The sequence below is a fragment of the Porcisia hertigi genome, chromosome 2 (assembly GCF_017918235.1).
Source record: "Porcisia hertigi strain C119 chromosome 2, whole genome shotgun sequence".
In the NCBI taxonomy this organism is placed as follows: Eukaryota; Euglenozoa; class Kinetoplastea; order Trypanosomatida; family Trypanosomatidae; genus Porcisia; species Porcisia hertigi.
The window spans coordinates 200,001-269,481 of NC_090561.1; the positions used below are offsets into that span (position 1 = coordinate 200,001).

The 69,481-nt window shown below is 57.7% G+C and overlaps 9 protein-coding genes across 9 annotated transcripts in view; all 9 read right to left on the minus strand.

Moving 5' to 3' along the window:
• Positions 1-643, minus strand: part of JKF63_07585 (uncharacterized protein) — a gene marked incomplete at both ends in the record, with an annotated part of 834 nt that extends 191 nt beyond the window's left edge. The window contains one exon of the mRNA XM_067903521.1: positions 1-643. This exon is cut by the window's left edge and continues 191 nt beyond it. Coding sequence (XP_067759953.1) covers positions 1-643 — 643 coding nt within the window.
• Positions 644-3,701: 3,058 nt separating this feature from the next.
• Positions 3,702-4,580, minus strand: JKF63_07586 (uncharacterized protein; the record flags this gene model as incomplete). Its single annotated transcript, XM_067903522.1, has 1 exon — positions 3,702-4,580. One exon carries the CDS (start codon positions 4,578-4,580, stop codon positions 3,702-3,704), a length of 879 nt encoding a protein of 292 aa, XP_067759954.1.
• Positions 4,581-16,038: 11,458 nt separating this feature from the next.
• Positions 16,039-16,644, minus strand: JKF63_07587 (uncharacterized protein; the record flags this gene model as incomplete). The annotated part of the gene is made up of 1 exon (XM_067903523.1): positions 16,039-16,644. The coding sequence occupies one exon, from the start codon at positions 16,642-16,644 to the stop codon at positions 16,039-16,041; it is 606 nt and encodes a 201-aa protein (XP_067759955.1).
• A 5,619-nt stretch (positions 16,645-22,263) lies between these two features.
• Positions 22,264-28,518, minus strand: JKF63_07588 (uncharacterized protein; the record flags this gene model as incomplete). The annotated part of the gene is made up of 1 exon (XM_067903524.1): positions 22,264-28,518. One exon carries the CDS (start codon positions 28,516-28,518, stop codon positions 22,264-22,266), a length of 6,255 nt encoding a protein of 2,084 aa, XP_067759956.1.
• Positions 28,519-32,674: 4,156 nt separating this feature from the next.
• On the minus strand, positions 32,675-35,263 carry JKF63_07589 (uncharacterized protein; the record flags this gene model as incomplete). Its single annotated transcript, XM_067903525.1, has 1 exon — positions 32,675-35,263. One exon carries the CDS (start codon positions 35,261-35,263, stop codon positions 32,675-32,677), a length of 2,589 nt encoding a protein of 862 aa, XP_067759957.1.
• A 1,389-nt stretch (positions 35,264-36,652) lies between these two features.
• Positions 36,653-38,155, minus strand: JKF63_07590 (uncharacterized protein; the record flags this gene model as incomplete). Its single annotated transcript, XM_067903526.1, has 1 exon — positions 36,653-38,155. One exon carries the CDS (start codon positions 38,153-38,155, stop codon positions 36,653-36,655), a length of 1,503 nt encoding a protein of 500 aa, XP_067759958.1.
• Positions 38,156-40,288: 2,133 nt separating this feature from the next.
• JKF63_07591 (uncharacterized protein) lies at positions 40,289-40,768 on the minus strand (the record flags this gene model as incomplete). Its single annotated transcript, XM_067903527.1, has 1 exon — positions 40,289-40,768. One exon carries the CDS (start codon positions 40,766-40,768, stop codon positions 40,289-40,291), a length of 480 nt encoding a protein of 159 aa, XP_067759959.1.
• Positions 40,769-41,866: 1,098 nt separating this feature from the next.
• JKF63_07592 (uncharacterized protein) lies at positions 41,867-44,344 on the minus strand (the record flags this gene model as incomplete). The annotated part of the gene is made up of 1 exon (XM_067903528.1): positions 41,867-44,344. One exon carries the CDS (start codon positions 44,342-44,344, stop codon positions 41,867-41,869), a length of 2,478 nt encoding a protein of 825 aa, XP_067759960.1.
• Positions 44,345-47,618: 3,274 nt separating this feature from the next.
• JKF63_07593 (uncharacterized protein) lies at positions 47,619-52,019 on the minus strand (the record flags this gene model as incomplete). The annotated part of the gene is made up of 1 exon (XM_067903529.1): positions 47,619-52,019. The coding sequence occupies one exon, from the start codon at positions 52,017-52,019 to the stop codon at positions 47,619-47,621; it is 4,401 nt and encodes a 1,466-aa protein (XP_067759961.1).
• Positions 52,020-69,481: the final 17,462 nt, after the last annotated feature.

The window sequence follows — 69,481 nt, forward strand, 5'->3', positions numbered from 1 at the left end:
ACTGAGGGTTCACCGTCACGGCGGCTGTGACCCACGGCCTAAACCGCGGGTGCAGCGGGGCGTTGGCGAAGACGTCGGCCGTGAAGCTGCGGAGCTGGTTCGTCTGCGCTGTCAGCACAAGTCCGTTCTTGCCTGCCAGGCGGCACGCCACCGACCAGTCCATCGTCTTCGACTTGAGATCAAACTTAGTGCCACAGCCGACTTGGAGGTCGTCAACGGCGGTCATGCTCAGCGCCAACTCCACAGTCTTCTGGGTAACCTTGTCGTTGATGCTGAGGCGTCCACCCGCGAGCGGCGTCACCGTCTGGTGGCTGACCTCCACCGATACAGCGTCCGGTGACTTCCCTTTGTGGCTGACGATGGCCTCCACGCGGTGGTTTTGGATATTCTCAGCGCGAATAGTGGCCTTGATAGCGCTGTAATCTTTTGGTGTAACGCTGAGCATTCCGTAGTAGGCGCCGCTTGCGGACAAACTCTCGATATCGACCTTCACGTCACCGCGAGAGTTGCAGTTGGTGGAGATGGCATACGTACCTTTAGAGGCCTTGGAATTGTCCTCGATCCTCCACTCACCGCCGACGTTGAAGCCTTTGGTCAGCAGATCCTTGCTGCTCTTATTGTAATCCTTGTACAAGGATGACATCGTGTGTGTGCGTGTGTTGGAGAGAGGGGGAGAGAGTGGATGGGAGAGAAGGGAGAGAAGGGAGAGAAGGGAAACACTCAGCGTACAATCTCAAGTAATGAAAACGAGGAGGAGGGGGAGGAGGGAGAGGGGAGAGGGGGGGGGGCAACAATACTTTTCGAGACGCAAAACCAAAAAAAAAACATATAAATACACACATATACATATATAAAAAGATGTACACATGTATTGTAATTTGTATTGGGTGAATAGATCGATGATGGATTGAAGGGAAGGGAAGAGGGGAGGGGGGGGGGACGATAGTGATGATAAGAGAGAGGCGGAACGAGGTACTGTGGGCGATGGCCTTGGAGAGCACTCCCCAGCAAATAATCAACAGACACGCGCACCACTAAGAGGTATGGGCATCCATTGCCCTCTCTCTCTACCTCACTATGCAACATTCTCTGATCGTGAAGAAAGTGGGTTGAGCTCCAGAGGCGTCACTACCACCATACTCAGGCCTTCGAGGGGGGAAGGGAGGGAGGGAGGGGGGGAGGCTAAACACGGACTTGAAGGAGGCAAGCGGTGCCCCCAAACAGCATGACAGCGTGTGGCCACAGAAAACCGGAAAGAAAAACTGCAGTACGACCCTCCTTCCCCGACCACCACACCAGATTTACATCGGTTGGCGCATACAGCCCTCTGTATGTAGTCGTTTTTTTCTGTTGTCCAAACGGCGATGATGTGTGTTTTTGTTTTTGTTTGCTTGTCAATCGCCCTCCCCTCCCCTCCCCCCTCACCCCCCTCCCCCCATCTGCAACAGCAGATCGTTGTAACGCAATGAATGGGGGAGAGGGGAGGGGACTAACGGTTGTGCGAGATATCCCGGTTTTGTTTTTTTTTCACGTCAAGAAAAGGGGGGAGGGTGTAGACATGAGAACGGGAGACGGTGTGATGGGTGTGATGGGTGTGTGTGTGTGTGTGTGTGTGTGTGTGTGTGTGATGGGTGGGTGTGCTTGATATTCACCACGAGTCATCACCGATAGAAAAAAAAAGAGGGGGAGGCGGTGGCGTCGTCCCTTTCCGTGAACAAGAGAAATACAGCGATAGAATACAAAGGGGAGAGATGAAGAAGGTGGCAAGATGTACAGAGGGAACACATATGTATGCACACACACACACACATATATATATATATATTATATGGATATATGTGTATGTATATATACACAATGTAACAGGAGGAAGCACATCCCCCTCCCCCTCTCCCTCCCGGTGTGTGTGTGTGTGTGTGTGTGTGCAGATGCCTACATAGAGCGCATGAAACAAAGCCACAAGCGAGCACACAAACAAAAACACGCACAAACACAACTACTCTCCTTCCGTCACACGCCATCACTTCTGTTGCGGGGGCGGGGGAGGGGGGACAGAGAGAGAGAGACAGGGAGGAAAGGGGAGGGCGGGGGTTAGCTTTTCTTTTGTTGTTTTCTTTTGTTGCTACATATTTTATGTGGTGTGTGGGTGTGTGTGTGGGTGTGGGCGTTTTTTTTTTCTGTGAATGTTTTGCAATAATTCGCGTATTTTTTTCTGGTTTCCCTTCGCTGTTTGCTTAACTCCATCATGAAGAAAAAAAATGGAACAACAAAAAAAGGGGGAGGGGGCAGCGTGTCTCAACTTTCTCAGTCTTGTTTTTTTTTTCGGGTGTGTGTGTGTTTGTTTGCTTTTTTCCCTCCCGCAGTCACCCGAGATAGTGCCCTCGCGTCTCCCTTCCTCTTCAATCCTTTCTCCCTCCCCCCCCCTTTTTAGGGGGGCCGCTCTTTTCCAATAGCCTCAACCTTTTTCTTTTTTTTTTTCGCAGGGGGAGACAGTCATGTTGAGCACACAAACTAAAAACAGCAACAGACGCCAGCGACAGTGAAGGGAGAAGGTGTCTGTCTCGGGTGTGTGCGTGAGAGAGAGACACATAGGAGCCCGAAGATATATGTTCCGAACGATCATCGAAGAAATCAAGACACACACACACACACACGGAGACATCCGACCATCCAATCCAGCCGGGGAGGGGAGGGAGGGGGGGGGGGGACAAAAAAAAGAAGACCCACAATAATATAGATATATATATATATAGATAGTTCGAGAACGGAGGGAGAAAAACAAAAAAAAACATCACGACCAGCGCCCATACAAAAATCATTGATAATAAGAGTAATAAGAGTAATAACTAAGTACGTAATAATCTGAGGAGTGAAGAAGGGGAGGGAGAGGGAGGGAGGGAGGGAGGGGGAGGGGGGCGTTGAGTACACACACACACAGACACAGAAATCACATAGGGGAACCGGCCACAGGGAGACCCCGATCGGGGGGGGGGGGGACAAGAGAAGAATGAAAGGATAAAAGAGGGGGAGGCAAAAAGCTGCGGTGGATATGCCCTGAGGAGATATGCGTGTGTCCGCGGCAACACCGCCCCCTCCCACCCACCCCGCCCTCCACTCCAGTGCACGATCTGTCGCCCCCGTCGGTGCTTCAGCCGACGAATGAACCTGCGCCCCTATCATTTTCACATTTGGGGTTACGTACGCTACAAAAAAAAAAAAATACATGGCGCTGTGTGTGTGTGTGTGTGTGTGTGACGACAAGAGTAGTGATGAGAGCAACAGCAAAAATATTTTGTGCTCTCTCTTTTTTTTTTGGCACTACCGCCTTCCTCCCTTTGTATCGCCTTTGTTTCTCAAACGAGACTCCACGGGGAGGCCTCTCGACTCTCCACCCTCCACCCTCCCTTTCTTGTTCCGTGTTGACGGAGCGAAGAAAGCACTAAAAAAGTGGTGTGTGTGTGTGTGTGTGTGGAGGAGGGAGGGGAAGGGGGGGGGGGGGTCAGGCACGTGTGCGCTCCCCGACCACGGGCACACACACACACACACACTTCGGTCAGTCCCTCCTGCCTCCTGCCTCCTGCTTCCCCCCCCCTTTGCTGTGCCATCCACAAAATATGTCACTCTTCACTCACTTCGTTATCTACATGCTGCCTCCGTTTCTTGTCTCACGCTCACTCATCTATGCCTCAAATAAAAAAAAACTACGAGTGGGTCATGAGCACACCAATCTTCATGTTGCGGTCCATCGATACGCACGCGGTCCAGCCGTCCGCAAGCTTCGCGATGTACGCGAGAGCCCAGTTCATGTCGCGGTCCACGCGCGCCTTGATCGTGTTGGCGGGTAAAGCCGGGCACGTAGACTCCAGACCGGCAACGGCCGCGATACCCTTCTCACGACGAGTGCTTCCGCACTCGACCTCGACGGCGGCGCGCACGGTACACTTGTTACCCCGCAGCATGAAGGAAAAGGGGAGGCTGGCGCTCGTGTGGTATGTGCGGCAACGGTTTGTGCGGATGGCCACCTCCCAACCCTTCTGGGCGTAGCGGCATCCAACGTTCCAATTGCACGCCTTTGCGGCAATGTCGTATACGGCGCCGCAGCCGACCTGGCAGTTCGGTGCCACGTCGACACCCATGCCCAACTCCACATTCTCTGGTGTGATCTTCTCGTTGATGCTCGCGCGCTTCGAGAGCGCCACGCATGTCTCGTGGCTGATCTCGTAGCGATACTTGTCCTTGGCACGCTGAAGGGCCACCTCCAGCTTGTGGCCATGGATCGTGTAGTGGGCCGTGGCCTTGATCTCGCGCATGATATCAGGGGTCACTGTGACCTTCACACCGCCGTTGCATGCCGCCACATACTCGATGTCAGCCGAGACCTTGCCAGTGGAGGTGGCCTTGGGGTTGATAAAAAACGTGTCCTTGGGGCCCTTGTACTTGCACTCCATGACCCACGAACCCGCCGCGGGAAAATTTTTGGTGAGGAGGTCCTTGGTGGCCTTGTTGTAGTCCTTGAAGAGAGCGGGGGTGGAGTACACCTTCACGGCCGACGCCTTGGATGTAGACAGCGTAGGCGACATTGTTGCGCTTGGGGTGGGGTGGGGTGGGGTGGGGTGGGGTGGGGTGGGGTGGAGTGGGGTGGGGTGGAGTGGGGTGGGGTGGGGTGGGGTGGCTAGTTTTGAGGAGGAGAGGATCGAAGAAAAACTGACTGAAGCCACGGTGAAAGACGGGGAGAAAGAAGGGAGTGGAGTGGAGTGAGGGGGATGTGCAACACGAAACGCTGAAGACTAACAGCGACACCTGACCAGAACATTTGCACATACGTATATATACATATATATATACTTGTATATTTATATACATGTATATAAATGTGTGCGGGGGGAGAGGGGGGAGAGGGAAGGGGAAAACATATATAATATAATATATATGTATATATATGTTCATGTACATCTCCGATAAAAGAAAGCGGAAGACCCACTGCCCTGAAGAAAAAAAAAACACGGGGCGAGAGAGGGAGAGACACACAAACACACAGTCACATAGAAGGGGGCCTCCGATAATTGTTGCGCTTGCACTCCCGCGCCGCTCGTCCTGCCTGACGACCCCTCAGCTAGCGCCGTCGTCGTCGCCACCAGTGAGCCGCACAGCTCGCATCATCCAGGCCAGGAGGCGATCGTTGTGCATGGCGCTGGCCGCCACACTGGATGACAAGGTCGAAGGGATCGATACTCTCTTGGTGTAATGGGCAGGCGCGCCAACGTGTGATGTTAACGGCGTTGCTGGCGCTGGTGACGATGCTCCCATCGCCGTCTGTGCACAAGGCGCTGGCGGAGACACACGACTCGCCCCAGCGCTGTTATAAAAGGCGCGCTGCTGCGCGCGGCGCCGTGCAAACGTAGATGAAGACGCATACGAATCCGCCTCCCCATTCGAACCCCCGCCAGACCTGCCGTACATTCGGCACGGCACAGCGGCAGTCCCCGCCTCCGCGAAGAATGCCGAGGTTGTTGTATGCCAACGGTGGAGGCTGTCAGTCACATCCGCAAGGCCGTCTTCACACTGAGCAAGGTAGTACGACGGAATAGAAAGGAGTGTGTTCGAAAACAGAGGTGGTGGTGGTGGTGGTGGTGGCGGTGGTGGCTCGCGCAACTCTGACGGCTCGGTGGACGACACCCGCGCGGGTGCCATGATGCTCGCCGCTTGCGAAAAAACGCGAGGATCAAAATCGTCACAGCCTGGAGCGCTTGCTGGGCGGAGTGTCGGCGTCGACGCAGCCGGTGTGGATGTGACTGGCAACGCGCCAATGGTGTCCAGCGCAGCATCAGTGTGGTGCTCAGCATTTACCTGCGGCGGATGTATGACGTTGTGCCCCTTATCTGGTTCTTTCTCTTCGGCTGCAGGCGATGAGGCGGTGTGTTCGCCGTCGATGCAGGCGACCGGCCCCGACAACGAAGGAAACTCTGGTGGAATGCCCTGGGACTGGGCATTGTGCAAGCACACCACGAGATCAGCGGCTGAACCTGCAGAGGAGGACCGCAACAATGGCGGTGATGTGTGCAATGACAATGTTGGGACTGCTGCCGCAGTCTCCACGAGAGCAACCTTCGCTTCACATGTTGGTACCTCTCTATGAGGTTCTCTCATCACGACCGCCATTGCCACCGCTGCTGTGCCCTCTCCCTCTGACGCATCAACATCGAGCGCGGCTCGTGGCGGTGGTGGTGTCTTTGCAGCGACCAAGACACTCCTCTGACTCACTCCTGCGGGGTCACTGGGACCCACCACAGGAGTAGCCGCCTCTCTCTCTCTCACGAACGTATGCACTGTGTCGCTGGCATATACACGGCTGGGCTGATCGACAGCGCGGCCCTCGAAGAGGGACTCCATTGCCACGAGTCGAGCTGCTTTGGCCACCGCAGAACCGCTACCCAGACTGCTGACCTCTACAAAATTTCCTGCACCATCTCCTCCTAACGATCCCGCCATTGGAGTCACTACGACTCCAGCACCGCCGGCCTTCCGCTGCAGGGAGGGCAGCGTCGCCGAGCGCGACGGCGTGAACAGAGCAGTGGCGGTGTCCTCCGCGACGGTCGGCTCTGTCGTCGCCACCCATGTGCCCTTCTCTTCCACGGATGAAGCCTCGCGAACTAGACTTTCCCTGTCCGGGCTTGCAGAAGCAAAGCCAGACGTGGAGCACCGCAGCGGCGATGAGACCTCTCGTAATAGAACGGCGTGGTTCTTCTGCAGTGATGTAGATGGCAAGGGCCTCAGTCGACTCAGAGCCTCCTCCGTGCTCGTCGCAGAAGCCGGCTGCGCATGCAATGCTGCGTCCAGGCGAGGCGCGTCGAAACACACGTTGCAGGCAACACCACCGACACCATCAGCCGCTGATGCGGCAGCGGCTGTCCGGTAAAATGGGAAATTATACTCTGCGTGCACCGATGCATTCGCACTGCACCGAGGCGAGGGTACAGCGCACTCTCCCTGAGCCCTTGGAGACGTGGAGAGCATCTCCATTGTCACCCATCCGCCAGTGTCGCCGTTGACGTTGCTGGCGTCTCGCTCCGGGCTTAGCAAGTAGGATGCCAAGTGGGAACCTGTCGCACCAGAGATCACAGGCGGGGATGGGAAGCTCGTCCTTGACGCCGAGGAGCTACCAAGATTGATAGTGCTGCTCGGCGTCAAGGACGAGCTTCCAGCTTCTGCGGGCGTGGTCGGGATCATGGTGGCCCTGAACAAAGCAGAAGCAGCAGTTGCTGTCGCAGTCGCAGTCGCGGATGTGGCTAAGGTTGTGATTACTCCTGAGTCGGCGCTGGATGTGCCACTGGAGCTGCCTTCGCCCCCAGTACTGGCAGTAGCACCGATCTCGAAAAAGACATCCGAGACGGACGCCAGGGTCGTCGAGGGACCACACGCCAACGGGAACGCCGCCACCTTGGAGGAGGTGTTCCGTTGTGGCTCGAGCGTCGCCATGCACGAATTGAGCGCCAAGGCTGTGACGGTCATTGGCGGTGAGCCTGTCGTCGCAATACAACTCCCTGTGGAGTTCTTGAAGGTGCTAGGCCACATCTGCGTCAGCTGGCGCTGGTGCTGCTGCTGCTGCTGCTGCTGTTCCTGCGCACATGCACCATGAAATGCGTTTGATGAGATGTGCGCGACGCTACCCATGCAGAACGACAAGATATCAGGCTCACCTTCGCTGTCCCTGGCAAACAAGTCGTCCACCGCATCCTCCGCCTCCATCCCTTCACCACCACCACCACCGAGGCCGCTGCACGTGCCCACCTGCGCAGGCGTGCTCGCCGTGTTGGACGACCGCAGAATCGTGGTCAAAGCCTCGCTGCCCTCCTTTCTATCGACAGCGAGTGAAGTTCGATTGAGACACAAGTCCGCGTGCCTCTCTCCCTGCGCCACTAACGTCGGCAGCGTCGGGGAGGAGTCCAGTGAGGGAGTCTCTTCGACTGCGGACGCCTCTGTTGTCAGCTCTGTGACCAAAGCGTCTGCTTCACACACACACTCATTCGTTTCGAAAACACTGTGCACCACTTCTGCCTTTGCCGCCGGAACAGCCACCATCGGGGGAGGAGAACGCAGGCATGATCTGAGCGTGTCAGTCCCTGAGTTGCCACGATCCCCCGGCATCACCTGCACAGACGTCAGCGCGCCGGCCATATTCATCACTTCCCTCTCAGCCCCCTTTCGCATTTGCAACTCATCAGCGCACTCGGACGAGCGCGCCGCGACCGTGTGTGAGGGATACGACGGCGCCCATGGAGACGCCGCATAGAGGGACGAGTGTTGTGTGTTGTCCCCTGGCATTACTGCATCCCGAAAAGGTGTCGGCAGTGCGCTGTCTGCGACAACGTCGCTTCCGCTGCTGCCAGTGTTGCTTCTGTCGTAGAAACGACTCGGGTCGTCGTGGTTGTCCCCCTCCACGATCGTATGGATGCCCTCGTCATCGCACACGTCATGACGGAGAAAACCGGTGATTGGCATATCCAGTTGGGAATGCCCATCATCGCCTCCTCCGCACCACGACTGCTGCTCGCCGCGCAGGGATGCTGGCGACGCTTCTGTGTGAGTAGAAGAGCGCACGCGCGTCCCTGCGACGTTAGCAGCTGCCCCAAGAGCCAAGTCGACATCCTCTGTTGAGACAGAGAGAGTTGTGTACGACAAGGAGAGGCTTGCCGCGGACGCTGGAGGTGGATGCGCAACCACGGAAGGTACATCATTGTCACCTCGCTGCTGCTCTGGCGATGGCAGCGAGGCTGCCGACTCGCAGCCCCTTGGGGACTCCAGAGAGGCGCCCGCTACGTCCCACAGCTCCGCCGCGTCGGCGCCGTCACTCGCGTCCTCATGCGACATCTTGACCGCCCTCACCCGCTCTGCTGCGGCCACGTTCCTGGGCGAAAAGTGAGGCTCCACTACCGCAGCCTTGGCGCCCCCCTCATCGTCTTTCGTATACTCGAATTGGGAGTTGACACCATCGCAGGGGACTGACAACGATGACAACGCTGGTGTTGTCTCGACTAAAAGCTGCGAGGACTGAAGCAGTGGCGGCGCTTGAGGGCCCCCCCTGTGTCTAGGTGAGTCCCTATCCCCTCTTGAGGAGCCCTGCGGGCACTGTAGAAACGGTTTTGCTGTGTTCAAGAATACTGCCTCGCTGGCCTCCTCACCCCCTCGGGCTCCAGTGGCAGCGTGGGCGTGCACCTCAAAAACATGGAGACCCGCATCACAGTCGGCAATAGAAGATGAACAAGAGAGCAATGCGTGTTGCTGCTTCTGCTGCTGCGGCGGCGGCGGCGGCGGCGGCGGCTGTCGTCGCCGGGAGGTACTGCTTGACGTCAGTCTGATACTCATTGTTCCACTGCTTCGGCTGGCAGTGTCACTCACACTAGCACTGAGTGACGGGTGATCGCCGGCGGTGGATGACGGCGTGATCACGGTGATCGTGGTGGTGGTGGTGGTCAACGTAGGGGTTGTTGTGTCGGCAGATACCTCCACCAGTGCGCGCGCTGGCGGTGTCGTACTCCTGTGCATCAAGGGAAAGACATCTAGCGATCCCTCAACACCCCCACCGCCACCCTCAGTGGTGAGCGACACTAGCCCCACCACTGTCACAGCGGCAGCCGAAGCAGCCGTTGCAGTTTCAAGAAGAGGACCGCTGCTGAGAGCCTCGGGCCCCCTCAGCGGAAGCAGGGGTGCACCTGGCACCATCATGGGCAGTGCGCTGGATGGCGTGGACGTGTCGCTACCGCAGCGGATATCACGCGCGGTGGACTCCATGGTCTCATGGATGAGTGCTACCGCACTCGAATCCCTCTCGGCAGGCATGTCGTATGGGGAAACAAAGGCCAGAGGCCGTGTGTCATTCGTCTCTCCCTCAGCCCCCACTGCCACGGCGGCAGGCGCGGCTCGCGGGAGTGCCTCTACACCCATTTTATGAGACTCTTCGTAACGTGTCATCGAAATATCAGAGGTGGTCAGCGACTGCCCATGCGAGAGGCCGACGTCATGGGCCTCGAGACGGCTGGTACTCGCCGCCGAAGCAGCAGCAGCAGCAGCAGCTCGCCCTACGTCGCTGACGTGCGCGTTGGAGTACAAGTGAGACGTCGTGTAAGCAGTCACCACCACCTCCCCCTCCTCCTCTTGGACTTCCATGCACGACGCCTCGACTGAAGGGGTCGACTTGGCAACCAGCGGCGAGGATATCAACATTGAGCTGGGAGAAGAAGCGACATGTGTTGCCGGTGATCTATCCACAGAATGCGTGCACTGCTCCTCAAACACAGATGTGACGACAAGGGCGCTGCCCCTCGCCTCCTCATGCGAGCTGAGCACCGCACTTCCCATCACCGGTTCTTCGACCGACACACCTGAGATATCGCTAGCCACGGCTTCACCAACACCTCTGTGGATCGACGCTGGTGGGAGAGGCGCTACGAGCGGCGGTGGTGGTGGTGGTGGTAGTAGCATCCCCACGGACGCTGGCGACTCACCTCCAGGGAGACATCCACTGCGTTGGGCTGCCGAGGCGGTGGTGTCGTCGTTCCCGTTGGGGTCAGAGTGCCTTGAGCTAAACAAACTGCAGCGAGGTGGCGCGGCAGCCAAAGCTGGGGTGGAGCCACCGCAACAGTGAGTGAGTGGCTCTTGGAGCCCAGGAAAGAAATGGCTCACCGAGGATAGCGGGGGCGAGGTGCACCTGCTAGTAGGTGTAGCGCAGGCTACTGAGGAGAGCGGGTCCGAGTGCTGCGGCTGCTGCTGCGGCTGCTGCTGCAACTGGACGAGAAGAGTTAAGGGCTGCGTGTATAAAGACGAGCCTCTGGCGCTCGTCAGCTGCGTCGTTGGTGTCGTTGACCTCGACAAACAGGAAACGGCGCTTCTCTCAGTATTGGACACGCAGCCACCACCACCACCATCACCACCCCCGCGAGCGCGAGCGCTAGAGCTGCTGCTGCTGCTGTTGTTGTTGTTGCTGCTCCACATGCGGTGCCCGCCACTGCTGCAAATATCATGCCGTCCAGTCGACATTGTCGTGGCGCTACTGGTGCTTCTTCGCGTGATGGGGTGTATGTACAGGGTGCCCGACGTGGACACGTTCGACGCCCTCGACGATGACGAGGACCTTCGTGGTGTGGTGCCCCCCCTCCCACCGCTACAGTGATGATCCGAGCAGAAGCGCTTCGCCCTGAGGGCCTTCGGGTTCGTGGACAAGACTGCGTGCGTTGTCCTCTCCGAGGTAGAGACCATGGCAGAAGAGCCGGAGTTAAATCTTTCGACCCCCTCGCACCGCGCGCCGGCGATGGCCAAGCTGTTAGGGGTGGTGGCCAGGACGCCACTGCGTGCGGATTGAAAAGAGGTGCTCCGGTCGCCACATGCCACGGCGCCGCTGGGCACCAATGCAGTCACGTCAACAGATCGGATCTGGGAATCAGGGCGGCAGTCCGAAGGCCGGTTCTCTCCGCCTTCGTTAGTCGGTGGTTGCACCACCAGCGCGGCCTCGGTGGGCGTCGGCGATGCCTGCTCGTGACGCGCGAGAGTCGGGTTTTCTTCTGCCTTTGCGTCCTGCTGCACCTCTGGGCAGTGAAGATGAGGTGTACAATTGATTACAGAAGCTAGTGGCGAAGCCTTCGGAGCACCCCTAGATGCCCTCCTCCTCCTAACCGTTGCGACCTCCTCACTTTGCGCAGAGGCAGCGACGCCGCTTGGTTCCTGTGAGCCGAGTGGTGCCGTCGAAGCAGTTACGACAGTGCGGAACGGAGACGATTGTGCCGCTGCAAACGCCGGTGCAGCCGTTGTCGCGGCCTCTTCACAGGAGTAGCCCGGCACATGATCATCTACCCACCCCAGGCCCTCTGCTACGCCCATCTGCACGCACTGCTCGACAGAGACGCCGCACACCGACTTGGCGACGCCGCTGATGCCAACCCACAGAGATTTGAGGTGCTGCTCGGTTAGTCGGGTCAGTCGCTGATGTCGGTACCCATTCAGCGACGATGTGTAAAGGCCCTCAACATTGAACGTGGGCCGTGGCCATTGGCCGCCGTGGCCGTCACCGTCGGAGTCAGTACACTGTCGGTGTACTCCCCCCAGTGGTCCCCGCAGCTCTGGAGAGCCCCTCCCGGCCCCCGCACAACCTCGTAGTGCGTCGTGTCCACAATCAAAGCCCTCACCGCTAACACGGCCTCGGTGAGACTCGGTAACGGCATCCGTCTCCCTCACCCTCAGCCCCCTCTGCGGCGCAGAAAACCTCAGCGGGCTCACCGCTGTCGTGTGGTCCCCGACGCCAGCAGGACCGTCACGACTGCCAAGCAGTCCGTCCATCTCGCCTGCACGGTTCCCGCACGCGTCAACGCCTGCCTCTCCGCCTGCTCCCGAGTGCCGTGCGACCTCGGTGTCTGTGATAGTGGCAGCGGCGGCGCCGGCTGTGAAAGAGACGCTGTTGGTGGCCTCTACCGACTCCCTGTTGCCCGCGATGCCGCCCTTGATGTTCTGTGCGGGGTTGGCCCCCGCAGAGACTAACGATTTTTTAGGGAGAAGCGCTCTCAGCTCGTCTAGGTAACTGCGCACGCATTGTGCATCGATGAGTGCGACCCGCACTTGTGAGAGTAGAAGCGGCTCACGCTGACTTCGTGGCGTACGGAGAGGGCGGCCTGTCATTGCCAACGTCGACGCCGGCGCGGCCGTGGGGCACTCAAGCCCCACCCATCCTGGGTCCCGTAACAGTGGTGTGGCAGAAAAGTGCACCTGCCTTTCTCGCCTCCAAGATGGGAGCGCGGGTTCTGCCGAGCGCGCTCTCTTCACCGCTGGCGAAGGTGTTTTATCTGGCGCTGGAGGAGGCAGAGGGCGGTGTATGGTGGAAGCGAACACCGCCATTACGGCCTCCGTACGGCGATCGTGGCCGCCCTTCCTCAGCGGAACGGTCAACGGCGATTGCGATGAGCTCACGATGGGTGAAGACGACGACGACGACGACGACGACGACGACGAGTGGATCGCGGCAAAGGAGGGGTTCTCTCTACCTCGCGTGCCGCCCATCGCTGCCTTCTCGAGCCCCTCCTCGTCGCTCCCATCGCGTTCATCTTCGCTGACCGGCGGCGTGGTTGATGGTTGCTGCGTCACAACAGAAGCGCTCCGCGGTGGCAGTGCGGAGGACGAGGTGCTGGTGGGCAGCCTCAGCGCTGGTGTCATGGTGGACGGTGCTCCCGTGTCGAATAAGTCCCTGGCCGTATCTGGGCATTGATGTGGCAAGTCCACATGCGTACAAAAACAAAAAGGTCTCCTGTTGCTCTCTTGTGCGGTGCCTGGCGTCCCAGCATCCACTGCCTCGAGAGAATTTGATGGAACTACATGCGTTGTTGTTTGCCGTCTACGACAACATCGACAGCTGTCACCGGCGGTGGTGACGGATGACCGTAGCGGGGTGCACTGCAACTCTTGTGAGCGGGCCGATATACACGGCGAGTGTGACGGTGCATACATCCTGTCGCTCGGGGCGCGCATGAGCTCCTGTGTGACGCCTCCCTTTTTCCCCGAACATATGAGGAACGTATTGGGTGCACCGGCGTCCGGGCCCCGAGTGGATACTTGGGGCCCATCATGAGAACGCTGCCAGCTCTGGGGAGTTGGCCTGCCCTTGTCCTCGCTGTCTAGGTGCGCAGCGTTCTCAACCAGCGACGACGACGACGGCGGCGGCGGCCGTAGACACGAAGCGCGAATGAGTGAACCGGCCGCCTTGCGCGGCCGGCGTCGGCGGAGAGTGAAGTCGCTGTCAGTGCTGCTGTTCCCATCGAAGCGGTCCACCGCTGCTGAGAGATCTACAGACACAGTACCGGCCTCTTGACACTCTCGCTGCTGCTGCTGCTGCTGCTCCCGCTGACGCCCCCGGTGCCTGTCCGAGAGCTCTGCAGCTGTGGCCCTGGCATCCGGATCTAAACCTTGCAGCGTCGGCACGGACGCTTCGTGCGGGAATCGATGATGTGATTCGGTGTTGTCTACACCGAGGGCCACCGTTCGGGTGGCGAGGCTTGTCACGGAGACCATGGGCGGTGATCCCATAGCCGACACCACCGCTGATGAACCGACACGGTGCGTCGAGTGAGCGGGCCGGCACGACGACGACGAGAGCGGGATCGCGGACCCGCACGGCAGCAATGCTGCATCCTCTGTTCCACTACTGGCAACTGCAGGGCCCGCCGCGACGAGGCTGGGTTGGGGAAACGAGTTTCGATTCCTGCCATCCCCGGCTGTACCAATGAGGTCAGTGCTCTGACCCGTGCAACGCACATCTGGCGAGAAGCGCAGCGGTGGTGGGGTTGACGCCCACCACACTGGTGGCGGGCAAGACGAGGCAGACAACTTGTCGGTCAATGTCGACGTTGACACACCCGCCAACTCCTGCTGTTTCCAGTAGCGCAAAGAAGACGCGGCATCTGTGGTGATGGCGCTCGAGCTGCGAGGCGCCTCTCCTGGCGCGCGAGGAGTTACAAATGAAGAAGACGGCGACGCCATAGAACAGGCGCCGCTCACGTCAGGAAAGCTGACCTGAGCGAGATTCGCAGCGAGGCCGCCAACCACGTCCTTCCGCTCGCCATGTGTTGGATGCGCAGCTGCTGGGTGCAGAGCCGTCCGCCACGCAATGGGTGCCGTTGCATCACCACCACCACCACCCTGGGCGTCGTTGGAGGTGACAAGTGGTGTAACAACGACATGGCGGCTAGATATAGCGGCACTGTCCTCCGGAGAAGCGGCGTCGAATTCACTTGCAGCAGCAGGAGCAGCAGCAGCAGCAGCAGGGGCGGGGAGGGTGTCTCTGGCGGCAGCGCTCGAACAAAAAAACGAGCAGCCGGGTTGATGTTGCACAGCCGTAGACGGCGCTACACCCCGGGCTCTCCATCGACGAGGCGGATACAGACCTCGCTGCTGTACTGCGCATGAAAGACTCCCCGACGTACATGCGCCGCGCACAGCACCAGCTACCGCAATTCTACTGCCAAAACTGTTGCACCTCCTGCGGTGTACCGCACCTACCAGCGACGAACGCCCAATGGATCCACCGAGGCTGCTGCTGCTGCTGCTGCCGCCGTCGGTACGTGGCGACGGGCCCGGCATCGTCTCATGAGCAGGCTCAAGTGGAGGAGAGGAAGAGGGGTCTACTGATGCTGCATCGGGCGGAGCGGCGACGGCGTCGTCGGGCGAAGACAACACGGCTGCAGGAGACCCAGTGTGCACCGCTGTAAGTGAGGGAAGCGGTATCGATGACATCACTTTTGCCTTTTTTTTATCTGCTGAAGCGGGCGAGAAAAGTGAAGCGGGGACAATGGGAAGGGGTGTGGCATAGGCAGCCCTAGAAACAACAGCGGCTGGAGAGAGGGAAGGAGGGTGTGGGGGGGGGCCCGCTATGTGTATATGTGTTTCCTTATATGGAGAGAGAAGGGGAGGGGGAGTGAAGAGGAGAGGAGAGGAGAGGGGGAGGGGAGGAGAGGGGGGGGAAGAGAGGTCTCCGCACCCCCCCTCCCACATTTGGGCCTTGTCTGTTCGAAGTGATGTTTCGGTACACAACCGTCAGCGAGGTGTCCCTCCAGGGAGCGTCGATAAACCAAACATGCATGTGAATGAGTGTGGGTAGTGTGTATACATATATATTCGGGGGGGGGGGGGGGACGGAAGAGGAAGAGGAAGAGAAACGGCTATTCCGTGCGTGCATCCGATTCGTGCGCCACGAGCCGCCGCCGCCGCCGCCCCCCCCTACACACACACGCACACACATTGCCCCTCTCCATCTCAACAGAAGACATCTTTCAGTGATATTCGGATGTTTTTTTTATGTATCATTTTTTTTTAAGGGGGTGAAGATGAAGAAGTGCCATGCATCCTCCCATCCCCCTCCCCCCTGGCGGGGGGGAGGGGGGGTACACACACACACATGGGGGGACGAACCGCTTTCAATGCGGGCAATGGGAGAGAGCAGCCATGGCAGCCTTTGTGTGAGATGGAGATGGAGGCTCACAGATAGAAAAACTGACTGCCACTGACTCATCGCCGGCGACCGGCGCCACTCGTGCGCTCTGCCAACCCCACATCTGGCGTCTGTGGCTGTAGTGCATCCATTGTGGAAGAAAGATGTTGCATGACCGCAGCAAACGGATCGGCCATGTATGCAGAGACAGTCTGGACCTTCTGAAAAAGCTGCAGCTCCTCCTGCGCCACGGTCATGCGCTTCTCCGCAGCCGTCCTGTGTGGAACAGTAAGGCGGCGTCGCAGCGCCCCGACGGGGTGTTGCGATGACGCCGTCTCCTTCTTTGCACTCTTACCCAGTCTGCGCTTCGGCCCATCCTTTACCTGGTTCGTAGTGCGGCGACCGACAGCCTCCTTCAGCCTCATCGCTACTGGTGCGCGTCCGGTGCGACCATGGCGCTGCCGAAGAGCGTCTCGGATATGCAATGCCACTTGACGATCCGCCTCCGTCGGCGATTGTGCAGCCAGCGAGGCCGCTGTCGTCCCACCCGCAGAGGCACTCGACGGAGAAGACGAGAGGACGTTCGACAAGGGTACTTGTTCGCTAGTCGCGTGCTCCGCCTGTTGCCTACGATCGATTTTGGTGCGCAACTTCACACGCTTCGCTGACTTGCCGCCGGCCATAAGGGATAGAGGGAGGGGAGGGGAACACACAACGTGTATGTGTAGATGTGTGTCTCCTCGCGTGCAGGTATGCGAGTAGAAAAAAAAAAATGGATCCCAGACTCCTGTTTGTGCTGGGGGGGAAGAAGCGGGAAGGCAGGGATGGAGTGGAGTGTGTGAAGAACGTAAAAAGAGAGACACTTGATAGAATGAGGAGAACTCACGCCACAGTCGCACACACACACACACACGTGCCTGTCGACGACGTGTGTTGTACAGAAGTGCGCGTTCTCAAAATGTGGTGACAGAACCGGAGGGTGGGGGAACGCGTAAGCCCAATTTCACAGCGTTAGGCAAAGAGAAGACCACAAGACGACAACGACGACCTGGAGAGAGAGAGGAGAGAGGAGGGTCCCGAAGAATACCTCGTAACGAGGCAGCAGGGCTACCTCTCTGTGTGATGTCGCCATGCACCTCTCTCCCCCCCCCCTTTCATAACGGATGAGCCCTGTCCCTTTGCATCAAACGCACGATAATTTGTTTGTGTGTGTGTGTGTGTGTGTACTTTAGTTTCGAAGTCTCGTAGCGTAGCAGTGAGTCCAGCAGAGGGGGGGGGAAGTAAAAAATAAAAGAAGCACTGCGCGCCTGACGCTCCTACTTTAATGTGTCAGTGTGTACTGGATCACACGTCCGTATTGCATCTCCTCCGCCAACACAACCGGCTTCGTTAGCCAGTGGGGCTGCTTGAACAAAATCCGTGCTGCGTGGCAGCAATTGTTGGTGTTGCTGTTGCTGCCAACTGGCGTGGTAGTGTGGCTCGTCATCAAAAGAGAAGGTTGAGGCTGAGGAAAGAGGTTGTCCATTCGCACCAGATTTGGGCACCAAGAGGGTCGTCTTAGGTGACATCGTGGAGGTCGGTGTGGCGGGAAACGTGAGGGACACGTTAGAGCGGGGAGCACTACCCAACAACGTGTCCGCATGTGGACAGAGACTGGAGACTGGTAAGCGCACGGCGCAGGAGACGCCATGCGTCTGCGAAGAAGTCGTCGTCATTAAAAAAATAGCGATACAACAACTCAACCTCTGCTGCGTGACGTCGACGCCTGCGCTCCACGGCCGTGGGAAAGCGAGAGGGTGCGTACCTCCGATCCCAAGCGTGGTGCGCACGCTCACTCACTTTGATCACGTCCCCGCGTCTGCCAACGGTGTCTTATTGCGGTTCAACAAGCCAGACGTCGTGTCGCATGCGCCTGTTTGCCTTTCTCCCGTCGTCCCGCCATCGCTGTTGGGTGACGCATCCTCACCAAATACACAACTCCACCGCCTCGGCAAAGTTTGCAGCGAGACATCGGGGTGGACGTATACTAGCCACGTGCGTGGACCTACCATCAACGGCGGCGAGCCCGTCAATGGAGTGTAAGGCAAGGGAGAATCAGCGAAAGTGGGTGCAGCACGGCGAGAAGTCCCCGCACCGCGACTGCGTTGGGGCGCTGGTCGTTGAAGCCGCAGCACAGGAGCGCCCCGAGCAGGCGGCGACAAGGACAGGCCATGCCGAATGTAGTCCACCGTCTCGTCGTCACTCGAACCGCGACCGTCACGGCGCCGAGAACGTTCCTGGAGACGATCGCCGACCCGCCCACCACCACGCCGCCGCCCTTCTTGCACTGCGCACGCCCACTCCTCCAGCTCCCCAGTTAGGCAACCTACACGGCGGATGCAGAAAGCAGTACAGATGCAAGAGGTCAAGGCTGTGGTTGGAAGCGGGTGCGGTGCTGCAGCCCTCAGCGAACACCCACGGCAAATGGGGCGCGCTTGCATGAAAGAGGACGCCGAAGTAAATCCACTCGTGCTGGTGTGCCAGGAGGACGCCGACCGCCATGCGACGCACAGAGCGCTGCTGCAGACGAGCACACCTCCGGGATTTCAGACAGCGAGAATGAAGGGGGAGTACAAGGCGTTGAGAGAGAGGCAGCGTTCCGGCGCCTGTCTCGGGTGCGGGGTGTGTGGTGTCGACGATGTGCGTCGACCGCTGTTGGCAACCGGGCATCGATGCTGTAACGTGTACATATGCTGCCGTCGGGTCTGGGTAGTAACCCGGCACACAAGGCAGCAGTCGCGCTGCGGGACTCGTGTTGTGGCGACGATGAACCCACACCATCTCGTCTACGAACTCGTGGTTTCGACACGCGGTTCCAGTGATTGTGGCCAACGTCCTCGTATATCAGACGTAGACGGATACTTGCAGTGGCAGCGTTTTTTTTTTTTCGAGCAACTGCGGCGGCGACAGCGGTGGCCGGTGGAAGATCCAAAGCCGGTGGTGACTCTTTTGCCTTCAACATCGATGTTTGTCTGCACACGCAAGCACTCTGAGACGCGTGTCGGCTGCGTCCCCCGGCCTGTCGCCTCCGCGGCCCGTGAGAGCGGCGGAGGCGAAACGAAACACCGTCACAGGGGGGGGGGTTCCGAATGCACATGCTCAGCGGTGCGGATGCGGATGCGGCGGCTTGGTCAGCGGTGAAGCCCAAAGCACCAGCAGTGCTGCTTGCGCGGTCCGTTGCCATCCCAGGCACGAGAGTGTTTTGAGGAGTGGGAACAGGCGATCCTGAAGTGGACTGGGTTTTGGAGGGCGACGGCGACAGATGCGCTGCGCCACCCGCACCCTTGGCAGCTTCACCCTCTTCAATGTCGCGGCTGCCAGAGAGAAAATCGCAGTAGTTGTGCAGAGAACAGACAATGCCGCACAGAGCACCTGCCTGTTCGAGAGGCCCCTCACTGTCACTCTCGATGTCGCACGCCTTGTCTACCATGGTCACACCGTGTGGCCTGTTGGTCTCGTCCGCGCCTGTGGCCACCACACGCACTTGACGCTGACGTCTACGTCTGGCACACACACACACACCCACTGCTACGCCAGGCGTCTCCGCAGAGTGCACGCCGCATTCGCGGCTCAGTAAAGACGGAGGAAGCTGTGGCAAAACCGGGGATCGCGTGCAGGCGTCCCACACGGCGTAGTCGACGTACGATGTCGCTACGCCGGCATCGCTGCTCAAGCGGATTCTCTGCTACCTTTGTCGCTTGGGGGGGAAGATGCAGAATCTGGCGAAGCTGCGTTGCTCCTCGGGCAATCGACGTCCTCACAAAGGTAGTAGAGCTTGTATGTGTGAGACGTAGTCCACACAAACACAAAGGAAGGAGGGGGAAGGACAGAGGTACTCCAGACGGCCTCGTCGACGGCACGGCGGCTCGCTTGACGCCGAATGGCTCCGTCAATGCAACGTGTGGTTGGACGGCCAGTCGCTTCGGTCGCACGAGTCCGTGCAGCCGCATGGAAGCCCCGCCTTTCCATCAGCAACAGTCGCCTGCGCATCGTTTTTTTCTTGGCATGGTGTGCGAGGAACCACCCGCGTGCGACTGGTGGAGGAGACAAGAAGCATCTAGAGAACATGATGACGGGAACAGCACCCCCCCACCCCGCCACAGCCACATCGCACGACTTTTATATGTGCCCTCTCTCCCCCCCCCACCCTCTGCCGCTGCTGCCCCTCCCCCACCGGCGTCTCAGTATTGAGTGACGCCGTAGTCATCCTCGACAGGGTCTCTGTGTGTGTGTGTGTGTGTGTGTGTCTGTGTGAGCTCTCGGGTGTGATTGGAAGTGCCGTCGGCTCTCGCCGTCGCCATGCCCTGGCGCGCCAGCTGCTACACGGGGAGTGGAACCATGGCTACTTTCTTCGGCACCGTCCTCCTGCATGGCAGGCGTGGCAACGGGAGAGCACCGCAGGATTAGGCGCATAGCGCACGTGAAACAATTCTCCGCCAGTCGTACGCCTCATCGGCGATAACCGGGATCGGATGAGGCGCAGTCGTCGTTATTCCCCTGGCCTGGGCTTGTTGGTGAAGGGGGCCTAACGGCAGCGAGAGTAACGTCTGTCGCTGCTTTTTTTCTATCCACAGGCCGTACGTGGAGCTCCAGGGAAACAGGCGCTGTGACTCACTCATGAGAGTACTGCATGTGACCGTTCCGTCCACGTCAGTGCTCCTCCTTGCGCGCCCAGCCCGACTCCCATATGCCTGAGAAGCCATGCGTCCCGGACGCCCTGGGAGTGGCGTGCGGCTTCGGTTGGCCGTGCTCCAATGTCTTTCGTATTCATGAGCAGGGTAGCCACTATGCTACCGGTAGCACGACGTGCCCTTTGAAAGTGTGCCTCGGATGTGCGCAGAGAGGCCGAGAGTAGCGCTGATAGTGCGGCCATCACGCGGAGAGGAGATGGGGATGCGCCAAGGCTCTGCCGGCGCATGGGCCGTACACAGCAGCGAGTGCAGATATGTGCAGTGAGGAGGTTGACTCGTGAAATAATATTTTTTTTAAAAAGGGGGATATTAAAAACACAAGCCGAGAGCTCCGCGTGCGTCAGGAGTGATGCGCTCAGATGATGCTCTGTTTACCTGCATATGTATATACAATGAGCTTCGACCGTGTGCACGTGGTGGTGGTGGTGGTGGAGGGGGGAGGGGGGACTCTCTCCTCCTTCCTTCCCTGCCAACGCGGCTTCGCCTGTTAACGTGGGAGCGGGTTCGCGAATGTGTGTGTGTGTGTGCACACGACAGCGAGTGATCCCCCGGGGGTGTGACGCGGAGAGAACAGAGTGAAAGGGGGAAGGGGATGATGAGAAGTGGAAAGGAAAAGAAGGGGAGGGAAAAGAAGGGGAGGGAAGAGAAGGGAGGGGAGGGGAGGGGAGGGGAGGGAGGGACGATGTCGTGGTAATGGTGATGAGAAACATGATGGAAGAGGAGGTTGAGTTCCACTCTATAACTGCCTTGAATTCACAGTCCACTGTCCTCCCTCCCTCACTCCCTCCCTCCCCCGCTACCCCCTTTGATCCATGCCCCCTCTCTGTTCTCTGCGTTCTACGTCCTTGGGAATCGTTCTCCACTACCCTGGCTGCGCCACACACGGACGGTTGGTCATTCTGTGACCTGCACACGCGCCGTGGACTCAAGAAAACCCACGCCGCTCTCGCTGCCTTCTTCCCTTCCCCCATCACCACCGGCACCCCCTCCTCCCCTCCTCCCCTTCCTTCCTTTTATATCTGAGGAGGAGAACAACCACTATACACATTCTGGTAGTAGTAATAAGAGGAAGAGAGAGAGAGAGGGGGGGGAGAAAAAAAAAACTGCGAGAAAGGCACGACAACGATGGAGCAGCAGGAGCACGCTATGGGAGAGCTGGAGAATCAAGGGTGGAGTGAGGGGAGGGGAGGGAAGGAAGGGAAGGAGGGGGGTAAGATGGTCGCCAGAGGACGGATGATGTAGAAGCCTCCACACCACACGGGGGAACAGCGCGGAGGGGGCGGCGGCGGCAGCAGCAGCAGCAGCACACAAGTGCGGACAAAGATGGGTAAGATGGAATGAAAAGACGGAGAAGCCCACGAAGTCTCAAAAAAAAGAAAAGAAAAATGAGTGTCATCAAAACGTCGAAGCAAGCATCGAAAAGCAGAGAAATATACACACCTGTCACACATACAAATGAGCATCGGCAGACACATCACACATACGCTCATCCCTACACCTCAACACCTACACCAAACACACGCGGCCTCGTACGCGCGTTGCAAACGCTTAGCCGACAAGCTGACTGACTTGTCAAATCCGTGTAGGACGCAGCGGGCGATCGGACATGGAAAACGTAGAGGACGGTAGCGCATCGCTGCCAATGACCAGGCGTCGGCGATCGGCGACGCTGGCATGGTGTATGTTGTTGCTGAAGAGTGGGGAGTCGGAGTGCATCCTAGCGTAGGCGCTCTCGGCACGTCGAAAAGTTGGGGTGGAGACTGGCCCTGCAGCAGTGATTGCAGCGGTGTTGGTTGCTGCAATCGTTGCGGTCGAGGCCTTGTTGCGATTTGTGGAGCCCGTTGACGAAGACGAGAAGGCGAATATTTTATGCTTGAGGCGCGTGCGCACATCGACGCGGCGCCTGCGCGGTTTGAGGGAGGGATGCTGCGCAGTTGCAGCCACGCCAGGATTGGATCCGGGGGGAACAGTGTGCACACCGCAGACGGCTGCGGCGGTGTCGGTGTCGGCAGGGTCGATCACCGTCACGAGGAGGGGGTCGTCTGCGATAGCGTCGCCGCAGTGCCAAGCCGCAAAGGCGTGAGTTGGAGAGGTGTCCGAGCCGGCCCCTCCTCCCACGACCGCAGAAGTCGGATACACACGCGAAGGGCGACTGGAGTCCTGCCGAGCAAACTCTGCACCCGCGCAGCTCCCCGACTCCATCACCTCTTTGCCCGTGGTGAGCCCGCCACCCCACACGAAAACGCCCCCACCGCCGATGTGGTCACTGTGACCACCACCACTACTACACGGATTTACTGGGACGGCGCTGCTGCCCATGACTTGCATACGCTGCTCCATGGCACGGGTGCGGCTCTTGTGCTGGGCAAGTCGTCGCAGCAACGCGCGCGGATCAGCGCCATCTCCCGCCGTCGTCCCTGGCGCAACACCGGCGTCTTGATGCCTCGCTTCATTCTCCTGAGGCCCTGGTGCACGGCGTGCACTTGCCTTGACTAGTGGACGAGCCGACACGGCAGCCTCCCCCTCTGCACCCGTGTGTCTCGGGTGCCGATGCCGCAACGGTGAGACCAGTAAGGCCTCGTGGGAGTCGTGGTCCTTTCCATGGCCTCGACTGGAGTTAATTTTGCGGTCTCGCAGCCGTCCTTGTTGTGTGCCGCTTTCCCGGGCGCTCTTCGACTTCGTCGGCGTCTTCGGCAGCGGCGGCGGCGGCGGCAGGGTACCCTGGACGGTTAGTGGCGCGGCCGCGGCGACATTGACATCAGCGACCACCAACACGGGCGAAAACGGCTCTGCGAGCTCGCCGCCATCCAACGCGTGGTCAGACGGGCACAACGCTGGCGCTCGTGCTCCCATATCGGTGCAAGCGGTGGTGCTGTGGTCCTTCGAGTCCCCCCTACCACCCGATGGCTCGCGATCTGCCCCCGTAGTAGACACGTTAGGGGCGGTTGCCACGCTGTCACGAGAGACTGAGTTCGTGCGGCTACTGTGATTGCAACGCCGCCCGCTGCTCACGTAACTGGGGGAACCTCTGGCGGACTTTCGGCCCCTATGCTTCCGAGTAGTGGCATTGCCTCCCTTCACGGTGGTGACTGTCACCGCAGGCGCCGAAGTCGTCGCTGCCTTCTGCGGCGACTTCGGCGCTGCGGATAGCAGACGGGAAGCAGAGCGCGTGGCACTTGACTCCGTCTCGCTGGCGTAGCTCCCTCTCCGGGAGCCCTGGGAGCTTCGGTTCTCCTTGGCTGACTTGCTGTACAGTGGCACTACGCACCGGCGTCGCCGGCCCAGTCCGATCATCGATGACGCCGAGCGGAAAGGCTGCGTGAAGCGCAGCTTCGGCGTCCGCGGCGTCGTCACGACGCGCGTATCCACGGCGATCGCAGTCTTCTGATCCACCTCGTCCTCGTCCCCGTCACGGTCGTACCTGCGGGCCTCTTGTTGTGTCCCGGCTGAGCCATTCTTGCCGATTGTGTGGGCTGCATTCACAGTAGTGCACTGGCGCCTCGGCGACGTGAGGAACGCGGGGGGGTTCTTGCAGAGCGTCGACACGTGGGCGCGGTTTGCTGCCTGCCTTGGGGTGCCGACATGGTCCGTCAACGAAGGGAGCGTGGGTGCGTCCAGAGAGAGGTTGATGGACAGAACGTCTTTACCTTCCTGCCTCGCCGAGAGCAACATCGCAACCACATCGACTGGAGTCTCCTTGCTCCATTCGTCGTCGCGGTAGCTACCTGCCCTCGGGTTGGTGTGCGTCCGCTCAAGCGGCGTCGGTAGCGCCGGTGAAGTAAGTGCAGGCTGAGCAAGGAGACTGCTGCTCCCGTCGCCTCGATCCGAGGCATCGGGCAGGCAGCTGTCGCTGAGGGCTCTTCCCAAAGGAGAAGAGGCCCCCTGTGCCCACTCGCCCTCTGCACCTTGAGAACAAGAGGAGGCCCCGCGGCTGCGGCTTCGGCTGCGGCGGCTGCGGCGGCTACATGGCACGCCGTTTGCATCACTTTCCTTTACGAGAATAGATGCAGCGGTGTTGGCCCGTGGTGATAGCGGTTGCCCATCGATATCTACACCATCGTCACCGTCATGCCCCATTCCGCGGCTGCGCTGTCGAATACGAATGAGCTCATCGAAGCGGGCCTGGAGGTCCGGCCACTCCACCCCGCTGTCGGCGAACGGTGCAGTCGCCAAAGGTGCGCGGAGACCGCTCAAGGCGCGCGGCGACGGCGCCGTCGAGCCTGCATGATCGTCCGTAGCAGTCAGAGAAGCGGTGCGCTCACGAGTGGACTCTCCTTGGTTGGGGGCAGTGGAACCAGGGTCAACGTCACCTCTCTCCCCGCTAATGGGGCGTCGCCGGCGAGAGCCGATTATGAAAGATGGGCTATTGCTGCGCGAGCGCTCCTTGGCGCCGTCGTGGAGTGAGGCCTGAGAGCTGCCGCGGCGCCGGCGCCGCGGCATCGCCTTACTTTGGTGCGCTGGAAGCACTTCGTAGGGAACGTCTGCGGCGACCTCGTCAGCCGAGTCGTTACTCCAATCGAGCTCCTCCCCGCCTCTCATTTCGTCGGCTGTGTTGGCAGGCACCATTGCTGTGACGCCTGATGTTGGCTTCCGACGTCCGCTCCCGCGTAGTCGCCCACGCCGAAGCGCCCCGTCCATGTCCGCCCAGTCGGAGGGGTTCTGCCATTGCACCCCACGTGTCTCAAGCAGCTCCAGCCCTTCTGCCTTGTCGGCATCACACCCCCTCTCCTCCCCCTCATGATCGACAATGACAAATTCTCGACCACGCCAGCACTCCGGCAGGTGGAGACGCTCATGTCTCTGTTCAAACGAGAGCCACTGCTCTGGCCTCGCAGCGGGCGGAGTGACGCTACGCAGCCGCTCCTCCTCATGCAGGACAGACAACAGTCCGGATGTATTTGTTCGGTGCACAGGTGCCATGGGCGGACGCCGCATGGTAGGAACCGGTGGCGCACTCCAGCGACGCAGCTGATTTTTCTGGTGCTGCAACTTTGTCAGCGACGGCGAGGGTGGTGAGGAGTAGCGGTTTGACAGCCGCAGCAGTTGTTGTGCGTCTTCCTCCTCCAGGCTATCGATCGAGTTAGTCGGGGACCGCAGCGAGGCTTTGTGGACGGGGGAATCGTGAGCAGCTCCCTCAGCCGACGGGGATGGTGACAGGGTGAGCTGTCGGCACGCGGTTGCAGAACTCATCGCTCGAGGCCGACCCGAGACATCCTCGCAGCAGCCGTCTGTAGCCTCTCTCTCCGAGCCGTTAGGGAGGATTGACAACAAGGGGGAAACTGTAGAGAGGCTCGAGACATCGCTCCCCTCCGTTGTCATCGCTGCCAACCTTCCAGGACTGCCGCTGGCGTTGGTGTTGGCGACACCGACGTTGTGCTGATTGCTGCCACGAGACTCGACGGAAGCCCTATGGTCGCTGGAGTGGCGCACCACGCCACTCTCCTGATGAGAAAACCGTGGGGTCGAGGAGGACGATGAGGAGATCCATGTCCCAGAGAAGAGTGAGACCTGATCCCCCGGGCTGCAGGAAAGCAGCTGCGCTGGATTTGGGGACAGCAGAGATCCGGCAGAAGCTGTCGACGTCGTCGTCTGCCGCAGGTGCTCCAACGTGGCCCCCGCACCGTGGGACCGATGCGCTGATGCCTGTGTCGCCCCAACAGCGGCAGCGATGCTGCTCATGTTTTCGGAGCTGTGGCTATCCGGCACTTCACAAGGTGACATCCATATCGCGCTGGTACCACACCTGCCATGCGGGGAGTAGGATAGCATCGACAGTGGCATCTGGAACGGAGATGTTGAGCTGGGGATGACACCTCGTGTCATTGAGCCGCCGCCGCCGCCGCCGCCGCTCTCTTGACCGCCGCTGCCGCATCCCCCCCAAGTCGACGGCGGGCGAGAGAGCGGCGACAGCGACACACTCTCCATGCTTTGATTGGTGACGAGACCAGCCAAAGCGGGATCGGTGATGCTGCGGAGATGAAAATTACTACTGCTCGCCTGTCCAGAGAAGACGTTGGGCCACATTGGCACGCCATCACCACCCCTTGTGCTGCCGCTGCCGCTGCCGCCGGTGGCAAACTCGGCTCCTAAACGGCTCTCTCTTTCCCTGTCGCTCAGCCCCACATCCCTAGGCGAGTTGGTCTTCAGAGCAGTGCAGGCCAGGTTGCACAATTCGACTACCGCCTGCGGGTCCCTCGCTCCGATAGAGAGTGACAGCGTAGTCGCCGACGTGGCTACATCACCACCGTTGACCTCCGCCCTCACCGCTGAGCCTTGCTGGCTGCCCAGCGCCTCCTCGCAGCTCAAGGAGGGGGATGTGGAATGGGTCAACGCCGGAGCACTGTAGGGCTCTGGGAACGTGAGTCGCCTGGACGGTGGCGTGCTGCATGTGCAGCTATTATTATTACTATTACTACCACTCACGAAGGGCTGTCGCTGTGTGGCGACTATCTTAGTGAGCAACGGTGACTTCACCGGCGCCAAGGATAAGACGGTGCGCGCCTGTGAAAGCGTACTGGGCATCGCCGAGGCCAGTGCCGTTGCAGTACCCTCAGCCGGAGCGCACTGCGGAAGCATGCGGGGTGACACTTGCGGGGATGGGGATAGGCAGTTTTGGGAGGAGGAGCACATCATCGGGGCACCACCGCTCCTGACGCTAATGCGCTCCAGCGCGGGCCGCATCACGACGACAGACAGAGGAGTAGAAGACCCAGAACTTGGGTTTGTGTGATGCTGCCGCGTGTCGTGGCGAGCATCCGTAAGTAAGTACTCCTGCGGGAAGGAAGAGGGGGAGAGCGCTGTCGAAGCAAACGACTCGGAGGGGAAAGACAAACCATCGAAGCGGCCTTTGTTATCAACCGCCGTGCCATCGGCTCCATCGATGCTCCTTTCTCTGACGGCAGTAACAGGAAAAGCGATAGTCGGGCCTGGCTCCTTCGGCGGCCCACCCGTTGCGGGTGCCGTGGGGACGCGAAGAGAGATCTGAGACTGTAACGCGCGTTGCTGCAGCACGTCGCTAGACTGAAGCAGAGCTTTCGGGACTTGAGCGGCCGAGAAAACAGTTGTGGAGGTCCCGAGCGACAGTGAGCGTGACAACACATCACCACCAGCGGTGATGACGCGCTCGCTCGCGAGCTGGGCAACGGCGGCGTCGAGGTGCTGGAACAAAATCTCTTGCTTGTGAAGGCAGTCCTGGAAGCTCAGGGAAAATGCCTCCAAAGCGGCTGAAGCACCAACAGTGCGGGGGGGTGCGATGGACGAGGACGAGCAGGTCGCGTGTACGGGCCTCGTGGAGCTCGAGGCACTCGTCGAGGCGGTGAAAGGGATGCACGTCGGCAAGGACTCCGCTATGGCCTTCGTAGACTTGCAAAGTCGGCCTCGCTGGTGTTGTCGCGATGCCACCTTGCCGAGAGCGGGCCGCGTCACTCTCACCGGCCCACCCTGCGGACTGCGTGGGCGAGCGTTTGGATTGTGCATCTCCGATCGCCCTTTAGGAGGGCCGCGAACCTCTGGGTAGGCGCCTGTGGCCACATCACCTGAAGTCGACGGTGTCGCGGTGGTCAATACACCCTCCAAAAATTCCCGTGGAGCCACACGGAGTTGCGGGAGTTGAAAACGCAGCGCATTCGTCGAGTGAAGAGAACCCTGCTGGTCACCAAGGCCGTTTCCCAGATATCGCTCGCTGCCTTGCACCTCCTCCTCCTCCCCTCCCTCCCCACCACCACCGCCGCCGCCGCCGCCACCCGATGAGCTCGGACAAGAACCACTTACCTCACTTCCGAGTATCTCCCCGAACTCGGCCTTGCTAAACGTAGTCAGCAGGGACATGGTGGCGGATGCCGACGGCGTGACGCTACCTGATCCCTCCTTGGTCGCGTTCCTGGGCGTACCACTGGCACTAAAACCTCCTGCGTTTGTTTGCACTTGAATGGTGGGAAGGGTTGCCTCAGGGGACGCAGAACGGCCCGCCGAAGAGCACGAGGTCTGTGACTGCATGAAAGGAAGGAAGGGAGAGCAACACCAACGGACCAGGACACAGAGCCACGCGGGATGAACGTGTGCAGTTGAATAATGACCACCACCAACCCCCCGCCTCACAGCGGAAGAACACGACACGAAAACAAAAAAAAAAGAAACAGAAACACACACAGACACAACAGAGAGACAGACAGAGAGACAGACAGAGAGACCGCACAGCAGCAAGCGAAGAAAAGGAAGGTAGAGAGAGGGGGAGAGGGGGAGAGAGGGGGAGAGAAGGGGAGAGAGGGGGAGAGAGAGGGAGAGAAGGGGAGAGAGGGGTGGAGAAAAAAAGGGGGAGAAGCCTTTTACTATCCCGCTTCGGTTTTTTCTCGCTGTCTATTCCCCTTTACACACACTCACAAACATACACACTCCTCCTCCTCCTTCACCCCACCTCTCTCTCTCTCTCTCTCGCTTGCTTGCTTGACTATAGATATTCCTGCCCCCTTGATGGGGTAGCGGAGACACACGCACACACACACACACACACCTGAGCACTAAATACAAGCGAGCAAACAAGGGAAATAGAAAGTAATAATAAAAAGAAGGGGAAAAAGGGAGGGGGGAGGGGGGGGTAAGAGAAGACAACGACGCAGGAAATCACCAGCACCCTGAAGAAAGCGGGGGGCGGGGAGGGGTGGGGAGAAAGAGGAAGAAGAGAGAAGCACCAAAACACCAAAAGACGCAAAAAAAAAGGGGGTAGTAGAGAAGGAGGAGGAGTGAGGGGGAATGAGGGAGTGAGGGGGAATGAGGGAGTGGGGGGGGGGGGGGGAGGGGCCGCACTTCTCTCTCTGTTTTGTTGTTTTTTGGTGAGAAACTCTACGAAGTGATAACGAAATGGGAATTCTTGGGTAAAATTGGATAGGCTGATAAGGGGGAAGGCAAGCGGGAAGGAGAGAGAGGGAGGGGGAGTGTGGCGGAGCCCAGCATCCAGGAAAAAAAGGGGGTACTACCTCACTCGACACATAAATACAAAGATAATGAAAGAGAAACAGTAAAACAAAAAGAGGAGGAGGAGAGCCACCAAAAAAACCCAAGAATATACATATATATATGTGTATATATATATATATGTATCCACCTCTTCACAACACACCTCCTTCCAAAACCTCTCCCACTCCCCTCTCGCTATATATATATATATATAACACAGGAAAAAAAGGGGGGAGAAGGGAGAAATCTGTGTCTTGCGTAGTCTTTTTTTTTGGGGGGGGAGGGAGGGAGGGGGTCTTCTCCGGTGTCTCTATGAGAAGGGGAGAAAAAAACAAAGTAGTGCCTCAGTACAAAACGGGAGAGGGGAAGAGAGAGGAGAGAGGAGAGGGGGGTCAACGCGTCTCGACCGTTGTAACACAAAGGTCAGGGAGAAGAAAAAAAAAGAGAGAAAGAGATCCCCCCACTCTCTCCTCTCCCCCACGGGCTACAGTGATGCCTAACGAAATATACTAAAAGACACACAAGAAAAACAAAAGAAGAGCGCCTGTTGACCTGGAAGGTGTGAGATGATGATGAATAGCAGGAGAGGGGTGTAGGGAGGGGGGCGGGGGATAAGGGGAGGGAGGGAGGGGGAGGGTATTCGCACCAAGGGAGAGAGAGAGAGACGCGCGCGAACAGGAGCGGTATAGGAGTACAGTCAGCGTGCACCGTTTCTTTTTTTTTATTCAATGGTACGAGGTACCCAAATGAAGGAAAGTGAGCAGAGAAGGCGGGCGAGAGGAAGACGAGTGGTGGGTTTTTTTCTCAGCCTCCGTTTGCGTGTATGCGTGGCGCAGGTGCGTCCCAGTGTGTGTGTGTGTGTGTGTGTGTGTGTGTTGCACACACATATTCATATTCACCAAAACCAAGGAGAGAGGAATGGAGAGGAGAATGGGGAGGGTGTTCCTGAAACACAAGCCCGTAACAAGCTGTGCTGATCATGATTTGTCGTTTATGCCTTCTTTGTCCCCCCCTCCCCCGGGCAAACGGAAGTAAGACCCCATGCCTGATGCACACATACACCTCGTGGCGAGCGTCCCTATCGCTTACGGTCAAAAAAGCAGACCCAACATGCGCCACATATGCCACGAAGACACACACACACACTTCGGTATGGGAGGGGGGGAGGGAGGGAGGGAGGGAGGGAGGGTCGGCCATGCTCTCCTCCCTCCACATCTGTAGTATCTATATAGAATACATATGCCTAAGTTCTTTTGTGTGCGTGTGTCTGTGTATTCACTCAGCAGCAGCAGGGGGGGGAGGGGGGGGAGGAGGGGAGGGGAGAGGGGGGAGAGTCCTTTGTACTCACGACTTGCATCCCTCTCTCTCTCCCGTCTACCCTCCCCTTCCCTCCCCTTAAGTGTCACCGTCTCAACTGCGACGTCTACGCAGCCGGAGCGGAAGAAAAAAAAACAACAATCGATGTGCCCCCCACCCCCACCCTGTTATGTGGGCTCATTCAGTCATGGTGTGCATGTGCTACACACAAACCCACACGCCACTCTACGCACCGGTGTCATCACCGGCCCATGTCAATCCCCCAGTGTGACGATATCATAAAAGAAATGAGCAGTGGGCAAACACGCGTTCTAGCAATGACTCACGCAGCCATCAAAAACAGATCTGTCTGTCTCCAAACCCGGCGCACACACACGCACACACACAGAGAGACCCTACGCACTCCAAATTTCGATTCCAGTGCGCGTCAGCAACACATCAAACAGATGTGCGCTTTGGATAGTCATGAAGAACATCGACACCCGGCAGGGGGTCGTGTGAGCCATTTATATAAACAAATAAAAGAGGATGAGCGTGACGCAGAATCGATTTGTGTTCTTTTTCGCAGATGCCGCTCCAAATTGGGACTTGTAGATTTGGGGGGATGGAGGAAGCACAGCTTCTCGGAAGCGCAAATATGTACGAGGGCGTTACGCAGGTGTTGTGGGCCGAAAGGACGGAATAAGAAAAACAAAGAAGGCAAAAGCCGGGGAGTAGAGAGAGAGAGAGATTGGAACGTGGGAGAGAGGGGGGGGACGAACAGAAGGGGGGAGTCCTAGCGAGCGAGCGAGCGAGCGCGGGGAAAAAAAACATGTACACCGGTACGATGTGTGTATACACACACACACACACAATGAGAGGAGAGGAGAGAACTTTATCAGCAAAAAAAAATAAAACTCGCTGTATTTTGTTGTTGTTGCTGTTGTTTTCGAGTCCACTACAGACCACAAACGTGTGCATGGGAAAAGAAGGGAGTACAAATAACAAACGACACACATATACATGTGTACGTACATATGCTATACATATATGTATACGTACACACGCTATATGTACATATATATATGTGTGTGTCTGTCTGTCTGTCTGTCTGTGAAACTTTGGGTATATGTTGTCTTACCTCCACGAGGAGTCGTTCATACATCGGAGAAAGGGGGCGGCGGCGGCGGCGGCGGGAGTAAGCGGTAGGCCCACGCGCGCGCCTTCCTTGAAAGCAACGGCAAAAGAAGACCAGCCCTACGCTCTATAAGGAAAAAGGGGGGAAGAAAACAAGGACCACAAAATGTATATACATATATAGGCATACATGTATATACAGAAATACATATAGAGCTACAGATCTACACACACACACACATGCACGTATGTATATATATATATGTATATACATGTATGGGTGGTGGGCACACATTCACAGGGAAATAAAAGGGAGCTAAGCGCAGCACATCCGAAGAAGGAAAAAAAGGGGGGGGGAAGGGCATCCATATGCAAGAGAAGAAACACAGGATCGCCATGAGAAGTGCGCGGAGACACACATCAAAAAAAAAAAACATATATAAATATTTATAAATATATATAAATATATACATATACATATTTATAACTATATATATATAATAGAAGCCTCATGAGAGGCAAACGAAAGGAGTGATGCTCTAGCTCTTCTGTGCACGTAACCGCACATGCCTTGCAACGACAGCAAATGCACACAACCCTATGCCAGTTGACGCTCAGGGGAAACTCGTCCACGCGTCTTACCTGCCTTGGACGAAGACCCGCCGACAGCGCCGGCACTACTGTCACCGGCGCGCGCCATGGACGTCCATTGCACCATAGCGACCGCTATACGCTGCTTAAGTAGAATCGAGTACTCGTCCAGCACCCACTGCAGCAACGCCTCCTCGCCGTTGGGTCCGTGCCAGAGCACATCCAGACCGTCAAAAGTCAAACCCAGTTCGTCTGGGGAGGTGTCCCCTGCCCCAGCGGGATTGACAAATGTGGCATCGGCCCCATTAGATCCCGCTGCTTGTCGCGGTGGTGCATTCAGAGCTACAGAGCAAGTGGAGAGCTGCACAGTAAACCGAGTGGAAGGCATCAGACGAGCTACGACAGCGGCGGAGAGGGGGATGGATGGGTCCGCTTCGCTTGGAGGTTGCACTGCCTCCGCGGGTGAGTGCCCACTCGATCCCACGCCCGAATTCGCAGAGGACGAGCCAGGGGGAGGACTGGAGCCGTTGGAAGCAGGAGCCGATGGAGGTTGTGCCCCCGTTGGGGCTTCCACCTCGCTACCGTTGACGCCGTCTTTGTTGGAGGAGGGACTAGCACTGCTTATACACCTTCCGCTCCTCGAAGAGCCCGCTAACGACGCAACCTTGCTGCTGCTGTACCCCGCGCCTTCCGGGCTGCCAGCTGCAGAGGCACCTGCGGCGGCCGCAGAACGCTGGGCCGTCAACTCCAATAAACGTGAACGTGCGCGACTAGATGGAACGTGGATGCTGCCTTTAGCAGCCCCATTCCTGGCGCGAGCACCCGCATGTGCTCTGGAGTTGTCCCCAGCTTCGCTTTCCTCCGCAGGAGGTTTCGTGAGGGACTTTGTCACTAGCCTTGCAGCACCGTAACCGGCGGCGATGTCCTCGGGAAGCGGAGGCGCCATGGACACGACGCGGTTGGTGCCGGGCTGCAGCGTGCAGCGCATCGGCAGCGACGGATGTGGCATCTGCTGTAGGGATGTATCCTTCGCGTGTCCGCGAGGCTTTCGTGGTGACCTCTTTGTAGCCTCACCGGTGCTGACCGGAGTGACGGGAATAAAATTGTTGTTGAGAGACGCCACCTCCGCAGAGAGAAGCGGCAGCCGCGCCACTGATGCCTCGCGTGCCTGCTCCACCAGTTGCTCCACAGCCAACATACTTGCATGCGCGGCAGCTCCGCCAATGACGGGGGGCGCAATGAGCGCCGATGGTGAAACCAGGGCAGGAAGCACTGATGATCTGTCGGCCGCAGGAGCTGCTTCGCGCGGTCGCTCACGGCATCCCAGCAGCACATATGAGCCGCTGCAGACGGCTGTGGCCGCCGAAACCAAACCTGTTGCCGATGGCGTTGGTGTTGCCGAGGGCGCCGGCCTCGAAGCAGCAGCAGCCGCGGCGGCGGCGGCGGCGCTTGTCCCATTAGCCGGTGTAAACGTTGACAGACTAACGAGGGGCTCCATGGTGGTGTGAGCGGGCATCGTCAGCACGCCCAAGAAAGGAATGGTGTTCCGCAAAGTTGTCCAGAGCAGTGCGCGGGCCTGTGAGCTCAACGCCGCAGCAGCAACCGGGGATATCGTCGCAGCGTTTCCCGAAGGTGCGCCACGGTTGCCAGACGCATTGCTGGCGCCACGGCCCCCACCACCACCTGCCATCCCGCGCCGCCGAGGAGAGGCTTTAGTTGTTTGTGCCTTGCGTGACTCCACATCTGCGCGATTCGCAGTGCTCTGATTGTGTGCGGCGTCTGCGGCAGCGCCTTCCTTCTTGGGAGCCGTCACGGCGGCGGAGGCCTCGTCCTCGTCAGCCTGCTTCTGTAGCTGCTCTTGCTCGAGTTGATAGCGCCGAACCTGCTCCTGAAGCTGAAGGTGTTGCTTGTATAATGCTATCACCTTGCTGTTTGACGTGATGTCACGTACGAAGCTCAGCGGGAGCAACTCCGCACGGCGATACTCGACACTACGCGCCATGCGAACATCATCCACACCTGCAACTGGGTCGCTTGCTGATGTCACGGCTGCAGCGGCGGTGAGTGACATGGCGGTAGAGTAGGAAGAGACTGTGGACCCCCCATCCGAGGCAACACCTTTTGATGTCGGCACAGGCGATGAGGGCTTTGACATCGACGGAGCGAGTTGTCTCTTCTTCGGATCCATCACCCCACCCCTCACGGCTGCCTCATCACAGATCCCTGCAGTAACCGCTTGATTCTCTGTCGCTGGGGGCGTCGCCCGGCCACTGTACTCACCACCGCTGTTGCACGGTACGGCCGGCGCAAGGTGGACTGCAGCGTCGGCCGCAGCAGCACTGGCGGCGGTCGCCCGTCGAACACTCTCTCCACGCTGCACTCTCAAGTTGCGTTTGCTGACGCGGTTCGCAAGATCAGCGAGGATGCCCTGGAAGACGCCGCCAGTGCATTGCTTGCTGAGCGGCACACACTCATCGTCGCCGCAGTATACCTTGACGAAGGTTGAGGTGGCACCACTAGAAGTTGAAGTAGTGGGTGCGGGGCTGAGCGCCGCCGTCGAACCTGCTTGCACGCTGGGTAGAAAACCGTTAGACATTTCTCTCCCGCCCACGTTCTGTTTGCTGGTCAACGTGTACTCTCTCCCTTCTCCCCCCCCCTCCACACACACACACACACACACACACACACACACACACGGCAATAGCTTCACAAAATCGGCTCGCCGATCAGTTAAGGGCCTCGGCGCCTTCGGTCTCTTCCCTCTCTTTTCTCTGTTTTTTTTTGTGTGTGCTCCGGTTATATCTGTGCTGATCAAAACCTCCTCGTGTACTTGCGGATGGTGTCGCTGGCTAGCTGGATGTGCGTGCCTCCTCACGAAAAGACGTTGAGCAACAGCAGAGGAGGAGGAGGAGAGAAAAAGGAAGGAGGGAAGGAGAGAGGGGAGATGTGTGCCCCTCGTGCCGCCTTCTTTTTTCTTTGCTTTTTCCCCTTCTTGTTCTCAGATATTTTAGAGGGTTTTTCGTGTGCGGGAAAGCCTCGTCCTCCTCCACGGATAATGAGAATCAGTGGCCCAGAGATCGACTTGGAAAAAAAAAGGAAACGAAGAGGGGGGGAGGAGGGGAAGGGGGGAAGTAAACCGCAGATGAATGATTGGGGGGGAGGGGAGGGGGGGAGAGAGAGAGCGGGTGGGTCACCGATACACACACTCCCTTCTCCCTGTGAAGAAGTTTTGCTGCGCATCGCTGACAAGACATAGAGTCAGAGAGAGAGAGCAGGAGGAAAGGAGGAGGCCGGAGAAGTGGCGGCCCACGACTGCACTTGTGTATGGCATTGCTGGGGGCAGAGGAGGAGGGGGGGGAGTACACCGCAGTACCATGCTGTTTTTTTTTCTCACTCCCCTCCACTCGTTATGGAAATGGCTCAGGTCACGTAACCTCAGTCTCTTTTTTTTGTTCTCATCCTCCTCCTCCATCCCCGCCCCGCCCCGCCGCCAATGGAGTCATTTCTTTTCGGGCATGCCTGATTTATATTTGTATTGCATTCGAAGTGAAAACCCGTTGGTGCAGACGTGTGTGTGTGTGTGTTTGGATCATCCCTAAGAGAGAACAGTGGGGAAAAAAATTGAGCAACACACTCATCACAGACAATGGCAAGGAGGGAAGGAGGAGGGAGGGGGGAGGCGACAAGGCGCCAGGCAGGTGTGTCTCGAGCGTCGCCCTCCCCTCCCTCCCAGGAATAGAAAAATAGAGCCCGATGATGCTCGGTTGCGAATAATCCCGAGGTTTGCTCCCTGAGCGTCACAAAGGGGGGGGGGGGAAAACAGAGAAAGAGGGGGAGAGGGGGGAGAGGGGGAGAAGAGATGCCCCATGTGGTTGAATGTAATCTGTGTGCCTTTTTTTTCAAGGGGAGGGGGAGGTATCGGTAGACCCTCCCCCTCCCCTCCCTCCCCTCCCTCCCCCTCCCCCTCTCTCTACACAAGTCCACATCACGCCACTTCGTAGATGATGAGTTCAATCACGATACCTACACCGCTGACCAGCGCGTTGAGTTTGAAGAGCGCTTTCAGAAATGGGATGCAGAGAGTTGTCATGAAGAGGTTGAGGCCCACTACGACCAGCACAACAACTCCAAAAGACGTGGTGAACAATTTGGAGATGAGATCAATGACATCGACAACCGCCATCTCACCAACGTCCTCGAGAAGATCCGTATTGTTGAGCTCCTCTAGTGCCTTTTCCTCCGAGACAAGGGCGCCGCTGCCTTGTTGCTGCAAAAGGCGTTTGCTGTGACGTTTTCGGCTGCACGCCGCAGCCGAGCGGGTCACACGACCTGAGACGCGTAACACCTGACGCTTCAGAAACTTGTAGCTCAGCATTGTGTACCCCACCAATCCAAGGGAAAGCAATATCGTGCCGTTCTCCACGATGATGCCACGCCACCCGTTATGCAAAATAAATGAAAACCACTGGCCAGTGCAGAAGGGCACAACCATGTAGAGTCGATGACCGAGGCTCACAAGATGATGGGAGGTCGACATGCGAATACGTCGATACCGTGGAACCCTGGAGAGGGGAATGGACGCAGGCTCTCCACCTGCGGCTGAAATAGATCCGGTGCCGCCATCGCTGCGATCCTCGTCTTCATTGGCGCGAGCAGTGCGCAACACCTCTGCGCCCTTGACGATCCTGTCATGGTGATCGTTCAGCGGAAAAAGATGTGTATCACGGGCAATTTTACCGTCTACAATGTCTTTCACCTTGCACAGAATGCCGCTGAAGAGGCCCGTGAGCAGGGACACCACCAGCCACAGCCACGACGGTGGTGCCGCGGACGGCATCATCTGCGCCCCGGCGCTGGCGCTGCGGGAGGAGGAGGACGACGACGACGACGACGGCAACACCAACCCGGCCGATGAGTACAGCCATCCGTACCCGCTGAACGTCCCAAGTGCCCACGCCATAGCCATCAAGTACTCACCGCCGTTGTACTTGTGCACGGAGAGGTAATGCGTGACGAGAATTGCTGCTGCACTGAAGTACAAGACGCGCAACAGCAGCGGCGCAAATACTGCGATGTCAAAACCATGTGGGAAAATGTAGTAGTAGACGGAACCATAACGGGGCTGTGCCTCCGTGAACCCCCTCATGGCGCCGCCACCGTCGCTGGTTGTCGCTATGGACGGCACCGGCGATGCGGCAAACGACACTCCAGTGGACGCAAACGACGTCGAAAACCCTGCGTCGCCCCTGGCTGCCGAGAGCGCAACACTGCCGCCGCCGCCGCCGCCGGCGTCGGGCAACGCACTAGTGCTTCCAGTGAAGGGCTCCTCCGATATAAACGCACTGCAGTACGCCACATACACTGCTGCCAGAGAGTAGGGGAGCCACAGAAGCAGAGAAGAGGCCGCAAGGGCCGTCTCGAGTGAGCGTCTATCCGTGCCATACGCAGCGGCCCGACGAGAGCCTCCAGATGTGCGCGGCTTCATCATCGAAGGATACAGGTGAGAAAAAAAAAAAAAAGATCCCCGCAAAAAAAAAATTGATAATTAAAGCAAAAAGGCAGAAGATGAGAAAAGTGAGGCACCGCTTAAGCAGCGATGTGATGTTGCTCGAGCCTGTATAAGAGGGCTTGCGGTGGCGGTGACTGTCAAAGTCCTCTTCTCCCCTCCCCCGCCCCCTCTCTCTCTCTCTCCTGTGTATGTATGTATGTGGAGGCGGGGAGGGAGGGACAATGGAAGAATGGGAAGAGGGGAAATGTGGGGAAGAGGAGATTTAAAGAAAATCTTCGAACGAGAAAGACATTCAAAACCGTGAAGGAGAGAGACTCAATCCTGGCGGCGGCGGTGAAAAGTAGAGATGAAGGGGAGAGTGAGGCAGAGAGGGAAGTGAAGAAATAGGGGGAGAGAGAGAGAGAGGCAGGGAGGGAGGGCAAATGCTATCGATGTCTTCCTTGCTTTCCTAGAAGAAGATGCGTTGACCGAAACCACGTTTGAGGGTTTTGGTGTGTGCATGCCCGACACACCATAACGATGTATGCGTCAGTGGGTCGCAAGCAGGCTGGGCAGAGGTAGGCGAGAAGTGGAGAGGAAAAGAGGAAAAGCCACAGCGACCCGCGTTTATGATGATGAGAAAATATTCCCGTCTGGGTGAAAAACAAAAAACAAATGGAGAGTTTATGGTCTCCCCCCTCCCCCCTCCCCTCCCCTTCCTTCCCTTCGTGGAGACACTCCCTCTTTTCTGATGGAATGTGAAACGCGGGAGTTCCGCCTGTACTGGTGGTGAAGGAAAAGAGGGATGAAGGGATGGAGGGGATGGAGGGGATGAGGACATCGAGAAGAAGAGAGAAAAAAAAATGTAAGGAGAAGCCGTCCCAGTGCACGTTGTGCGTACTCTACATAACGGAAAGTATTCATCAACGCAATAATAATAAATAATTAAAAGGAAGGAAGGAAGGAAGGGAGGGAGGAGAGCTTTCCAAATGCAGATAACGCAGCGGCTGGCTCACTTCTTTTATCTCCCCCCTCCCGTAAACATCCCTCTGGTGCACCGGTTGCTGCATTCATGGATGCTCCTCTTTGTTGTTGCTTTTTCCCCATTTTGGTTTTCGTGTGTGTGTGTGTGTGTGTGTGTGTGTGTTTTGGGGGGAGGAGGAAAATAAGGCGATGTGGCCACACACACACACACGCACACACACACACAGAAATCTTTTTTTCTTTTTGTTGTTTTCTTTTTCCCTTGTTTTTTTCACCCGCCACCTCAGTGCAATTGCAAGACAAAAATAAATATTTTTTTCAGATTTGATCTCTTCCCCTCCCCTCCCCCCCCCCCCTCTGTGTATATATATATAAGATATACATATGTATATATATATATATAAAGGCATCCACCCCCTCAGCATCACCACCACCACCACCACCACACACACACACACACCTTGAGATAATCCGGGGATACGAAAAGTGAAAAAGAAAAGATGTTCGAGCGCACATTTTTTTTTTACAACTTATGCAATGAGGCGGAGGGAGAGGAAGGGGAAGGGGAGGAGGGGTGGTGGTGATGAGAAGAGGGATGGGTAGGGGAAGGGAGGGGAAGGGAGGGGAAGGGAGGGGAAGGGAGGGGAGAGAAATATATAAATAAATACATACAAATGTACATAAATATATATATATAGATAGATATACAGATATGAATCTAAATCAGTATATTTATATATATATACATATATACAAGAAGGGGGAAAAAAAGCGCACACGCACACACACGCGCACCCCCCAAAAAAAAAAATTTGGAAAATACGAACATGATAGAAAACAAAAAAAGGTCGACGCACCACACACACACACACACACATATTTTGCTAAGTATCGTTGATACAAACGACGCTGACCTGCATTCTGTTGTATTTATTGTACATGCGCACTCATATCGTAGATGAGAAAAGGAAGAGAGAGAGAGGAAGGAGGAGGGAGGGAGGGGGGAGAGAAAGAGAGACAGAGAGAGTGGGGTGGCTTTGTGTCTGCGTGTTTGGGGAGGGGGAGGGGGAGGGGGTCGCGGTTGTCGTCCCTTTTTTGGTCCTCGTGGTGATGGTGGTGGTGTACGTATGTAAGGCGTGGTTCCTTTGTTTATGCACGTGCGAAGAGAAGCCGTGTAACGTCCTTCCCCGTATCCGTTGTAATCGCGTGCGTGCCGCACAGCGCAAAGCCCTCCTCCTCCAGTGCCTCGATAATAACCAGAGAAATCATAGCACGACCGTTCTGGTCGCAGTAGTGCTGAACAAGGTCAAAGTGCCAGACCTTGTGCTCCCCACCATCTCCGCGGAAGGACACCTCAGTAAACTTTTGTTGCGGGACGACGCTCCGCTGTGTATCCTGTGTCGCACCGCCAGCCTCGTGGTTTGGTGAGTCAGACGGCATCTCGCCGGTGCCGGTGCCGTTTGTCAGGAGAAGCTTCGCAGACCCGCTGGGGGCATAGGTCGGCGGACTAGTCGTCGTCTGCTTCGGCAGGGCGCGCTGAAGAGCATCGATCGTGTCTTGGCGGATGCTGGCCCCATGGATGGAGACTGACGGGGGGTTGAAGGTGCAAGTGACGATGACGTTCGGCATTTTCTCCTGGATTCAAGTAAATGAGCTTTTGGTGTTGTGCTTTGGGGGGGGAGGGGAAGGAGGAAGGGGAGTGACTATGCTGTGGACGAATGGCGAAGGGGGCGAGAGGCGCAGCAGGAACTGGAAAGAAGAGAAGGGGAAGAGGGGAAGAGGGGGAAGGAATCAGGCTTGCCTACTCGCTCTCGTACAGAAGTGATCTGGTGGAGGCTGAAGAAGTAAGGAAAGACAGCACAGGGGCCGCGCTGAAGGACGAGGAAAGACAGGGCCTGGGGAGGGGGAGGGGAGGGGAGAGAGGGGGCATCGCGCTTTGACATGTTTACTATTTTTGTTTGAGAGACAATTAGGATGGGGAGGGGAGGGGCAGGGGGAGACAGCGGTGTCGGTGGGCTCCGTTCGATGAAAACATATTGCGGGGTAAGAAGAAGTGAAGAGACCAGTGCATTCGACAAGGCGTGAAGGATGCACTGGACGCGGGGACGGATACTCACACGACAACAAGCACAAGGAATGATGCACACGGGGAGCACGTGAGGTGGAGGTGGAGGTGGGAAGGCGGGGGGGAGGGGGGGGGGCGCTTTAGTGAGTGGTGGTGGTGGGTGACGTCTTCCCACAACTCCATCACCTAATGCGCACACACAAAGAGAGAGACATGTTCATGGATACACGTACTTACAGGCCAGACACATCAAGTACGGCCCCCCCCCCACCACCCCCACCCCACCCCACCCCACCCCACACACAACAAACACACAACACGCCAAAAGAAGAAAAATGCCTCTCCCCTCCCTCCCCCTTCCCACGAGAGAAAACAACAACCAAGCTGCACCTCAGCTCATGTAGAACACAATGAGAGAACACACATTGACACGCTAGCATCTAAAAAAAAAAGGGGAGGGTCGGTCGTGACTAATCCATGCTTCTCTCGGCATCCCAACTGTTACCGCGTTCCCCTATCCCACTGACCCACTCACACCATCACCACCACCCACAACCCCTGTTTTTACAGGGCTCAGAACGCACTCTGTATACACACACAAACACCAACACAGAACCCTCTCAAGCGCAGGGAGGGAGGAGGGAGGGGGAGAGGGGGGCTGGCTACTGCGTCTCGTCGGGAAGGCTAAACTCTACTCTACGGCGTGATGCGGAGGAACTAGATTTCCTCTCGCAGTTGCCATCAGCCGTAGTCACAGCGCCGGTCAAACGCATCATCTCGCTCTGGCCATTGGTATTGCCAATCGGCCCGGCCGCAGCACCCCCACCGAAGGCCCGAAGCTCACCTGCAAGTGTGCCGCTGAGTCCCGTGTCACCAGATCGCAGTGCAGTGTACTCATTGGGTGAACCTGCTGCAGGCGACGTGTGACTGCAAGCACCTTGCCCTTTGCGAACGGCGCTAGACCCACCACTATCTGTTTGGACGCTAACGACGCGAATATAATTGCGGTTCCCTCGCGATGAAGCAACGATAGAGTCGTACGCCCCAGCAGCCTCCGGCTTCCGGTGCAGTGACGTTGATGCACTCTCACCACACGACGCGAGACTGCTGTCGTGAAGAGGCATGTGGGACTGACTTGGGGCAATAGAGGAGATCATCGGCGTTGACAGGCGCGAGCTCTGGCGGAGCACTCGTGAAGATGATGTCTGCGACGTGTCGTCTGTTGAATACAGCGGCGATGATGGGGAAAAGGCCGGAAACGGCTGCCTCAGCGACTCCCCTCGCTGGGGAGGGGCACCACTCCGTGTTGCGCTGTCCGAGAACGGTGCCGGCATGCGCGCGTGGTGGGAAGAAAAAATTGAGCAGTCCTGGCTACCATCCCGCCTGGCCTGCGCATTGACTGACGCGATGCTGTACAACTGCGCCTCTTTCCCGCCCCACGAGGAACTTTCTAAGCCACCACTCTCTTCACGCACACGACGACGCTGCTGCCGCTGCTCCAGCGGCAGCGCGGAGCCGCCCAGAGGGAAGACGCCCGTGACGAAGAGCGGTGCGACGTGGTGGAACCCCGGAAGCCACGACAGCGCAGACCCGATTGCATTGTAGCGGGGAATCATGATGGGCTTCCCACCACCACCACCACCACCTCCATTTTCACAGATGCCGTGCACACCACTGCCAGACCCGAGACCCTCTGGACGGTGTCGCGCACGCGGGGGTTCGTACAAGCCTTGCCTCCGGCTCAGATCAGCCCTTAACGCCGTGAGCGGTGCTTGATGGGAGACGTCCGCCTGCCCAGAAGGCGCTTGCAGCGGCGCGCGCGGATCAACTGGTGCCACTGGAAGACCGCCGAGGCCACCGATCAGCGCCGTTTCCTTGCGGCCCAGCCTCTCGTACGCGCGGCGCCAGAACCACGAAACACCACGCATAACACCTCGCGCGCCATGATAAAGGGAGATTCGAAATGGCATCAGCTCCGTCAGTCTCTCCACACTACCGCTGCGAGTACGGTTGCTGCCCGCACGGATCGGCGAACCTGCACCGTATCGTCGACAGTACTCCTCTTCCTGAAGTGTCATTGGAACGTAGCCATCACCGCATACGACGCTCGCGCGCCTGCGCCGCTCAATGTCTGCTCCCTGCATCAAATGTGGTGCAACACTGTCGGCGGGTGGTGAGCCGGCTGCGGAGGTAGCAACGCCTCTCTCAGGGGTGTACTTCTCATCCCCGCCGCAAGCCCACGGCTCTACAACGCTCAGCTCCGGCACCACGACGCCGTCCCCCCGGGACATTGCCACACGTGCTGCCGCCCAGTCCACTGCGTAGGGACTTTGCTGGCTCAGAATGGCAGCGTAAAGACGGGCGGCGGAACCGCACAGATACCCCGGTGGCAAGTTCGATCGCGCGTACGACTCCATGGCGCTACGCTGCTCGGCGTCGCCTACCACCCCCTCGTGCGGTTTCTGCATTCGCTGGCGACGCATCAGCAAGTCCACTAGTCGTGGCGTGGTGAGGTACGTAAGCAACGCCTTTTCCGTATTCTCTGGCCCCAGCACGAACTCCCTGGCCGGACGGAGGACGAGATGCGGTGAAGGTACTCGGACTGTCGAAGCCGTCGATGCAGAGGCTCGCACCTCTGTTTTCATCTTGTTCAGTACGACTCCGTCAACGCGGACAATCGCCCGCTGTGCAGCCTCCAGGGTGTCAAAGACGCACAGGAGTACCGCACCACCGTAGATGGGGCGCCACGGCATGTCGGGGCTGGGGGGGCGAGCAGGAAAGTAAAACACAGCTGAAAGGGCTTCCCCCTCGCCACTGCTCAAACCGCCCGCCGTGAGGCTCTTCGCATCGACATCTTCCGTATTGTCAGCAGCCACCTTCTTGAGGACGGCGATGGCATCGTGCACATCATGCACCAGATGATCAGACTGAAGGAGGCCGAACAGAAAGGCGCTCCTACCCACAAGATCGGCGGTCGGAAACATCACGGATCCGGTTGGCCGTGGCGCTGTCGTCGCAACCACCGCATCACCCCCCCCGTGGCGAAGGAACGGCATCAACCCTGTGGACCCGGAGTACGGCTTCATAGAAGGCTTCCTCTCAGCAGTACCTTCCAGCCCTCTCGCACTGGCCCATTGCATATCTTCTACACCCAATGACCCGTACCCACTGCCGGCGGCAGTCGCGCTAGTGAAATAAGACATTCCGTGTACGTCCCCGATGTTGTTGTTGTTGTTGTTTTGGGGGGGAGGAGGGGTGGGAGGGGAGGGGGGATGAACACTGTTAAGGAGAAAAACAGAGCCACCAGTACCAACTGTGATTTCGTGAGCAAATAAACAACAACAAAAAAGAGGGAGAAGAGGGGGGAGAAGAGGGGGGGAGAAGAAAGAGGAGGAAGAGTGTGGATGGGTGAATGGGTGGGAAAGATGCAGTGAGACGCTCAAGACACAAAAAAAAAAGAGGAGGCGCAGCCGGCTGTGTGTAGTGGAGATATCAAAGGAGGGGAAAACGACGCCATGGGGAAGATGATATCAGCCTGGAAGTCTAGGGCAACGTTCCGAATTCCACAGAGGAGGAAGCAGACAGAAAGACGCCCGATACACGGGAAGGGGAAGGTGGGGGAAGAGGGAGCTGGTCTGCCTCTGCCAGAAAGGGAGGGGGAGGGGGGAGGGGGAGGAAGGAAGGAAATTTAGTAGTGCAGCAGCAGGTAAAACAAGCAAAAAAAAACATACATAAACACAGATATATATATATATATATACACACACACACATATAAACACATATGCACACACCCAAGAACACAGAAAACGTTCTTTATTGCATACCCACAATGTATGTTTTGTTTTGTTTTGTTTTTCTAAACAATCATTATTATTCTGCGAATGGTGCTTGTCCATATTGGAGGAGCAGGAGGAAGGGTGGGAACACAGACACACACACACATACACATACACATACACATACACACATACATAGACAGGCACTCACACATACATCCGATAGAAAGCGAGCTACCCCATATGAAAAGGGGAGAAAAGGGGGGGGAAGAGTGAGGCCGTGAGGAATAGATGGAAGATGCCTTCAAAGAAAGAGCAGTCCTGAGGAGGAGCAGCAGCAGACGCACATGTCTGTATATATATATATATATATATACAGATCTAGGATCAGAGACAAATACCAAACGGGCGACCAACAACAAAAAACAGCACTCAGAACCATCACCACGAAAAAAAAAATGGCCGTGAACACCGAGACGAATTCCCCCCACCCCACAGCCACCCCACCCTGTTATGTGGGCTCATTCAGTCATGGTGTGCATGTGCTACACACAAACCCACACGCCACTCTACGCACCGGTGTCATCACCGGCCCATGTCAATCCCCCAGTGTGAAGATATCATAAAAGAAATGAGCAGTGGGCAAACACGCGTTCTAGCAATGACTCACGCAGCCATCAGAACAGATCTGTCTGTCTCCAAATCCAGCGCACACACACGCACACACAGACATACACACACGCACACACACAGCGATGTTAAATGTGGAACGACGAATAGCAGAGCGCCAGGGAACAAAAAGAAAAAAGATACGCTGGAGAAAGAGGAGGTGAAGGGGGGGGAGGGTCTCACAAAACACTGCCTTTGTTGTTATCGTCGTTGTTGTTTTGTTTTTTTCAAGAGGGAAGGAGGAGGAGGAGGGGGAGGGGGAGGAGGGGAGGAGGGGGAGGGGGGAAGTAAAACAGAAATAGGGGGTGAGTTAAAGAGTTCAAGGAGTGGATGGGGGGGCAAAAGAAGTGAAATAAAGCGGGGAGGAGAGAAAGTGAAAAAGAAAACGGGGAACAATGGAGAGGCGCTTCGAATGCACCAAAATAACAAAAAAAAAAGAGGGGGTTAGAGAAAATGCTCGTGCAAACACCCAACAATGCAAATGGAGGAAAGGGGAGGGGGCGCGGAAGGGGACAAGAGACCAGAGAAAAACATATGAAGGGAGGAGGAGGGGGGGGAACATCACTTTGAGCAGAGCGGTCCACTAAAGGGGGAGAAAGAGGGGGGGGGCGCCAGGTCAGAAAAGACTCCTGACAGGATCAAAACCCACATGCGGGTGAAAGTGCACACCTGTGTTTGTGTGCATGCCTGTGTGTGTGTGTGTGTGTGTGTGTTGAGTGGAGAAGTGAAAATCGTTGCAATGAGGAGATAAAAACATCACGCTACGCCCAACAGGCGCAGGAAAACCTAAAAATGCGCAAATTTGAAGTGTTGTGGATGGAGACCGATGGTCAGCTCCGAGCCGCTTACACGCGAGGGGGTGGAGTAGGGGGGAAGGGGAAGACACACACACACACACACGCAAAGGGTGTTGACCAGGAGATGATGAACGCAAGCCATACACACACACACACACGCACACACAGAGAGAGCCGAAGAGTAGCATCGCATATCCCCCTCCCAGGTGTGCGTGTGGTCAACAACTTGAGAAACCCCACTGGGGGAAAAAAGAAAGAGGAGGCCTCACAGAACAGGAAGGGGGGGGGGACGGAATAACACAAGGAGGAGATAGGAAGGGAGGGAGAAGCATGTAGACAACAAAGTTCAAACCTGGCAAGACGGGTTGTGCACACCGACACTTCGCACCACGAAAGAGTTGGGGGGAGAGTGTTTGAAAGAGGAGAGGTAACAAGAAAGTGGTTAAACGGAGACCAGAGAAAAAGTAAGGGATGGTGAAGCGAAGCAACACAGCAGAGCGAAAAAAAAAAGAACCAGAAGAGCAAGGCGAAGGGGCGGGAGGGGGGGAGGGGAAGAGAGAAAACATGTGGGGTGAAGCGGGGGGTAAGTGTAACACACAGACACATGCACGTGCACACCCACTCAGTGAAACACGCACAACAAAGTGAAGTACGAATCGAGAAGGAAGAAAGGAGGGGGAAAAGAAAAAGATGGAGGAGTGGAGTGGAGTGGAGTGGAGTGGAGTAGAGGGAAGGGGGGGGGGGGGCCGCTCGATGAATCTGGTACAAAACCGCAGAAAATATGGAGAGAAAAAAAATGTGTACGTTTTTGTTTAATTGGCTCTTTCTGTTCTCTCGATGAAAGGGGGGAGAAATGAGGGTGAGTGGGTGGGACGAGAAAAAGTGAAAAACAGGAAAAAAAAAGAGAGGAGAACACGAAACAACGGAGCAGCTGCACACCTCAACAAGTGTCACCGTTGGCAACGTGAAGGAATTGCCGCGCTCGCCCGATTTCAATGTCGTAGTGATCAAGTCGTAAAAAAAAAAGGAGAGGGGGGGGGAACGGGAGAGACGTTCCCCCCCCTCCCCTCCCCTCCCCTCCCCCCAACACATTCTCGCCCACTCCCCCCCCCTACCCTTCCCAAATCACACGAACAAAACGCGCGATGACGACATTTTTCTATGAACACATCAACAGCTTCGCTCTGTCCTAGCCGATGCGGTAAGTTCTGAGTCAGGCGGTGGTGGCTGTCCCATCAGCTGTGACGAGTCGAGCGATTCGGCGTCTCCACCGTCGGAGTGGAGGTCGAAACCCTCACCAATATGCGCTCCCTCCACGCCCCCGCTATTATTCAGTGTTTTGGAGCTGGCGTGGTGGTTTCCACCACCGGCGCCGCTGGCCCCGGTACCCGTGCGACCGCTAAGGCCATTGCGGTGAAACGTTTGCTGCTGCTGGTGGCGTTGCGTGCGACGGTGACGCGCGACCACCTCCACCATCCAAGCATGAATGGAGGTGTCTCGGGGTTGAAGGATGGGGTGGTAGAAAAGCTCTGCTGCTGTGCTGCGCTCGTTGGGATTGCGCTGCAGGCAGGCGAGGAGGAAATCGCGTACACCCGGTACGTCGCATTCAATAGGCAACTCACTGTTCTCACCCATGGCGCGGTAGTACTCGCACATTTCTGGAAGACCCAACGCGTGCTGCGGCAACTCCACCGAGAGCACCTCAGCGGCGATGCAACCAATAGACCAGACATCACAAGCACGCCCGTACGGGTCCCCAACTAATATTTCAGGAGCCATGTAGGCGAACGTGCCTTTGAGAAGTCGCAGGTCCCCCCCGTGCTTGTGTACAGCCGTGCCGAAGTCCGTGATCTTGATGTGACCCTGGCGGAAAAGGACGTTGTCCGGTTTCAAGTCGCGGTGTACAATACGCATGTTGTGTAAGTACGAAACCGCACTGATGATCTCTCGCAGCAGCAGCTTGATCTCCGGTGGGTTCACCAGTTTTCCGCTGTGAATCAAAGATCTCAGCGAGCCGCCGGTGCAGAGCTCCATGAAGATAGAGATGCAGTTGTCATCACGTTCGCAGTAGTAGTAACGCACAATGTTGGGATGCTGCAGTGAACTCATAATTTCCACCTCTTGGGCGATTTCGCGCAGTTGTGTTCCAACCTCGCTGGTTTCTTCACACATCATCTCTTTCTCCGTCGTCCCCGCCGCCTCCCCCCCGGGAGACGGTGTGGTGCTGCTTACACCGGTTGTAAGGGAGCTGCTACCCATTGCACGGGCCCCAGCACCCCCGCTGCTGCCTGGTTGAACCTGTTGCTCTTCATCCTGGGCTGAGTCCTCCTTCAAATACATCCGCTTCACTGCGCATTTCGCACCAGTATGTTCCATTTCTGCCTCGAACACGTTACCAAAGGCACCTCCGCCAAGACGGCGGCCGAGCGTGTATGGTGGAACTTGAAAAGGCTGCGACGGAGACGGGTCCTGCCGTTGCTCCTCCTCCCTCGCCTCCCCCCCCCCTCCTTGAAGAAGCGCTGGGAATGAGATGCAGCCCAGATCCGCACCCACACCGATGCCAACCAGATATAGGGTGTTCAGTACAGTGAGGGAAAACGGCACGAGCAGACGTGCGGATAAGGGCACACTGGCAGGGTACCCCGTCGGCGAGAAAGAGAAAAAGAAGACGGGTCTATTCTCTACACTACGCCATAAAAGCGCCGTCCCTAGGGCTGGAGATCCCTCCGCTACGTCCAGAGCACAAATTAGAATCACCCTGCAGCGCTCGGAGTGCTGCTGCACCGCGGTAACAAGCGCATCAAAGTTGGTGACGCACAGCACCATAAAATTGCGCTCCCACAGCGACGGCGCCACTTGAGAAAGGACACCCACGTTACTGCAGAACACCACCACTGTGACGTTGACATTCTCTCGCAAGTCTATCGATCTCGGTAGACGCTGTTCCACAGGCCCCATAATATTGTGGCCCTCGCGAACTCCCCGAGCGAGCTGATCCTCGTTGCCGATAACGCAGCTATCGTCGAGGGTCCTCCTTCCCTGCACCCCAGTGGTGTCATCGGTGCCGTTCTGCATTGTGTGCCCTCCAGAGTGTAACCCCTCTGGTGGCCTTACGCGCTCGTGGGCCACGTGAGCATGGTGGTGCCCTATTTGTGTGCGCTGCTTCTGCTCGAAGGTCACACAACCCAAATAGGCCGATTTTACAGGGTTCCTTTCAATTTGCTTTCTGCTTGGATCGCACGTCTGCAAAGAACGGCTGTTGAGGGAAGCATCGTTCTCGTCCCCCAGCGCTATCCCATCAAAGAAGCTGTATCCTGTTCTGCCGCCGCCACGCTTTCCATTCTGAGGCTGATTCGACGGAGAGTGGTAGGGTGGGGCGTGAGGATCTGGGTGGGTTCTACCCTCGGTCAGGGCTCGCAGGTTGCGCACCGCCAGAGAGATTTCATTCTCCATGTACTCATCTTCGGCACCCATGATATCATGATTATCGCCAGCTCTGTGACCGCCCCTGCCACCCCCGACGGCTGCATTCCGATGCGCCCTCACTGCAGCGAGGTGTCCGTTCGTCCCCATACTGCCATCACCTCCCTCTTCCTCCAGCTCCTCCTCTTCCATCTTCTGCTGTGCTGTGCGCACGGCCTCCTCACGGAAGTACTTGGCAGCTGTATCTGCGTATGTGTTGTGATGCAATACAAACAATGCAATGACGCTCATCAAAACCGCCGCTACGCCAAGCAACACCAAAAGCGCAATGCAGAGGATGACCTGAGTGTCTCTAAACTGTGTGAGAAAGGCTATGCACAGAATCGAAATACTCAGTAAAGTCATCAAGAGGCACGTCACAGTCCATCGGTGTTGTGCGTCTCCCAGCCACTGTCGAACCGAAAGCAAACAGGTGCTGCGAAGCTGACAAGACTGCTCTTTAGAGATTGCGTCGAAAAGGAGTCCTGAAACGCGGCTGAACTCGGGACTGTATGGCCCTTTCTTCCCCCATATTGACGCAACATCTGCAACAAGTGAGCGTAGCTTTGGCTTCGACCAGCCCACTAACAACGGGTTCAAGTAAACCCCTTGCAGCTCGTGGATAGCAAAACTGATGCGACCTTCAAGTGTGCGAAGCTCTCGCTCACGATTTTGAGTCCAAATTGAAACAAGGGAGAACGACGCATTACTTAAGCGGGAGTGGCTCTCCTCGGTATGAACTTGAGATTCTCGACGCTGCAGCTGCAGCTCATTCCACTTTATGATGTTGGCAAACAGGTAGAACAACGAAGGGACCTGTAGCCACTCTAGTTCACCACGATAACTAGCAAAGCAAAGTCCATCTCCTAGGCCGTCTGTCTTGTAATGACCCCCGCCTCCTCCTCCTGCACCGTTGCTCACGCTGCGAGCATGCAATTCCTCCTGTGTTGTGCTGCTTTGTGCACCAGGGTTTTCATTACCATACAGACAGTGAGTGTCCCTAGTGGACCCATCATTGTCACCCACTCTACTTGCGATGTTTCGATGAACAGGATTTTCAACAGCCGCCGTGCTATTTGCTTTGGGAGAGTCGTCACCCTCATGCCTTGTGGAGAAACCAGCGCAATCCCTGTCACTTATACTCAGCATCTCTCTCAAAGCCCTGGCCACCTTCCGGCTGTGAGTAGCATCCTCAGTAACTACACTTGTATCCAACAAGCGGCTCGTGGAAACAAAGGCGGTGTGAGAACTCGAGACTTTTGCTTCCTCAATATTTCCGGATTTTAGCGTACTCCCTCGGCCAGTGCCCGGCAACTCTACTTGGACGCAGTTATGAGACGACGTATGGCCAGCAATGAGTGCTGTGGAAGATGTGAAGCAGCCTCGGTGGCACAAAGCCCTCTCTCCCTCAGAAAGAGAACCGAGCTGCTGGCGCAACGGTGGTATAAACTTTTCTGACTCACCTGAACATCTTTTTGCACCAGCGTCCATCTCACTATACAATGCTGACGGTACTGTTGCCTCAGCCTCTGTCAAACAAGTCACTGCTGCAGTTTGTGATACATTCTGGTCGTGAAAATTGTGAAAGACACGGGTTCTGTCATCGAAGGCGGCGGGTCGATCAACTGAGAACACTGATTTTTTGACGTTGTCGACATTTCCTTGGACCTGCTCATCATTCGCACCTCCATTCCCTGGAAGATGATGTCGCAGGGCAAATGTTTTGACACTAGCATCCGATTTGATGCATGAGCGGCTAACTAAAGTGGGGCAATGCCGAGCTTGATCATTACCACCCAAATTGTTGCAGTCAAAGTCTGTGCCTTCAGTTCGATACTCTTTATCACTGCGTCCAGATAGGTGATTGCTCTGCGAAACAGCGATTTCGCTACCCAGAGTCTTGCTTCCAGGACCCCTGCTACCATTCGGCTTAGAAATAGAGAAAGAACGTCTTCTGGCGTCATCGACACCAGGTAGCCGTTCCATTCCTGGTGTGGTGGAAATCTGTTGCGGCGCTGGTGTCACATTTGCAGGCGCCAGAGTCGCGTATGAGTCAACTTCGCTCACCTCTGCGCTTTGACAATGTGCCCTGCTCTCGTGGGGTTGCATTCCGTCGATCAAGTGCTAAATCGAGAGCTCACACTACTAACGGATCTTTAACTAGGCCCCTTCTGGGGCGATGCGCTTAACTCTAGCAATCACCAGGGAGGAAAAAAGCGAGATGCTTCACCGAGACACCAAACTTGAAAAGTGTGTACGAACAAAGTCTCCAAGTACAACAAAAGAGTGCTCAGAGCTCCAAAAGGAACTGGATCCTTTGATCACCGGTGCGCTGCACCCGCTAACGCCGCCTCCTCCTCTTTTCCAGTAGAAAGATGAAGAAAGCAGCGTTTTTTGATTCTGTGTGTGTGTGGGTAGCCCGTCAAAGCAATGCTCCTTCACGGTCAGTATTGCATACGACAACGCTTTGCCTCTCGGGGGAAAAAGATATAACGGAAAGGCTCGATATACAGATGATGATGAGCCAAGGCTATGTCGCTCCTTTTCAACGAGCTGCAGTTAAGTTCAGCTGAAGGCAGCGTTGGTTCTCAAGCCACTTGGCGAGTGGATATTTCAAGAGAGCAGCTGTGGTTTGTCATCCGAAGAAAATACACGAAAATCGAGCACTAAACCAAAGAAGGTTATGTGGAAAGTAGGGTGGGAGATGAGAGCAAATAAAATAATGGATTCTTTTTTTTTAACAGGGCCAGTGGTTGTACCCGAGTCCTGTTGACAAAGTGAAGTCACCGCACATCAGATATAGGACCCGGAAACGAGAATTCAGGCTGCGTCGCCCGTCAAGTGCCAGAATGTCGGTGTCTCTCGTTGACGCAAGAAAAGTATGCGTTCGATGTTATATAGTGGATTCACTCAGTTTTGTTTCCAACGAATAAATATGTATTTACACATCGGCAAAAAGAAACGACGTACTGTTGAGGGGGACCATTAACCTTGACCACTAGTGTCCTGATCCAGACGCCTGTTTCTAACTAAATCCATCTCGTCACACTGGAAGCTACACAAGGGTATGTATGTCCAATTGGGCAACCGTGTGAGAAGGTAAAAGCCATCTTGAAAAGGTTACTACGCAATACTCGTTGCTACAAGAAAAGCAGCCCTCTGACCCCTCCAGGGCATTTCCTTCCGAGCTACCCCATAAGGTCACAGATGGTCAAAGCATGCACACCTACACCAATGACTCCCATGATAGCAACGGGTAGTATGCGACAAACGTTCTTGCTTCTCTGATTTTCATGAAGAGGACCGCATTGCCCCTCCCCTTGTGCTTCAGCGAGCAGAACACGGGAACACACACAACAACCTGAACTAATATAAGCTCTTTGTCATGAAGTCAAGAGCAAAGTCGATACCAAAAGTAGCAAATTGAAAGGGTTCGTAGCTATCCTCGCTGTGGAAGACCCTCTAGCCCGGTGAAGGGGCATCTTATTCTAGAGTCTTAGAGAGAGAAACAGATATTATCATCGTGTGCGCGCTGTGTGTGCAGTCAAACACACGTGTACCTCAACTTGTGCATCTCTTATTGCTCCATGAGCTTGCCTCCGGCAGAAACCCTATGTCGGGTATGCGTGTTTTTACATCACCAGCGACGCCGCTACTGGATGCCACCACGACATCATTGTGGCGAATCTGTCACGAGACCACGGTAGGCTTGAGAATCCACCGCACGAGCACCTCATCTCACCCCGTAAAGGCCAAAAGCACAGCAACCCCTAAAATGCGTCCCGGAAAAAAAAACTAAGCACGCGGAGGTGGGCACGAAACTGGGTGAGCCCAGGGAAAGGTGACCCACCATCACCACCAATAGCCCACCAATATCCTCGGCCCGCACCCTCAGTAGATTGTGCCTGGTGGCGTGATAAGTACTGGGAAAACGGTCCTCTGTCGGTTAGATACCCAGCTGCTCAGCCATGATTCAATGACTAAAACTGAAAAAAAGAGGCTACCCAAAGAAGCACTGGCAAGCAAGCCTCGGCTTTACCTGTTTTGTAGTCCACCCGTGAATACATCCCGACTTGATAGAGTGGGGTTGCCTCTCCTCGATGGCAGAAGCGTCTTTTTTTTCCGAAGGGTCACAGAGGCAATCCCCCAGACTTTAAAGACATATCATATCCGCAATCTCCCTGCAACCGATCAAAGCACCACCACCCCGACACCAGCGATGAGTCCAGAAAATCCTCATCAATTGACTTTGTGAATCGAAGGAGGGAAAGGGGTGGTGACATGCGGAAAAGCCCCCCATCAGGACCTTCCTCACTTACAAACCCTTCGATACCAAGAACCCTGATACACCCACCAACCCGAGATTCGTGCCCAACGTTGTCTTCATATCACTGCCCCTATGAGAGCCAGGGTACGCCGAGCTTTTCCCACAAACAAATGTACCATAGGAACCTTTACGCAATCACATCTAGCAAATAACCCTTGCGTCACCGCCCTGCCCCGTCCCCCCAAAAAAAAAAAACAAGACCAGTCATTTCGGCAAAAAGACGAACGAATGCACAGACTCGGCGAAATGACGGGGGTCAAACCTGACACCCATGGCGGCGAGAAGCGATGGAAGAGAAATGAAACCCCAGGAAACACATTCCAAAAGGCAGTAGGAAACTGCAGGAATGCAGCCTCCTCCAGTGCGTGCCGTCTTCGTCTCCGTCCCCCCCCGAAAAAGATAAATACAGCAAACCCGCTAAGCGAATTCTTTCGGTGAAACAGTGTTCCAAAGTCCAGAAAAAAAAACGCCCCCCCCCCTTCATACCCACCTGGCAGGCCATGGCCTTTTCCAGACACCAGGTGGGCCTCAGTTTCCGAACGCCACTGCTAGAATTTTTCGCCATAGCCAACGCCACGACGCCTGAAGCCCACGGGGGCCCAAACCATGTAACAAGTTTTCTCCACCAATATAAAGCACACCGGAAGGGAAACCCCCCCCCCCGTTCCGAGAATTACGCCCAGCCTCCTCCCTTTGTTTCCGCAATGGGAGGGGGGTAATGTAGCCACGAAAAATAAAGCGAAGGCATGCAAAATTTTTTATCCTTCAAACACCTCGGCGTGCAGACGACCAATACCCACCCCACAAGCCCCGACGCACCCCCCAAAAAAGCCGGAAAGGGCCCCCTACAATTGTCCCGACTCGCACCTGAACGAACCCGCCTGCGCACACAGCGGCGCCAGCACTTGAGCCAGGCGCCCGACACCACGCCCTTGGAACGCAATAAAAAACGGGGAACGATTTTCACAACAACCCATCCCCGCCTTACTCAAGGTTCCGACCAAGAACGCCTTCGGGGCCACTAAAAAAACCCTCTGCAATAACCCCTCTGGAACACAAAGAAAGCCCCTCGCGCGCTGCCAATCAGCGCTCCCGATGGGGTCGGCGGTCTTGTCGCGGCTCAATTTTCTTCCCTGCGCACCCCCCCCCCCGAGGAGCCGGCAGGCCGCGCCGCCTGGCGCGACGACCTAGTGATGCGGACATTGCCGGCTTTCCTTTTCAGCGCCCCGGCACCGGGCACCGCCAAAATCCTCTGCAGGCTGCTTTTGATCAGTGGGGGTCCTGGCAGCGGTCGAGGCGCGCGATCGAAATATTCGCGGCGCATTCTGTGAACCGGAAAGGCGCACAGAAAACCCAAACGAGCGGCGTGGACCAAGGCAACCCCCGGGCCCCAAAACCCCTTCCCTCGGACCCTCCCATGGAAATCGTCAAGGCGAATGCTGCGCCAGGTGAAGGGCGTGCGCTGGCCGAGCCCGCGGCGCAGATATGAGCAATTTCGACTTCGAGGCTCTTGCCTTCCGGCGGCTCCTCGCAGGGGCGCTGCGCCCGGGTATGCGGGGCGCCCTGCGGGGCGGACGCCGAGAACGACCACGCCAACACGCGCGCCCCCCTCCCGGGCAGACCCCGGATCAAGCAAAACATCCCCGTCGTCCCGGCCACCGGCGCGTGGGCAAAGTGGCTCGGGATGTCTGCAGCAACGGGTCATCAGGTAATCGCCTCGAGCCGGGCGCGGCCGGACATTACAATCGCCGCGCCCGGCGGCACATTTGGCACCAACGCGACGATCGCATACCTACGGCGAGGCTTCAGCACGACGCAAAGCCCACCTCAACAAGCGTACACCCGCAAGAGGCGGCGGGTGGGTGACAGATGCCGGCGCCACCTTCGCGCCGATCTCGCTCTAGTTGCCGGGCGGCCTGCGCCACGAAACCCTCCAGCGAATTTTCGCTTTTGCGGGCTTTGCCCCCCCTTTTTTCCACGCGAACGGTGCTCATTGGGCTGCTCTCCTCGGTTTCGCTGGCGCTTCTTCTCGGGAACACGCGCCTCTACGAGGCCGTGCCCGCGGGTTGGACTCGGGATTTGCTTTGCGGATTTTAAAAAAGGCCAAATACGAATAACAGCCCGGCCGCCGCTGAAACTTTGCGGCCTGGTTTTCGTGATCTTCGTTTCTGCTGGCTTGGGCGCGGTTCCCGGCTCGGTCTTCGACCTCTCACCCTTACCTGCGCCCCGAAAAGCCCGCCCCGTAATACTAATGCCCGCCCCTGCGGGTGTCCCACCCCAAATCCCCCGCTATGCCGGTCACCCCAGCGATACCCTCCCCGCCGGCGTCTCTGTTTTCTTCTTTCTCCCCCGGTCTTCCTTTGCGGTTTTGGAGACGGGGGGCCATAGAGGATTCCAGGCGGGCCGCCGCAAGAGCAGCCCCTGAGCACGGGCCGCCGAGCGCCGCCCTCCTTCACCCGAGCAGCAACCCTCCCGCGTCGCCGCCGAGGCGCCCCCGAGCATAACCCCCACAGCGGCCACCTAGCACATCGCCCTCGCGGAGCGACGTTTCCAGCGGGACACCGGCATCCTCAAACGCCACTTCGCATGGGCAAACCCATTGCGAGAGAGTTTTCACTACTGCACAGCGGTCGATCAAAACGGCCGAGCCTGCACATACGCAAGCGGGTGCAAAAAAAACAGTCCAGGACCACATTCGCGAAAATCACGCGGGCACGCGGGCGATCCCAAGATGGTTCGGACTTTCGCGCTTCCACGGCGGAATGGCAAATGTCGGGCCGCCCTGCGCGATCACCGCCGCGGTCGCCGCATTAATGACCATGAAAACAAAAATCGACCCACACCCGGTGTTGACGAGAGCCTTCCGGGAATCAAATTTCGAGGCCTCCAAAGAAATGGTCCGAGAACTGGCGCTTTCGCTTCCCGCAACGGTCGGTATGGTTTTGCAAACGGTTGCGGCACGCGATGGCGCGACAGCGGCGCTGTTCAACGCGAGCCGCCGGGAAGATCTCTACTGCAACGCGTGCGGCGCCACAACGGAGGGCCACCTGACACCACAACCCGCGATTGGAACATACGAAACGGCGCCCGACAACCCGCACGGAACCACGGCGGCGGCGCTCAGCCAAGGTTTCGGGCCCAGCTGGGCACCGTCACGCGAGGGCTGCGGGCACTGCGGTGCGGACGGTGGTGCGACAACGGCCCTGGGGCAATTTTTCTTCGACCAGGCGGCCGCCTTCACCATCGTGGCGTCCAGGGGCGCGAAACAGACGGACGGCGTGGCCGAAATACCGCTGGAGATGTCGCTTCCCACGGCCGAGCGCACCACCACACGCTTCCACCTACACGCCGCGATCTGCGCCACGACCCCCCACCACGTGGCCGCATACGTTGTCGAGCGTGAAAACGGCGAGATTTTTTTCACAAATACGACGGTACACGCCACGAAAAGGACGTACAACCACCAAACCCGGCGAGCATCGACACCGTGATCTTCGCCCGGGCGCCTCCCGCCGCGGTCCTGGCGGCCACGGGGGGCGAGGACGATGACGAGGAGGGTGGGGGCGGTGCCGGGGACCCCGCGGAAGCCGCCGCGACCGCACCGCCGCCACCCGAGAGAAGCCGCGACGCCAGCGGACGGTTTTTCTATGGACAAGACCCGCCCGGGACCGGGCCCGAGGAGGAGAACGGCAGGGACGGCGAGGAGGACGAGGAGGCGGCGGCCGGGCGAAACGAAGACCCCACCGCCGCACCACCGCAGATACCAGCACCGCCGGCGCCACCGAACACCGACGGCGAAGAGCCGGACGACATGAGCGAGCACGGCGGCACCGATGCCGGCACCGATGCCGGCACCGAGGCGGCCACCACGGAGTCGCGACGGGACTTTTGGCACGGGGAAAACGCCGACGCGCGCCGCGTCGGACCGCGCACGTGCCCGTTATGCCCGCGCGCCTGGTCATCACAAGCCCGCCGGCCACAGCAGATCAGCCACCTTAATACCATTCACGCGCGCGAAACCGCCACGGTCGACGCCATGAAAGCGGCTGGCGTGGATCGCTGCACTCTGTGCGGCGAATTTTTGACAGCGTCCGGAAACGCGCGGATCGCACACCGCAAAAAATGTGGCGAATTTGAAACGCGCGCCGCCCATAACCGAAAACGGGCCCGGCCGGACCCGCGCACACCGCCGGGAGACGAAAACGCCGACGGGGAAACACCCGCCACCACCGTCACAACATCGCCGCCGCGCCGCCGCGCGCCGCCGACGGAGGAGGACGAGGAGTGGACGCGAGAATTCCCCGCCACGATTCGGACGCTTAGAAAACAGGAATGGGGACACTGGGCCGAGGCGGTCGGCCAAACCCTCCTCGGGTACACCGCGGCCGCCGCCGCGGGACGCCACCAACGCCAGCTTGCACTCACCGAGCTGGTGCGCACCCGGCTCGCCAAGCCGCGCGCGCAGACGCGGGGAGGAGACGACGAAGCGCAAGAAGAGCCCCGCGGCGAGAACGAGGAGACGGCCACGACCAACCCAACCCCACCAGCCACGCGGGAAGAGAGGGAAGAGGACGAACCGTACACAGGCCACGCCGGAGCCACACGGAGGCCGAACACGGAGGAACATCTCCCCACCAGCGGCGGACACACGGCAGAAGAACGCCACACACGCCGCATCCTTCACCAGCTCTCGCTTGGGGCCCTCGGAAAAGCAGCGCGCACGCTTTTCCAGGCACAACTCCCGCGCGCACGCGCCAGCGAGGTGCTGGACCAGCTTCGCGCACTTCATCCCCAGGAAAATCCCGCAGACTACCCGCACCCACCGCAGACGCCTTTTCCACACGGTTTAAAACCGGAGAAGGTCAAAGGAGTGGTGCTCAAGCGGCTCGGCCGAGCCGCCGCGCCGGGACTTGACGGCTGGACCCGGGAACTGCTCGTTCCCGTGGTCGAAAATTCGGCGCTTTTGGCGGAGACAACGGCGCTCATCCAGGACATCCTTGCCGGAAATGTTTCGCCGTCCTTCGCGTACCGCCTCCGCGCGTGCGTTGTCCACCCGTTTTTGAAAGAGGCGGGCTCCACGAAGGTCCGGCCGATCACGCCGGAGTCTGTATGGCTGAAAATCGCCTCGCATCTCGCCCTTGATGCGGTGGAAAAGCCGTTTCGTGACACATTTCGTGGGTGGCAATTCGGGGTGTGGGGTGACGCCGCCGAGGCGGTTGCCCAGATTCGGGCGACATACGCGAGCGAATCGGCCGACACGCTTGTCGCGCTGGACGCGGCAAACGCGTACAATCGTGTTTCCCGGGCGGGTGTTTTGGGGGCGGCGTTCCGTCAACAAGCCCTCCGCCACACGTTTGGTGTGGTGGACCTTTCCCTCGGGGAGCCTGGGGCACTTGGCGTCTACGAAGGCGGCCGCCGAGTAGAGCAATTCTGGTCGACGCGCGGCGTCCGCCAGGGTATGGTGCTCAGCCCCCTCCTCTTCGCCAACGCCGTGGCGGAGACGCTGCGACCGATTATGGCGGCGCACCCGCTCGCCAAAGTGACGGCATATCTGGACGACTTGACGGTTGTCGGTCCCAGGGCGGCTGTCCAGGCGTTTTTGGACGAGGCGGGCCCGGCACTTGCAGCCACCGGCTTCGACATCAACCCGGCGAAAAGCCACCACCTGTCCAAAAACACGGCGCCGGAGCCGGTGACGGTATCCGGGGTGGTGGTGCCGCTGGCGGCCGGAGTGGTGCGCATCCTCGGCGCCGGCTTCCGCGGCAACGGCGCGCCGGTGGACGAATGGGTGTGGGAGAAAACGCGCCAGTACGAGGCGTACTTCTCCGCCCTTGGCGGCGAGCAGCTTCCCCGCCACGCGCGCATGAACCTACTGCGCGCGTCCGCGCTGCCGCGGCTAACTTTTCTTTTGCGAACGCACAGCGCGGAGGAACTGCACGACAGCGCGGCGTGGTTCGACGACCGCGTCCTCCACGCGCTGTCGGCGCTCATCGGCGGCGCGCCTGTCGAGGGCGCCGCCGCCCTTCTTGCCAGGCCCCCCCTCGTCATGGGTGGGTGCGGGCTGCGGTCGCGGCTGGCGATCTCGCGGTTCGCGGTGCAGAGCGTTGGCCGGAAAGGCGCGCAACAGGCACACACACACCAAGTTGACCAACACAACCTTGAGGCCCTCAAAACTCTCCTCCCGGAGCCTGCCCTCGAGATTGTGAAGGCCAATGCGGCGCCAGGTGCCACGCGCGCGCTGGCCGACCCGGCGCTTCGCCTCGGCGACTTCCCCTTTGAGGTTCTCGCTCGCCAGCGGCTCCTCATGAGAGTTTTGCGTCCCGAGGTGCGGTGCGCATGCGGGGCGGACGCGGACAACGCGCACGTGAATGTGTGTCCGTCGGTGCCCGGCGGTCCGCGCATCCAACGGCACAACCGCGTCCTTTCGGCGATCGAAGCGTGGGCAAAACGACTTGGATCTTCTGTGGTTGCAGGGCCCCGGGTGAGCAGCACGAGCGGCGAGAGGCTCGATCTGAGCATCGCCGCGGCGGGCGGAACGTTCGCCACGGACGTGGTGATCACCTTCCCCGGCCGGACCCGCAGCGCCCAGCAAAACCCCCTTCAGCAGGCACACGCCGGGAAGAAGCGCAAGTGGGGCAGCTGGGCGGTGGAAACCGGCACGGTGTTCGCGCCCGTTTCGCTGGAATCAACCGGGGGTCCCCACAAGGAAAGTTTCCAATGGTTGCTTGCCGTCGCGGGCTCCGCGAACTTCCCCTTCTCCGCGCGAACCGCCTTCGAGGAACTGCTTTCGAGTATTTCCCAGGCGCTTCACGAGGGCAACGCGTATCTCTATGAGGCTGTTCGCGCCAATTGGGCCAGGAGACTTCTCACCCACTGAAGGATAATGAAACCCAGGCGGTGATCATGACCAACTTCGCCCCATGAACCGGCTCTTCTCCCACTTCCCGCCCCAGGCGCTTCTGAAAGCTATCGGGCTTAACCCTCAGAATCCCCCCGGCCACGACGCCCATCCGCACCCGGCCACTAAGCCAGGGTCGGCTAAGACGTCTGGGTGCCCTAAAGTTTTTCTTTTGACCTTGTTTCCCTTCCTCGCGCGAGATGTGACCTCGGCAGCTGTACGTTTTCTAGAGTAATTAACATAAATTTCCCTCTCAAAACCCGAATAAAACTCACGATAGGGGCTCCATGAGCTACAGGGCATTGCGAAGAACACCTCGACTGCTGATCGTGGTCGCTTCTCACGGAAACCGGGTTTTTTCGACACTTGGAGCGTTTTCAGTTTCCGTTCGGCAATGACTATATAACGCGTTGGCCTGGGGCGTTATATAATAAATATAAGTAAAAAAAAAAAAAAAAAAAATATAAGTATCAGTTTCTGTACTTTATTGGTATGCGAAACTTCCGGAACCCTTATTCCGGCAAGATTTTGGAAGCGCGCAAGCGCTACTCTTTTTTTTTTATGATGTGAGTGTTTCTGGGCGTCCCCTCAGCCCCCGCAGGCATCTTTACGCGCGTCCACGGCGCCTGCGATCCGTTTTTTCATCTGGGCGGCCCAGTGGCTCTCTGCCTGGGCTTCCAGGTCCGGGTGCCTGTGGGGTCCCCCCCCCCCCTCCCTGCCCCCCTTCTCCTGCCCCCCCCGCGCTGCCATGACACGCGGTGCGGAGGTACAAAAAAGCCACCCCCTCACAGCCACTTGGGGGTTGGAACTTTCAACTAACGCTATATAAGTATCAGTTTCTGTACTTTATTGGTATGCGAAACTTCCGGAACCCTTATTCCGGCAAGATTTTGGAAGCGCGCAAGCGCTACTCTTTTTTTTTTATGATGTGAGTGTTTCTGGGCGTCCCCTCAGCCCCCGCAGGCATCTTTACGCGCGTCCACGGCGCCTGCGATCCGTTTTTTCATCTGGGCGGCCCAGTGGCTCTCTGCCTGGGCTTCCAGGTCCGGGTGCCTGTGGGGTCCCCCCTCCCTGCCCCCCTTCTCCTGCCCCCCCGCGCTGCCATGACACGCGGTGCGGAGGTACAAAAAAGCCACCCCCTCACAGCCACTTGGGGGGTTGGAACTTTCAACTAACGCTATATAAGTATCAGTTTCTGTACTTTATTGGTATGCGAAACTTCCGGAACCCTTATTCCGGCAAGATTTTGGAAGCGCGCAAGCGCTACTCTTTTTTTTTTATGATGTGAGTGTTTCTGGGCGTCCCCTCAGCCCCCGCAGGCATCTTTACGCGCGTCCACGGCGCCTGCGATCCGTTTTTTCATCTGGGCGGCCCAGTGGCTCTCTGCCTGGGCTTCCAGGTCCGGGTGCCTGTGGGGTCCCCCCCCCTGCCCCCTTCTCCTGCCCCCCCGCGCTGCCATGACACGCGGTGCGGAGGTACAAAAAAGCCACCCCCTCACAGCCACTTGGGGGGTTGGAACTTTCAACTAACGCTATATAAGTATCAGTTTCTGTACTTTATTGGTATGCGAAACTTCCGGAACCCTTATTCCGGCAAGATTTTGGAAGCGCGCAAGCGCTACTCTTTTTTTTTTATGATGTGAGTGTTTCTGGGCGTCCCCTCAGCCCCCGCAGGCATCTTTACGCGCGTCCACGGCGCCTGCGATCCGTTTTTTCATCTGGGCGGCCCAGTGGCTCTCTGCCTGGGCTTCCAGGTCCGGGTGCCTGTGGGGTCCCCCTCCCTGCCCCCTTCTCCTGCCTCCCCCCGCGCTGCCATGACACGCGGTGCGGAGGTACAAAAAAGCCACCCCCTCACAGCCACTTGGGGGTTGGAACTTTCAACTAACGCTATATAAGTATCAGTTTCTGTACTTTATTGGTATGCGAAACTTCCGGAACCCTTATTCCGGCAAGATTTTGGAAGCGCGCAAGCGCTACTCTTTTTTATGATGTGAGTGTTTCTGGGCGTCCCCTCAGCCCCCGCAGGCATCTTTACGCGCGTCCACGGCGCCTGCGATCCGTTTTTTCATCTGGGCGGCCCAGTGGCTCTCTGCCTGGGCTTCCAGGTCCGGGTGCCTGTGGGGTCCCCCTCCCTGCCCCCCTTCTCCTGCCCCCCCGCGCTGCCATGACACGCGGTGCGGAGGTACAAAAAAGCCACCCCCTCACAGCCACTTGGGGGTTGGAACTTTCAACTAACGCTATATAAGTATCAGTTTCTGTACTTTATTGGTATGCGAAACTTCCGGAACCCTTATTCCGGCAAGATTTTGGAAGCGCGCAAGCGCTACTCTTTTTTATGATGTGAGTGTTTCTGGGCGTCCCCTCAGCCCCCGCAGGCATCTTTACGCGCGTCCACGGCGCCTGCGATCCGTTTTTCATCTGGGCGGCCCAGTGGCTCTCTGCCTGGGCTTCCAGGTCCGGGTGCCTGTGGGGTCCCCCTCCCTGCCCCCCTTCTCCTGCCCCCCCCCGCGCTGCCATGACACGCGGTGCGGAGGTACAAAAAAGCCACCCCCTCACAGCCACTTGGGGGTTGGAACTTTCAACTAACGCTATATAAGTATCAGTTTCTGTACTTTATTGGTATGCGAAACTTCCGGAACCCTTATTCCGGCAAGATTTTGGAAGCGCGCAAGCGCTATCTCTTTTTTATGATGTGAGTGTTTCTGGGCGTCCCCTCAGCCCCCGCAGGCATCTTTACGCGCGTCCACGGCGCCTGCGATCCGTTTTTTCATCTGGGCGGCCCAGTGGCTCTCTGCCTGGGCTTCCAGGTCCGGGTGCCTGTGGGGTCCCCCTCCCTGCCCCCCTCTCTGCCCCCTCTCTGCCCCCCGCGCTGCCATGACACGCGGTGCGGAGGTACAAAAAAGCCACCCCCTCACAGCCACTTGGGGGTTGGAACTTTCAACTAACGCTATATAAGTATCAGTTTCTGTACTTTATTGGTATGCGAAACTTCCGGAACCCTTATTCCGGCAAGATTTTGGAAGCGCGCAAGCGCTACTCTTTTTTATGATGTGAGTGTTTCTGGGCGTCCCCTCAGCCCCCGCAGGCATCTTTACGCGCGTCCACGGCGCCTGCGATCCGTTTTTTCATCTGGGCGGCCCAGTGGCTCTCTGCCTGGGCTTCCAGGTCCGGGTGCCTGTGGGGTCCCCCTCCCTGCCCCCCTCTCCTCCTGCCCCCCCGCGCTGCCATGACACGCGGTGCGGAGGTACAAAAAAGCCACCCCCTCACAGCCACTTGGGGGTTGGAACTTTCAACTAACGCTATATAAGTATCAGTTTCTGTACTTTATTGGTATGCGAAACTTCCGGAACCCGTATTCCGGCAAGATTTTGGAAGCGCGCAAGCGCTATCTCTTTTTTATGATGTGAGTGTTTCTGGGCGTCCCCTCAGCCCCCGCAGGCATCTTTACGCGCGTCCACGGCGCCTGCGATCCGTTTTTCATCTGGGCGGCCCAGTGGCTCTCTGCCTGGGCTTCCAGGTCCGGGTGCCTGTGGGGTCCCCCTCCCTGCCCCCCTCTCCCTCCTGCCCCCCCGCGCTGCCATGACACGCGGTGCGGAGGTACAAAAAAGCCACCCCCTCACAGCCACTTGGGGGTTGGAACTTTCAACTAACGCTATATAAGTATCAGTTTCTGTACTTTATTGGTATGCGAAACTTCCGGAACCCTTATTCCGGCAAGATTTTGGAAGCGCGCAAGCGCTATTCTTTTTTATGATGTGAGTGTTTCTGGGCGTCCCCTCAGCCCCCGCAGGCACCTTTACGCGCGTCCACGGCGCCTGCGATCCGTTTTTTCATCTGGGCGGCCCAGTGGCTCTCTGCCTGAGCTTCCAGGTCCGGGTGCCTGTGGGGTCCCCCTCCCTGCCCCCCTCTCTCCTGCCTCTCCCCCCGCGCTGCCATGACACGCGGTGCGGAGGTACAAAAAAGCCACCCCCTCACAGCCACTTGGGGGTTGGAACTTTCAACTAACGCTATATAAGTATCAGTTTCTGTACTTTATTGGTATGCGAAACTTCCGGAACCCGTATTCCGGCAAGATTTTGGAAGCGCGCAAGCGCTACTCTTTTTTATGATGTGAGTGTTTCTGGGCGTCCCCTCAGCCCCCGCAGGCACCTTTACGCGCGGCCACGGCGCCTGCGATCCGTTTTTCATCTGGGCGGCCCAGTGGCTCTCTGCCTGAGCTTCCAGGTCCGGGTGCCTGTGGGGTCCCCCCTCCCTGCCCCCCCTTCTCCTGCCCCCCCGCGCTGCCATGACACGCGGTGCGGAGGTACAAAAAAAGCCACCCCCCTCACAGCCACTTGGGGGGTTGGAACTTTCAACTAACGCTATATAAGTATCAGTTTCTGTACTTTATTGGTATGCGAAACTTCCGGAACCCGTATCCCGGCAAGATTTTGGAAGCGCGCAAGCGCTATTCTTTTTTATGATGTGAGTGTTTCTGGGCGTCCCCTCAGCCCCCGCAGGCACCTTTACGCGCGTCCACGGCGCCTGCGATCCGTTTTTTCATCTGGGCGGCCCAGTGGCTCTCTGCCTGAGCTTCCAGGTCCGGGTGCCTGTGGGGTCCCCCTCCCTGCCCCCCTCTCTGCCCCCCTCTCTGCCCCCCGCGCTGCCATGACACGCGGTGCGGAGGTACAAAAAAGCCACCCCCTCACAGCCACTTGGGGGTTGGAACTTTCAACTAACGCTATATAAGTATCAGTTTCTGTACTTTATTGGTATGCGAAACTTCCGGAACCCGTATCCCGGCAAGATTTTGGAAGCGCGCAAGCGCTATTCTTTTTTTTTTATGATGTGAGTGTTTCTGGGCGTCCCCTCAACCCCCGCAGGCACCTTTACGCGCGGCCACGGCGCCTGCGATCCGTTTTTTCATCTGGGCGGCCCAGTGGCTCTCTGCCTGAGCTTCCAGGTCCGGGTGCCTGTGGGGTCCCCCCCCCCCCCTCCCTGCCCCCCTCTCCTGCCCCCCCGCGCTGCCATGACACGCGGTGCGGAGGTACAAAAAAAGCCACCCCCCTCACAGCCACTTGGGGGGTTGGAACTTTCAACTAACGCTATATAAGTATCAGTTTCTGTACTTTATTGGTATGCGAAACTTCCGGAACCCGTATTCCGGCAAGATTTTGGAAGCGCGCAAGCGCTATTCTTTTTTTTTTATGATGTGAGTGTTTCTGGGCGTCCCCTCAACCCCCGCAGGCACCTTTACGCGCGGCCACGGCGCCTGCGATCCGTTTTTTCATCTGGGCGGCCCAGTGGCTCTCTGCCTGAGCTTCCAGGTCCGGGTGCCTGTGGGGTCCCCCTCCCTGCCCCCTCTCTGCCCCCTCTCTGCCCCCCGCGCTGCCATGACACGCGGTGCGGAGGTACAAAAAAAGCCACCCCCCTCACAGCCACTTGGGGGGTTGGAACTTTCAACTAACGCTATATAAGTATCAGTTTCTGTACTTTATTGGTATGCGAAACTTCCGGAACCCGTATTCCGGCAAGATTTTGGAAGCGCGCAAGCGCTATACTTTTTTTTTTTATGATGTGAGTGTTTCTGGGCGTCCCCTCAACCCCCGCAGGCACCTTTACGCGCGGCCACGGCGCCTGCGATCCGTTTTTTCATCTGGGCGGCCCAGTGGCTCTCTGCCTGAGCTTCCAGGTCCGGGTGCCTGTGGGGTCCCCCCCCCCCCCTCCCTGCCCCCTCTCTGCCCCCGCGCTGCCATGACACGCGGTGCGGAGGTACAAAAAAAGCCACCCCCCTCACAGCCACTTGGGGGGTTGGAACTTTCAACTAACGCTATATAAGTATCAGTTTCTGTACTTTATTGGTATGCGAAACTTCCGGAACCCGTATCCCGGCAAGATTTTGGAAGCGCGCAAGCGCTATTCTTTTTTTTTTATGATGTGAGTGTTTCTGGGCGTCCCCTCAACCCCCGCAGGCACCTTTACGCGCGGCCACGGCGCCTGCGATCCGTTTTTTCATCTGGGCGGCCCAGTGGCTCTCTGCCTGAGCTTCCAGGTCCGGGTGCCTGTGGGGTCCCCCCCCCCCTCCCTGCCCCCCTCTCTCCTGCCCCCCCGCGCTGCCATGACACGCGGTGCGGAGGTACAAAAAAGCCACCCCCTCACAGCCACTTGGGGGTTGGAACTTTCAACTAACGCTATATAAGTATCAGTTTCTGTACTTTATTGGTATGCGAAACTTCCGGAACCCTTATTCCGGCAAGATTTTGGAAGCGCGCAAGCGCTATTCTTTTTTTTTTATGATGTGAGTGTTTCTGGGCGTCCCCTCACCCCCCGCAGGCACCTTTACGCGCGGCCACGGCGCCTGCGATCCGTTTTTTCATCTGGGCGGCCCAGTGGCTCTCTGCCTGGGCTTCCAGGTCCGGGTGCCTGTGGGGTCCCCCTCCCTGCCCCCCTCTCTCCTGCCCCCCCCGCGCTGCCATGACACGCGGTGCGGAGGTACAAAAAAGCCACCCCCTCACAGCCACTTGGGGGTTGGAACTTTCAACTAACGCTATATAAGTATCAGTTTCTGTACTTTATTGGTATGCGAAACTTCCGGAACCCTTATTCCGGCAAGATTTTGGAAGCGCGCAAGCGCTACTCTTTTTTTTTTATGATGTGAGTGTTTCTGGGCGTCCCCTCAGCCCCCGCAGGCATCTTTACGCGCGTCCACGGCGCCTGCGATCCGTTTTTCATCTGGGCGGCCCAGTGGCTCTCTGCCTGGGCTTCCAGGTCCGGGTGCCTGTGGGGTCCCCCCTCCCTGCCCCCCTTCTCCTGCCTCCCCCGCGCTGCCATGACACGCGGTGCGGAGGTACAAAAAAAGCCACCCCCTCACAGCCACTTGGGGGTTGGAACTTTCAACTAACGCTATATAAGTATCAGTTTCTGTACTTTATTGGTATGCGAAACTTCCGGAACCCGTATTCCGGCAAGATTTTGGAAGCGCGCAAGCGCTATTCTTTTTTATGATGTGAGTGTTTCTGGGCGTCCCCTCAGCCCCCGCAGGCATCTTTACGCGCGTCCACGGCGCCTGCGATCCGTTTTTTCATCTGGGCGGCCCAGTGGCTCTCTGCCTGGGCTTCCAGGTCCGGGTGCCTGTGGGGTCCCCCTCCCTGCCCCCTCTCTGCCCCCTCTCTCCCCCCGCGCTGCCATGACACGCGGTGCGGAGGTACAAAAAAGCCACCCCCTCACAGCCACTTGGGGGTTGGAACTTTCAACTAACGCTATATAAGTATCAGTTTCTGTACTTTATTGGTATGCGAAACTTCCGGAACCCTTATTCCGGCAAGATTTTGGAAGCGCGCAAGCGCTACTCTTTTTTATGATGTGAGTGTTTCTGGGCGTCCCCTCAGCCCCCGCAGGCATCTTTACGCGCGTCCACGGCGCCTGCGATCCGTTTTTCATCTGGGCGGCCCAGTGGCTCTCTGCCTGGGCTTCCAGGTCCGGGTGCCTGTGGGGTCCCCCTCCCTGCCCCCCTTCTCCTGCCTCCCCCCGCGCTGCCATGACACGCGGTGCGGAGGTACAAAAAAGCCACCCCCTCACAGCCACTTGGGGGTTGGAACTTTCAACTAACGCTATATAAGTATCAGTTTCTGTACTTTATTGGTATGCGAAACTTCCGGAACCCTTATTCCGGCAAGATTTTGGAAGCGCGCAAGCGCTACTCTTTTTTATGATGTGAGTGTTTCTGGGCGTCCCCTCAGCCCCCGCAGGCATCTTTACGCGCGTCCACGGCGCCTGCGATCCGTTTTTCATCTGGGCGGCCCAGTGGCTCTCTGCCTGGGCTTCCAGGTCCGGGTGCCTGTGGGGTCCCCCCTCCCTGCCCCCTTCTCCTGCCTCCCCCCCGCGCTGCCATGACACGCGGTGCGGAGGTACAAAAAAGCCACCCCCTCACAGCCACTTGGGGGTTGGAACTTTCAACTAACGCTATATAAGTATCAGTTTCTGTACTTTATTGGTATGCGAAACTTCCGGAACCCGTATTCCGGCAAGATTTTGGAAGCGCGCAAGCGCTACTCTTTTTTATGATGTGAGTGTTTCTGGGCGTCCCCTCAGCCCCCGCAGGCATCTTTACGCGCGTCCACGGCGCCTGCGATCCGTTTTTTCATCTGGGCGGCCCAGTGGCTCTCTGCCTGGGCTTCCAGGTCCGGGTGCCTGTGGGGTCCCCCTCCCTGCCCCCCTCTCTCCTGCCTCTCCCCCGCGCTGCCATGACACGCGGTGCGGAGGTACAAAAAAGCCACCCCCTCACAGCCACTTGGGGGTTGGAACTTTCAACTAACGCTATATAAGTATCAGTTTCTGTACTTTATTGGTATGCGAAACTTCCGGAACC